The 71,373-nt window shown below is 49.9% G+C and overlaps 2 protein-coding genes across 2 annotated transcripts; both read left to right on the forward strand.

Moving 5' to 3' along the window:
* The first annotated feature begins 4,612 nt into the window (after nt 1-4,612).
* OLIG2 (oligodendrocyte transcription factor 2) lies at nt 4,613-5,581 on the forward strand. Its single transcript, XM_081558820.1, has one exon. The coding sequence runs from the start codon at nt 4,613-4,615 to the stop codon at nt 5,579-5,581; it is 969 nt and encodes a 322-aa protein (XP_081414946.1).
* A 46,370-nt stretch (nt 5,582-51,951) lies between these two features.
* Nucleotides 51,952-53,132, forward strand: OLIG1 (oligodendrocyte transcription factor 1). The gene has a single exon (XM_081558275.1). It carries the CDS (start codon nt 52,179-52,181, stop codon nt 52,977-52,979), a length of 801 nt encoding a protein of 266 aa, XP_081414401.1. The 5' UTR covers nt 51,952-52,178; the 3' UTR covers nt 52,980-53,132.
* Nucleotides 53,133-71,373: the final 18,241 nt, after the last annotated feature.

The following is a 71,373-nucleotide window of genomic DNA, read 5'->3' on the forward strand; positions in this document are numbered from 1 at the left end:
TCCCAACCCAGGGGTCGAGCCCGGGTCTCCTGCACTGCAGGCGGATTCTTTACCCTCTGAGCCACCAGGGACGCCCAGAGTCTTGCAGGGAAGACAGGATTTGTTTTCAGAGTTCTGCCTCCCAAGCGGTCTGATAGCTCACGTTTGGACGCCAAACTCTGGCATTGCGCATCCCTTCTGGTTTCCGGACCAGGAGCGATTGCTGAAACGCTTTTTTTCTTTTCTTTCAGGGAGCCTCGCCTCCCACCGCCAGCCCTAGTCCGCCCGGCGCAAGGGCGCCGCTCTCCTTGGCAGCCGGGCGGATTCGCTGCCTGAATGTGCGCAGGAACTCGGATAGATGGGCAAGGCGAGAACAGGCCAGAAAGGCCCGGGAGGAACCCGGGAAGCCGTGGGAGGTCTGCGCCTTTGCAGCCCCCGCGCCAGCCCGCCCCGGACCGTTTGGCACAAGCGCCTTCTCGGCCGCCAGGCGGCTGAGCAAAGGCCGGCCCCGCCACGCACCCGGTCTTTTGTGGGAGCGAAACACAAAAGAGAGGGGGAAAAAATACGTCTTCCGTTTCGACGGAGGAGGCCGACAGCGCCAGGACGCCTGGGCCAGCCAGGAACTCCCGGAGCCCGGCCCGTTAGCCCCGGCAAAGGAGCACTCCATTTCGCCGGAAGGGGCTGTGTGCGCGCGGGTGGGAACCGCGGTGCCAGGGACACTTCCAAGACGCACACACCAGGCGCGGGGCGGAAGACCTGGACAAGGGCCGGGACGCCCTAGGACCCACAGGATAGCAAGCGCCAGTGGCGGGCTCTAGTTTCTGATTATTCCTGGAGGGGGTGGGAGGACTCGGAGACACACTCGGGAGAGTTTGGCGACCTATCAGCCCCAGGGCTAAAGAAGCCCAGGGGACACAGACCGCCCCCACCTCCTCCCGAGCAACTTCCTGGCCATTGGAGGATGGGTTCCTCCATGGGGATGTTGGGGAAAGGGTCCGCAGCGCTGACCTGTCAGTCCGAGCTCCGGGAGTGGCGAGTGAGGACCGCGAGGCGCCGCTGCACCGCCCCGGAACGGCCACCACTGCCTCGGGTCAGTGGCGCGGGACCGGAGCCCGGAGCATCCTTACGCGCGTCCACGCGGGAATCTAGCGAGTAAGCCCACTCTCCTGACTCCGGACTGTGCCTTCCCAGACTCTAAACTCTCCGTGCCAGGAGAGGCTCCTCGAGTTTCGCCCCACCTTCCGACTCCAGGCTCTGGAGCCAGCGCGTAAAGAACCGCGGACTCGCGCGGACCCGGGCGCAGGGCCGTCGCCGGTGGCAAGCCACGAGAGAAGGAACAGGGGCTCCAGGACACTTGCCGCCGGCTGGACTAATCTCAGCGGCTGCGACCCAGGCGCGCACTCGTTGCGCCGGCTGGTGTTTGTGAGATAGAAACTGGCGCGCTCACAAGTCCGCGCCCCGGCTGGGGGCCCGCAGCGCACCCCCCCCCCCATGAATGTCCTCATTGCCGGTGGCCCGGGATGCCCAAAGGAATGATACTCAAATACCCCAGCTCTGCCACCCCCAGCTCCCCAGCTCCCCATCCCCACTCCCTGCGTTCTTCCAAGTGACAGATTCGCCTAATTGAACCGTTGTGGGTCATCCTCTGGAACCGTTGGACGACACATCTCCACGCTTCAGTTCTTCATGTTTTAAATACATATTTAACGGATGGCTGCAGAGCCAGCTGGGAAACAGGCGGATTGAAAAATAATGCCCCAGAAGGCACGAGCTGGGGGCAAGGGGGAGAGCCCGCCTGGCTTTCTGGTGTAGATAGGGCTGGAAGACTTACCCCCAAATTGGGAGCAATAACCTGGGGTTTTGTTGATTTATTTTGTAACTTTGCTGCGTGAAGGTGAATTACTACTAGCCAAGTTTGTTTGTCTGTTGTTGTGTTTTTAAAACCGTGCATACAAATTAAAAGCTCCCAAATAATGCAGATAACCAAGAGGCTGATAACACCCTCTTGGAGAGAGGGCTGGGGCCGAATCCCTGCAGCTGCAGTGTATAGGACTCCCAGGGTGCTGGATTTGAAGAAACACACCTCTGTGCTCAAAATGAATGGCTGTGAGAAATTCAACTACGAGAAAATGTCTGAGGTTAGGGAGACGGGGCCCCTACTATAAAGTAACCACCAGAGCCCCCAACTGCAGTTCAGGCAGAGGTGCGCAGTAAAGGGTTGAGTTTGTTTTTTTCCCCCGCCTGTAGGCTTGCTACATATACCGTCTCTCGATTTTCCCATCTGTAAAATGGGTGGAGGCGTCGGTACCACAAAACCACTTCATTTGGGCGCTTTCGCAGATCGGATTTAGTTCCTCGGGGGTCAAAGATTTCCAGGTTTGGGAGCCTGGCCGCAATTGGTAAAACGCCATGGATCTCGGCCCCAACGGGTTGGATCCCGCTGTCTGGCCCGCGGTGTGGAGAAGTCTTGGCCCAGGCTTGAGACTTCTTTCTACAGACAAACCACCTTTGCCCCTCTACGCCACGGCGTGGTGACCGCCACAAAAATGGTGCAGAAAATACCGTCCTCTGGTTCCCGGTGCTGCGAAAGGATGCCTGACCCTGGGCTCAACTCTCCGCTTGCGTGAGCGCGGTTTCTCAGTGCAAACGGCTCATCCGGGTGTCTGCGCCATCGTCAACTTTATGAAGAAGGAGATTTCTTTCAAGCCCAGTCCTGGTAGCGGGTCCCCTCTTGCCTTCCCCGCCTTCCTCCTCGCCAGGCCCGGCGCCCAGCTGGGGGCGCTACTGGCCGCTGGCCGAGCTGCACCGGCAGCCACCTCTTAGAGGGCGCGCTTCGAGTGCAAAGCAAGTACGAGTTTCGTGCCCGGTTATCGTGTACGTTTGGGGCTCAAAATGCCCACGTGTTGATGAAATCCACGAAATGGGAACAGGTGGCGAGAACACACACACACACACGGGGGTGGGGAAGGAGGAGACTCCAGCCCAGCTCCCGGGTAGCCAGGGTTATCTGCGAAGATCCCCAAGATCCGAACGCCTTGAGCATCGGGTTAATTTGTGCGCACAGCACCCCCCCCACACACACACCGCTGCGCGCACCCCATCGCCCAGCCTGACTCTGCATTCCCGTATTTTAATAGAAATTTGACAGTGTCCTCTCTCTCCCTCGGTCCCAACCGCGGCGCTCTACACTTTCCCCGCGAGCCCGCCCTCCACCTCTCGCTCGCCTCTCGGGGTCCACGCTCCAGTCCCTCCGGCAGACTCTCCCGGCTGCGGGCGCCCATTGGCTGAGCGCTGGGAAGAGGCGTGTGCCCGGCCCGGCGAGTTTCATTGAGCAGAATTAGCCAGGATGACATCAGCTTCCCACTCCCCCCACCCACCCCCACCCCGGGCCTGCCCAGCTCATTGGCGCGGCGGCCCCTCCAAGACCCGCACATTGTTCCCCGCCCCCGCTGCGGCCACCGCCGCCGTAGCCGCCGCCACCCGGCTATAAAAACCCTCCGAGCGGGGAAAGGTGCGGATGCTTATCATAGACCGACGCGACATCGGCGCCCGGACCCGGTTCTCTGCGGCAGCCTTGGGGAACGAGCTCCTCTAACTGCATCCGCAGTAAGTGCGCCCGCTTCCCCCCCAACCCCTCGCTCCAAGCAACTCCAGCCTACACCCCGGGGACAGAGGCCCCTCACTTCGGCTGCGACCGGGGGAGCTCCGCTAAAGTGGATCCAGATCCCTTCCCTGCCCGCCAGTTCTCTGGAGCGGCTTCGCTGCCCTGACCCTTCCCACGCTCACCGCACCATCCCTTTTGCCCCAAAGCGAGAAATCGGGGCCACAGTAGCGGTCTTCTGCCCCAGCCCCAGTCAGCTGGGCGAGCCCCCGGCCCGCCCCGGGCGGAGCGCGTGGAGTCTGGGCTCCGTGGCGGGCTCTGGGTGCCGGTCTGTGAGCGTGTGTTTGCTGAGCGGTGTCGATGCAGATAAGGTGGATGCGTTTGAGGAACCAAATAAATACTTCTCTATTTAGATCTCCACCCTTCCCAAAGAAAAGCCCTCCCTTGACACTTATATTCCAGCCCTGGAGATCCAGCCTCCTCATTCTTAGTGTGTTAGTCGCTCAGTCGTGTCCGACTCTTTGCGACCCTATGGACTGTAGCCTGCCAAGCTCCTCTGTCCGTGGCATTTTCCAGGCGAGCATACTGGAGTGGGTTACCATCGCCTTCTCCAGGGGATCTTCCCGTTTGAGCCACCAGGGAAGACTTCATTCCTAGCAGAAGGCATAAAAACCGTAGAATGCCACCCTCCCAGAGGAGCGCTCCATCCTCCCTGGATTAAACAACCTGTGGATGAGAGCGGCGGGGAGGCGGTAGGGAGGGAAAGAGAGGTGACTTAAACTTACCTGCATGCCAAGGCCAGAGACAGCGAGGTGGACACGAAGCGAACGGCCACCAGCGCCTGGACCCCGCGCTGCGGTCCAGGCGGGAGCTGCTTTTCTCTCTCACTGACCCCAGTGCCTCTTGATCTCGATTTCCATCTCCCGTCTCTTTCGTGTTTCTCTCCTCCTCTCTCCGCAGTAGACGCCCTGGAAGCTCTGAGGACCCAGGGAGGGGAGGACCCCGCGAAGGCTGCGACGATCCCTCGGGGCCATGGACTCGGACGCCAGCCTGGTGTCTAGCCGGCCGTCTTCGCCGGAGCCCGATGACCTCTTCCTGCCGGCCCGGAGCAAGGGCAGCGGGGGCGGCGGCTTCACGGGGGGCACCGTGTCGTCGTCCACGCCGAGCGACTGCCCGCCGGATCTGAGCGCAGAGCTGCGCGGCGCCATGGGCGCGGCGGGCGCGCACCCGGGGGACAAGCTGGGCGGCGGCGGCGGCTTCAAGTCATCCTCATCCAGCACCTCTTCGTCCACGTCGTCGGCGGCCGCGTCATCCACCAAGAAGGACAAGAAACAGATGACTGAGCCCGAGCTGCAGCAGCTGCGACTCAAGATCAACAGCCGCGAGCGCAAGAGGATGCACGACCTCAACATCGCCATGGACGGGCTGCGCGAGGTCATGCCGTACGCGCACGGCCCGTCGGTGCGCAAGCTCTCCAAGATCGCCACGCTGCTGCTGGCACGCAACTACATCCTCATGCTCACCAACTCGCTAGAGGAGATGAAGCGACTGGTGAGCGAGATCTACGGGGGCCACCACGCCGGCTTCCACCCGTCGGCCTGCGGCGGCCTGGCGCACTCGGCGCCCCTGCCTGCAGCCACGGCTCACCCGGCGGCCGCGGCGCACGCGGCGCATCACCCGGCCGTGCACCATCCCATTTTGCCTCCGGCCGCTGCGGCCGCCGCCGCCGCCGCGGCCGCCGCCGCGGTGTCCAGCGCCTCCCTGCCCGGCTCCGGGTTGTCGTCGGTCGGCTCCATTCGGCCCCCTCACAGCCTACTCAAGTCTCCGTCGGCGGCGGCCCCGCTTGGGGGCGGGGGCGGCAGCGGCGGGGGCACTGGCGGCTTCCAGCACTGGGGCGGCATGCCATGCCCCTGCAGCATGTGCCAGGTGCCCCCGCCGCACCACCACGTGTCGGCCATGGGCGCCGGCAGCCTGCCGCGCCTCACCTCCGATGCCAAGTGAGCGGGCCCGGGGGCAGACGCGTTCTGGCGAGCCGGGAGGGTGCGCGCCCCGAGGCTGCGTGGGGGGGAAGCCAGGACCGGCCGGCGCTGGGGCCTGGGAACTCAGTCCCAAGGAGGAGCGCCGTGTCGTGAGCTGGGGGTGGGGGGCAAAAGTGAGGACTCCAGTACCCGGGATCCGATGCTGCGGAGGAGACGTGCGCTGAACCGTGGGCAGTGAGAGGTTGCATTTGCTCTGTGACTTGGTTCAACCCTCTCTGGCTTTAAACAGCAGCGCTGCTCCCTTGGACATCCTTTTATAAGAAGGAGCAGCTACCCGCATCCCGTCTTTCAACCCTCCCTCCCCCGCCCCCCGCACCCCAGAACCCTAGAAAAGAGGTGATTCTAAAAACTGCTTTCCCTACGAACTCGGCCTCACTCGGCCCGGGCAGCACTTCGTAGTACCGAGGAGGAAAGCAAGGAGGGGAGCGTTGGGGACTTCCTCGCCTCTCCGGGCGGGTAGGAGACTCTGGAGCCGCAGTCCAGAAGCGGCCGTCCGGACTCGCCCCCAAGGGTCTTCCCCGGCCCAGGCCTCGGGCTACGAGTTAGTATTCGGCGCCAGAAGCAATTACGGTCGTGTCCTGTCTGCGTATCTGGATAAACCCACAGCGGTCTCGGACCGTTCCTCCCTGTCGCTCCTAATTGGTTTGGGGGTTTGTGGTTTTCGAAGGAATCTGTCGAAGTTCCTTTTTCAACAGTGTGATCAAGCTTTATAGACGGTCAGAATAGAACCGCTTGTGGATTGTTATAACCTACAACTGTCGACTTTGGGTGCGGGTTGTTTTTTTTTTTTAGTTATTTTAAAATAGAATTTCCCTCCCTCTTCTCTCCGTCTCGGATCACAAAGTGATTTGGTTTCCTACCTGGCTGGGGACAGTCATTTGGGTACCCGAGGATTTGACAGAACTCAAAGGATGTTGCTGTGAATATAGTTTGGGTTATTTGGGAGTTCTGTTGACTTTTTAGTTTGTTTGTTTTTTTGCTCTTTGGGATGTGTAAATAGATCAATAATGAGGTAAGTGCGTGTTGCTAAGCTGTTTGCTCACGTGACTGCCACTCCTCCCCTCCCCCTCCCCCCAGTCTAAGCCGGGTTTCTTCTATATTGGTTTCTTTTTGCCAGCTTAACACGAATGACAAACTCTTTCCACGTGCTTCCTCCCTCTGCCCGAACCGCCTCGGCTTGCAGAGTTGCAATATGGGCTTCACAGCGTCGGCCACGTAACATCCCCTCTCCAATCGCTGCCCCTTGCAGAGAGTGTATCATCTGTTTTATTTTTGTAAAAAGATGAAAGTGCTAAATAATATTTATTACTTGTTTGGTTGCAAAAAAAATGAAATAAATGACCGAGTGTTGAGATTTTAAATAAAATTTAGAGTAAGTCCGGTGTTTTCCAGCCTTGTGGGTGGGAGGAGGGGCGGGGAGCCGCCTGGGAAAAGCGGACGGCTGGACTCCATCCTTCCGGGCTGGATTTGAGAACCGCTCCGCTGGTTTTGTCCCGGAGAAAGATTGAGAGGGTTGTTGGCCCATTTTTCTCCCCTCTAACAAACATTCTCTTTAAAACACGTTCTGAGCACCTCCTCGGCGTGCTTCTCCTCACTTGTTTTTATTTTTACTTTCTGACGCCTAACCCGGAACTCCTTTTCTACTGGGTTGAGGATTAGGTTCATTGAAAAGGAAATTTTTTCCTCCGTTCAGCGCAGAACTTTGGGCCTCTCGGGTGAGACCCGTGCCTTTGGCTGGGAGTCCGGGCGCTTAGGTCCCCGGGTCCTGAAGTGATTCCATTTTCTCTCTGCTGATGAGAGGCTGTCGTCCACCCGCATCCGTCTGCGGACGAGCGACGCGAGGCCCCGTCGGCCCTGCGTCGCCAAGTGGTTCCCGGCAGAGCGCTACGGGCGCTTGTGGGGCGGGTTCCACTAACCCTACGCTCCCTTCCCTGCGCTACTCAAGACACTTCCCCGGCTCCCCAGCCGGCCCTGAACTGCAAAAAGTCAGGTGCTAGGTACTGCCTGCCGGGAGCGAGGCTATCGAGAGCCGCGCTTTGGTCTAGTGCTCCTTAATCCTGGGCCCCGCCTCTGTTTTCTCGCTGCTATCGGGTTCCTCACAATCCAAAACTGCAAGGCAAATTTAGGACGTGGCTCTTAAGAGAGATTTGGGGATAAAAGTTGAAAAGGCTTCGGCCTTTCCCGATCAAGGAAGAGGACAGAACGTTTTGCCATCTTCCAGTCCTCCGGCTTTCAGCAGAACGCGCATCCGTGAAAGCTGCGAAGTGCGGACATGGTGGATGGTCCCCGGCCCTGGGCCTGCTCGCTCACGATACCTTTGGTGGCCACCGGTGGATGGTCCCAGCGCCTAGAGTACCTGGGGCAGAGGTTTCCCTCGTTGGAACCCCTCCCCCCGCCCCGTTTCTTGAGGTCGCCCCCGATCGCCCCGGAGCCGGGCCCACGAGGACTGGTCGTTCATAGGTTCCATCTCCTGCTCCTGGACAGGTAGTTTCTGGATCCGCCAGCAGGTACTGTCAGGCGACTGGCCTAAAACAGCGGGCACCCCCGGGGATCGGATGCCTTGTACGGGGCTTCGCGTCTTACCCACGGCTGGGATGAAGGCCGAGGGGCTGCAGAGGGCAGAATAAAGGGGTCCGGCCCAAACCACATCAGGGAATCCAAGAAGAGGGTAGGGCAGGATCTAGTAGATTTTGCTTTGAAATCCCAGTTGAAACGAAATTTGTCAAGGATTTACAACTGGGTCCTTCTCCAGCCGACAAGCCACGCAGAGGATCCCACGGTGCAGATTGGGTTGGGGGGGGTGTCCCTGTCGCAGTCACAGCTTCCTCCACCCACCCCAAGGCTTGGCAGGTGCAGCTGGGGCTGCCTGAGGGGGCAGTGTATCCCTAGAGGGGCAGTTGTTGAAAGAAATCAAGTCTCCCCCCCCTTCCCAACCCCTATGTCCAAGCTCTCAGTGCGTGTCCAGTCACCAGTCAGACTAGACCTCGGCCCCCAAGGAAGGAGGGCCTGAATCCAGCCAGGCTCCGGGCGCTACCCAGAGCCACCCGCCTAAACTTTGCATGCAGCCAGGGATCTGGGCCACCACGTGTGACAGCCCAGCACGCTCCGACTGCACAGAGGAGGTACGCAGAGGCGAGCAGGACCACTCCGGGCAGATGGCTCCATGCAGAAAGTGGCCCTGGTGTGGCGGGGGGCCTGGATGAGGGGCTCAGGCCAGCGGTTGGGCTTCAGAGTAGAGTGAGAAAGGAAGTTAGGCTCCCATGCTGACTTCCAAGGACAACCCTCCACTCCCACCCCTACACACTGAGAGAGGCAGGCAGGGAGAACGCGGTATCCAGATAACTGGGCACTGGGCAGTGACTCGGTCCTCAGGGCACTGGCTTGTAGGACCCCCTTCCCGGCTGCATTGGGTTCTCTAGGATGCTGGTCCACAGTTCAGCTTCCCCACCCCATACATGGCCCTTGAAGTGTCTCAGCTTTTGGCCTGGGCGCCCAGAAACTTCTGTCACCAGCTCCCAAGGTCTTCCAGATTCTCCCCCACCCTCTCGCCTGCATAAAAACTGACTGATTTGAGGTTGAGGGGGCCTCCTTCATGGTCTCTGCCCTCCAGAGCACGGTCTTCCCTCCCCACTCACTGGGCAGGAGACAGAGAAATGAGGAATACCTGGTTTCATCCTGTGTTGGAGGGCACATGGGAACCCCTTGGGGGGGGGTGCTGTCCTATGCCTCCAGCACTCAGAAAGTTGAAACTCTGAATTCTGGCAACTGGAAGTGAGCCAAGGGGCAAAGCAAACCCTCACATCTAAAGTGCATCTCAATTGGAGAATGTGTTGCTGAGGCCTGAAAGAGGTCACACTCCCATCAAGGATGGCTGGAGGGTGACCTAAGTACCAGGGACAAGCATGCAGTCTGGGGCTGGGGCAACCCAGCAAGTGAGACCCATCCTCCTCAATCGCAGATGAGGGGGAGGAGCCCCCAGTTCAGGGCACTGGATTTTAAAAGCCCCCTAGACACTCTAGGTGCTGGAGAGCCATCTGTCTGCCTCCCTTTAGGATAGAACACAGCTAACAATGAGTCTGAACTCCTTCTATCAAGTAAATACCTTGATGCCCCCTAGAAGTTCATCTAAGGCAAAAGATACCCGCTATACAGGCCTACCTCTCATTTTAAGTCTCTCTTTTAGTAGAGACTTTGGGCCAAATCTGGGCCTCCGCACAAGGGCCTCACAGTGCCAGTAAGATTCCTGGGAGTCTCTGACATGGGCCCTACACCCAAAGTCTCTTGACAGGCCCCCTAAGTCATTGTCTCTGCACACCTGCATGGGCCTGACTGTTCTCAGGGTAAGTGGTTGCTACACTGAGTCCTACCCTGACTGGGGACAGGTGGCCTTGGAATAGCATGGGTCAGCATCCCACGGCTCAGTTTGGAGGGGGCAGGCAGTGCATAGGCTCAACCCCTGGGGCTAAACCCTCCATTTCTGGTCAAAGTAATGGGCCAGCAGGGCAGAGACGGGGCTCACCCCTCATCACTTCCTCCTACCCTCAGGGGCTGCCTTGTTGCTACAGAGCCACGTTCACTAGGATAACACGGAGAGGGAACACTCCAGTGACCAACGGTTGTGGCATATCCGGGAGCCTGGAGGCGGTGCCCAGCTGCACCCTAAAAGTTCATGATGCCAATAATAGGCAGAAGAGGCTGGAAGAGGAGGCACCAACAATTACAGAAGGCTAGTCATCATAGGGCATCACACTGACAGCTTTGGTTGTTATTCATTCATTCAATTCTCCCCGTAACCCTTTGAGGATGGTGCTCTTATTTATTATTATATTTATTTAATTATGATTTTACAGGTGAGGAAATTGAGGCTCAGCGAGGCTAAGTGGCTTGCTCAGGGAAAGACAGAGTAAATGGAGGCAGCAGCGTTGTAATCCCGGGGTCTGGCTCCAGAGTCCACCTCGGGGAAGTCGCCCCACCCATACTCAGGCCGCCCTAGCCATCTCTCCTCCGCTCCGATCTGGTCTCTAGATTCTGACCTCCTGGGGAATTCTTGGAGCTCCCGCAATGCTGCCCACAACCCCCCACCCTCACCCAGGCCCCAGCTCCCAGCCCCCTTAGGTGACACTCCTAGCTAGCGCTCTCCCTGTGCGCCTGGACCCCATCTGGCCCCGACGCCCCCATCTGGGCAGCGGGCGGTGCCCAAAGGCTTTAGCAATTAGCCGACTTGGGTGGGTGCGGGCTGCGCGGGCGGCCCCTAATGAGGCGGCCGGCGACGCCGAGATGGACTGGCGTCCGCGGCAGGACAGCTGCCGCCCCCCGCCGGCCCGCGGACCGCATCTCCTGCCCAGTGGTGCGGTCCACACCGCGTGCAACAACAACTTGGAAAGAAATCGCAAACTGAAATGCCTGCAGGGGCCCGCAGGACACGCGCGCGGTCCGGGCGCGGGGCGTCAGTGCGAACGGTCAGGGCGCGAGAGCTGGGAGTGCGCGGTGTCCTTCCCCAGGGACCACGGGCCCTACTTTACCACACGCTAAGGGGCCTCCGGACACCGGGGATGGGGAGTGTGTGGCACGGATTGGCCGGCGGGCTTCCAGTCTGCAACCCCCGAAAGTGATGCGGCTGATCAGGATCTCGTGCCGAGCTGTACGCCGCGGTCCCCTGGCTTCCCGGATCGCGAGCAGGCGGAACGCAGCCCGCGGGGGCCCCGGCCTCGCAGGCGCGCCCCGTCCGCCTGCCCGCCAGAGCCCCGGCGCGTCCCGCTCGGGCTCGGGTTGAAGCCGCTGCCTGAGTCCGCGAGCGGCTTTTCTTTGGAGAGCTTTGCGTTCGGCGGCCGCAGGGCCTCTGAGTCCACTAGCTGTGGCAGGGATTGGGAGTCCCCATACCCTCCACCCCGCCCCAGAGGGAAACAAGCGGATCCTTCCAGAAGCGCCTAAGTTCATGTAGAGACCAAATAGCATCCCTGACCCCAGCCGGCGTCAGACACCCTGATCCGCGCTCACGCACAAGGACTCAGGCGCCCAAGCGCGCCTCCCGGGGTCCACACGCACACTGGTGAGTCTGGAACCTCGAAGCCTTGGCCTTGGTCTGGAAGCCCTTGAGGCTCCGTGAGATAGCGATCGTTGGCCGGGACAGCTCGGTTTATCTTCTCCTTCCCCGTCTGTCTTCGGGAGCCTGGGAATCTGTCCTCTCCCCGGTCCTTCTAGGCCTTGTGGGCTGGCCCACTGCCCTTCCCTCTGCGATACCCACCCAGTCCAAACCAGCTCTCTGAGCCCTCAGCTTTCCAGGCTTAAGTCTTGGATCTCCAGCGAAAGCTGGTGGAGGAACAGGACCATGAGCTATTGGCTCCCTCTTCATCCTTAGATCTTCTGGGCAGTAGAGGCTGGCCTTGCAGAGCAGAGCTGGAGTGGCCCCTCAGAAGCCCGATGGGCACTCTCTGACCTCAGTTTCCTCACCTGTAGAATGGAGCCAGGTTGGGTCCATCACCAAAGCTCTGTGGGAGGATGAGGCTAGGCTCTGGGTACCTGAACCGTCTGGGTGCCCTGGTCCACGTCTGAGCAGAGATTCCCGTAGCCCCTGGCTGGCAGGGAGAGTGTGATGGGTGAAAACAGTTCTCCTTAACATCCTGTGTAGGCAGGGACCAGTGCTTCCCAGGTGGTGCAGTGGTAAAGGACCTGCCAATGCAGGAGACTCAAGAGATGCAGGTTCAATGCCTGCGTGGGGAAGATCTCCTGGAGGAGGAAATGGCAACCCACTCCAGTATTCTTGCTGGGGAAATCCCATGGACAGAGGAGCCTGGTGGGCTACAGTCTGTGGAGTGGCAAAGAGTCGGACACGGCTGAGCTACTGAGCACGCAAACACATAAGGGCTAATGAAATTCACAGCCTCCACTGACATAGGAGTGTGGACACTTCTAGAAACAACTACTATTTGTCCTTGACTTTTCAGCTCCTCAGGTAGAAACTGGCTTAGATTCCTTTGTATCTAGACTTCTATCTAGACCTGCCTGCTTGATGTAAATGAATGAATGTGGGTAGTAAATGGAAGACTGAGGGAAGGAAGAGGTTTCCAGAGTGTGGGGAAAACACGAGTGTGAGAGGCCAGGAAATCATGCGTGGATACGTGCTACTGGGCCCTAGGGGCTGGAGGGCAACTTTGATTCTACCCAGACCTCCCACACGACAGAGAGCCAGGCTATCAGACCTCCCAGAGTGCCTGTCTCTTTTTATGTAAATAGAATAGTTAGTAGTAGCACCTCACCATTGTGTTACTGCCAAGAATCAATGAAATGGCTTCCTGCCTGGTCCTAGCTGCGAATGGATGCCCTGGGCCCAGGCGTCTGGCCAGAGTGCCACTTCTGGACCCTCGATCATGAGCCTGGATGCAGCCACCAGTATGTAGGTCATGTGTTGGGACAGGCAAGAGTGGGTGGGGGTGGGGGTGGGGTGTTGATCAAGCACCGTGAAGACCATGTTTGGGCAGTTGGGTGTGGGACTGTGGTATGCTGCCTTGGCCAGGCTCCACCAGCTGTGTGACCTGGAACGAGAGATCTGGGCTTTCTGAACCTCAGCTTCCTTATGTGTAAAATGGGCATGATACTAATACCATTCCACAGGGAGTCAGGATTGAAAGGGACAGCTGGGCCCTGGGCCTGGCATACAGGGCAGGTCCAATAAGCAGAAGAGTCTACCCACCTGGTGGGGTGTCATCTCACTGAATCTTCTGGGAAGTCCTGTGAGGTAGGGTCCCTGTTACTCTGTCACGTGACCTGTCCTGCAGCATCTGGAGGGGGCCTGTTTGACCCAGGACCCCAGGAGAGGCCCAGAAGTCCCCTGAGCATGATATACACAGTCCAGCCACACCCACCCCATGCAGGGCAAAGCACCTCGCCTCACCTCTGCATTCCCCAGGGTGCCTGGTACAGGCCTGTTATGTAGTCCTTGCATTGCCTAGTTGCGCTGCACTGGAGCATGGCCCACACGCTGCATAGAAAACAGAATGTGTGTGTGTGCTAAGTTGCTTCAGGTCGTGTCCAACTTTGTGTGACCCTATGGACCGTGGCCCAGCAGGATCCTCTGTCCATGGGATTTCCCAGGCAAGAATATTGAAATCAGTTGCCACACCCTCCTCCAAGATCGAACCCATGTCTCTTACGTCTCCTGCATTGACAGGCAGGTTCTTTACCACTAGCATCACCTGGGATGCCCAGAAACCAGAATAGAGTCCTTGTAAGGGCAGGAGACCTAGATTAGATCCCTGGGTTAGATCCCTGGCTCGGGAAGATCCCCTAGAGAAGGGAAAGGCTACCCACTCCAGTATTCTGGCCTGGAGAATTCCATGGACTGTATTGTATGGTCCATGGGGTTGCAAAGAGTCGGACATGACTGAGTGACTTTCACAAGGGCAGGAGCTAGGATCAGGGAGGACTAATTGAAGGGAAATGTACCTGTGAAGCCGAGGCCCTACCCTTGCTGTTCTCTGCCCCCCGCTCCCCACCTCCCCAGGGCCTGGCCTCTATCCATGCCCCTGGGATGCCCAGTGCAAGGGGTCAGCTGGACAGTGGAGGATCCTTCCCACTCTAGGATTGCAGCTGGGAGCCACAGGGAGAGCTGTGGTGGCCCCTCTGGAGAGAGGGACTTGGAGCTCCTGATCACCCCGCTTCTGAGCTTGCCCTGCTATTCAAGCCAGTGCAGCTAGTGAAGACGCTCGAGTCCTGTGTGGCTCAGCCAGAGAGGAAGGACTTGACTTAGTGCAGCCCGGACGCTGGCAAAGGTTGCAGCAGAGGCAGGGAACTCAGAGAACTGTTAAACTGAAAAAGCCTGGAAGACACCTCCATCCTGGGACTTAGGCTGTTTGCCCCTAGGATCTCTTCCATCAGGATCTCTTCCCAGGATCTCTTCCATCAGGCCCCTCCCACCCACAGGCAGATCTGCTTGTCTTTACTCCATGTTTAGTGTTTAACCCATCAGTTCCTCTTACTCAGATACTTCTTTTTTTTAATTTAAGAATATTTTTATTGAGATATAGTTGATTTATGATGTATTAGTTCCAAGTGTACAGCAAAGTGATTCAGTTATATATATATATATATTCTTTTTTAGATCATTTTCCATTATAGCTTATTACAAGATATTGAGTTCCCTGGGCTATACAGCAGGTCCTTGTTGGTTTCAGTCATTTCTTTTTGTTTGCTTTAATTGAAGTGAAATATCCATAACATGAAATGAGCCATTTTCAACTGAACAGTTCAGGGGCATTACAATGTTGTATATTCACCACTTCTCTCTAGTTCCAAAACATTTTTTTTTATCACCACCAGAGTAAAATCGTGCTCATTAACTGCTTCCTCTCCCTCCAGCCTCTGGTAACCACTAATCTGCTTTCTGTCTCTATGGATTTACCTACTCAGGACATTTCATATAAATGGAAACATGCAATATGTCACTTTTGCTTCTGTTTTGTTTTTCACTCAGCATAATGATTTTGAGGTTTATCCATCCTATTGCATGTGCTTCACTCCTTTTCAAAGCTGAATAATATTCCATTGTGGGCTTCCCTGGTGGCTCAGCGGTAAAGAACCCGCCTGCCATTGCAGGAGACATGGGTTCAATCCCTGGGTTGGGAAGATCCCCTGGAGAAGGAAATGGCAACCCACAAAAGTATTCTTGCCTGGGAAATCCCGTGGACAGAAGAGCCTGGCAGGCTACAGTCCAAGGGGTCACAAAAGAATCGAACATGATTTGGCAACTAAACAACGACAATATTCCATTGTATAGATGTACTGCATTTTGCTTATCCATTCGTCTGTTAGACATTCCCTGGTGGCTCAGACAGTAAAGCATCTGCCTACAATGTAGGAGACCTGTGTTCAATCCCTGGGTCAGGAAGATCTCCCGGAGAAGAAAATGGCAACCCACTCCAGTATTCTTGCCTGGAAAATCCCATGGACAGAGGAGCCTGGTGGGCTATAGTCCATGGGGTTGCAAAGAGTTGGACACGACTGAGTGACTTCACTTTCACTTTTTCTTTTTTCATTCATCTGTTAATAGTCTCATTTATTGAGATGGATGAAACTGGAGCCCATTATACAGAGTGAAGTAAGCCAGAAAGAAAAACACCAATACAGTATACTAATGCATATATATGGAATTTGAAAGATGGTAATGATAACCCTATATGCGAGACAGAATAAGAGACACAGATGCATAGAACAGTCTTATGGACTCTGAGGGAGAAGGTGAGGGTGGGACGTTCTGGGACAATAGCATTGAAACATGTATATTATCATATGTGAAACAGAACACCATTCCATGTTCGATGCATGAGACAAATGCTCAGGGCCGGGGCAATGGGATGACCCAGAGGGATGGAATGGGGAGGGAGGTGGGTGGGGGGTTCAGGATGGGGAACATATGTAAACCCATGGCTGATTCATGTCAATGTATGGCAAAAACTACTACAATATTGTAAAGTAATTAGCCCCCAACTAAAATAAATAAATAAATTTATTAAAAAAAAAAAAAAAGTCTCATTTACTCCTGAGGAATGCCCCAGGTCATTGCCTGTGACCTTCCATGGTAAAAAGAAACCTGGGCTAGGAGGTAAAAATCTAGAGCAGGCTGGGCGTGCTAAGGCAAATTGCTTGACCTTTCTGGGCTTCAATCTACTCATCTATTACATAACAGAAATTGAAAAGTCTGGCAAGGCCCATTCCAAGTTAAGGTCGTCTGTGACTTTCCACAACTCTGACATTCTCCCTTCCAGTTGTAGAAAGAAGCCCCGTGTCTTTCCTGCCAGCCACGACCCTGTGTCAAGGACCTCATTGAAAAGAAAGCCCTGGGACTTGACAGGCACCCCCAGTGGATCAGGTCCCCCTAACAAGTCTGTACCTTTGGGTCTTAGAGAGACCAAATCTTAGTGAGAAGCCTGGCTGAGGGGGCAGTGTTTTGTGAGTTATTCCCTTAGTAAACATCCAGCCAGATTCTCATCAGTTTACCTACTCAAGACATTTCATATAAATGGAAACATGCAGTATGTCGCTTTTGCATCTGTTTTGTTTTTCACTCAGCATAATGATTTTGAGGTTTATCCATCCTATTGCATGTGTCAAGTCACCTAGTAATAGTTGTGACTTGGTGATGAGATGGCCAGCTTACCTGGTATATGTACAGGACCTCATTATGATATAGATAAGAGTCACATTTAAAAAAAGTGGATGTTGAACTAGATCATGAGGATTCAACATAAATCGGGAGAGTGTACAAATTGATATCCTGACTCCTGTAATCCCCATCTTTCATTCAACACACATTCACTGCCCTTCACCCCATCTCCTGCTTTGGGCAAGTTGGAAATATACAGAAACAAGAGTTAAGAAACATGGTTTTTCTTAGCATTTCAGAGCTTTGAGACCTACCTTAATTGGAGTCAACTGATTCCAATTGGTTGGTCAACTGACTTTTTCTAATTAGAATTGAACTTGGAGGAGCAGGGGGATATAATGTAGGGGAGGTACCATTATCCAAGAATGTTCTACATTTCTCTTGGGAATATGGAAGCTCTGTCAATTGAGATAGTAATACCACCTCCTTCCTTTTTAATACTCCAGCCTTCCCTGGGCACTTTCAATCCCCTCACTTGGCTCACTTTTCTTTCCTTCATGCTATATTTTAAAACATTTCCTATTTTGTTGTTTATTGTCTGTCTTCCCCAGTAGAACATAAGCTCCACAAGGCAAGGATGTTTGTCCATCCTGATCATTGATATAGACCAGTGCCCAGCACATAGTAAGAGATCAATGAACAATGGTTGAATGCGTGAATGAATGAATGCATGGAATGGATACATACGGAGGACTTTTGCCACCAAGCCCTTTCCAAACTAGAGCAGAAACTTCACTGGGACTCCCACACAAGAAAACACCAGCAGAACCTGAGGCTGTGAAAAATGCATGGTTGAACTCTGCTGTCCCCAAAGTGCTTTTTAAAACATCAACCAAGTCCTGGAGGCTGGTCTTGGATTGGTCTTGGGATGAGAGGTAAATTGGGAGTTTCCTGAAGTAACCTATTAGTTAGGATCAACAAATAAAGCTATAACATCTTAAAAACTTACTAAAGCTGTAACATTTAACAAACTTACTAAAACTGTAATATTCTCCACTTCTTCCTTGAGTTTTGAGCATAATTAGGATCCAGACCTTGAGGCCTCAGCTGTGCTGTGCTCAATGGCTCAGTCGTGTCCGACTCTTTGTGACCCCATGGACTGTAGCCCACCAGGCTCCTCTGTCCACAGGGACTCTCCAGGCAAGAATACTGGAGTGGGCTGCCATTTCCTCCTCCAGGGGATCTTCCCGACCCAGGAATCAAATCCATTGCAACTACATTGCAAGCGGATTCTTTACTGTATGAGCCACCAAGAAAGCCCAAGAATACTGGTGTGGGTAGCCTATCCCTTCTCCAGGGGATCTTCCCGACCCAGGAGTTGACCCAGGGTCTCCTGCATTGCAGGCAGATTCTTTACCAGCTGAGCCACCAGGGAAGCCCTGAAGCCTCAGACTGACCTTTAAATTAAGTGGATTCATAGTTAGAAAGTTGGTTCTAATCCTTTGGGAGACAAACTCCTTGGGTTAAAAAGAAGACAAAAAAGGCCAAACATTCAGTTTGATGCATCTGTCCAATGGGAGCATATCTGAAAGAGGAAAAATATTTCCTGGTACCTTAGCAGCTCCTGAAACCATTCACGTCCAACGGTGGGAGGGGTGGTTGCAGCTTTTCAATTCAGACAGTCAGTATAAACCTTCACATTACATGTCCCAAGGCGGGGAAAAAAAACAAAACAAAACTTCTCAGTGATTGTATTTATCCCGAATGCAAAAACCATCCCCTTTGTTGAGGTCGGCTGAACCAACTCGTCCCGGAGAACAATGTCCAGTCTGCTGGCGGGCCATGTGCTAATGTGCTCATACATTACAGGCCGCAACAGATGGCTGTGAGAACACCCGGGCGGCGCCTGCCTGGGTCAGGATGCAGTGCCCAGAGCCTGCTTCCCAGTTCTGTCCGGTTACAAAACACTGCTTCTCTTTGGAGAGATGATGGCTGTCCAGAGGAGCCAGGCTGGGCCCCTTTTGCAATGCAGAGCTCGATGGGAGAGCAAAGGTGCAAAGGAATCATTGTCGGGGGGTGGGGTGTTGTTGGTTTGTGTGAACCATGTTGTAGATTGGAAAAGTATTTTCGTATGACTGACAGTCAGAACGGAGACACATGCTGTATTGTTCCAACACATTAGCTCTTGGGTGCTGCTCACATTTCTCATCTTCTTCTACACCCAGGATTTGGTGTTTGGGGTATAGTTCTAATTTTTCTCCCCTTCCCTCCGAGAAGTCTGTCTTCCCTCCTTCCCCACATCTCAGTGAACCACTGAGGAGAGAGTAACCCACTTCCCAAAACAAAAACAAAAGCCAGTTCTGCCACTCAGTCGTGTCCGATTCTTTGTGACCCCACAGACTGCAGCACGCCAGGTCTCCCTGTCCATCACCAACTCCCGGAACTTGGTCAAACTCATGTCCGTCGAGTCGGTGATGCCATCCAACCATCTCATCCTCTGTCATCCCCTTCTCCTCCTGCCTTCAGTCTTTCCCAGCATCAGGGTCTTTTCCAATGAGTCAGTTCTTCGCATCAGGTGGCCAAAGTATTGGAGCTTCAACTTCAGCAGACAAAACCCAGCTTTCTTGCAACTGGGTGTCCCTGGTGGCTCAGATGGTGAAGAATCTGCCTGCAATACAGGAGACCTGGGTTTGACCCCTGGGTTGGGAAGACCCTCATGGCAATCTATTTCAGTATTCTTGCCTGGAGAATTCCATGGACAGAGGAGCCTGGCGTGCTACAGTCCATGGGGTCGCAAAGAGTCAGACACGACTGAGCGACTAATTCTTTCCCTTTTCTTGCAACTACACAGAAGAGTCCAAAGAAATTCCTCTGGAAACATAGATAAGTGGGATGCACCTGGTCTTCTCTAGCTCCATTCCTGCCTCTCTGTCATTGAGAAGGAAACCCACAGAAGCCATCACATTCACTCCTTCCACCCTCACCTTGAAATGAAGGCTTGAGCAGTTTGGGCTGCGCCTTGGTCTTGAGGCTCACAGTTTTCCTGAGAGGAGGCAGGACCCTCATTGACTGTTTTTGTCTCCCTATCTGTGGAGCCAGGCCGAGCGGTCCAGCCAGCACTGCCCCCCTCTCCCACCCGTGTCCCCAGGGCTGGGCACCAGGGCTCACTCTGGGCCAAGCCTCCTGAGATGAAAGCAGTACTGTACCAAGCCGTTTCAGTCGTACTCAACTCTTTGTGACCCCATGGACTGTAACCCGCCAGGCTCCTCTGTCCATGGGATTCTCCAGGCTGGAATACTGGAGTGGGTTGCCATTTCTCCCTCCAGGGGATCTTTCCGACCCAGGGATCGAACCCACGTCTCTTATGTCTCTTGCATTGGCAGGCAGGTTCTTTACTGCTAAGCCGCCTGGGAAGCCTGAAAGCAGCCCGTGGAGGGCAGTATCTCAGATTCACCCCAGCTCTACACAGGGGCAGAGAAACATCCACAGGGACAGAAAGAGCCAGAAGGGACTCTAAACCCCTCTCCTCTGACTCTCTGAAAACAGGCCCTTGCCATTTGGTCTTCAAAGTCGGTCTAAGCTTCATGGTGTTCATGGAGGGAGCCCCGGGGAGCTGGCAAGCCCCCCAGCCTCTCCCCACCAGCTGCCGGTGGTGCTCAGCATTCCTCCTGCTACCGCCAATGTCTGGATAAGTGTGGTGTCTCCGGGAAGCCCTGTAAAAATGCCCATTGCCTGGAGGGAAGCAAGCTGTGAGCAGAGGTCAGTCAGATGAACCTATCTGCAGGGCAGGAATAGAGACGCAGACACACGTGGAGGACATGGGAGGAGGGAAGGAGAGGGCGGGGCCAGTTGATGTATATACATGACCACGTGTAATATAGATAGCTAGTGGGAAGCTGCTGTCTAGCACAGGGAGCTCAGCTCAGTGCTCTGTGATGACTTAGAGGGGTGGGATGGGGGGGATGTGGGAGGGAGGTCCAAGAGGGAGGGGACATTGGTGTACATATAGCTGATCCACTTTGTTGTACAGTAGAAACTAATACAGCGTTTTAAAGCAACTATGCATGCATGCTAAGTCCTTTGCTTTCCTATTCTTTCTTTTCTTCCTTTTCTCTCTTTTTTTCTCACCATATTTAAAATTGTCAATTTTCAAATTAACTTTTCACTTTGGAATGTGTTTTAAGCCATAGAAAAGTTACCATGATATGAAAGTAAAACAAGTGAAAGGGTTAGTCTCTCAGTTGTGTCCAAGTCTCTGCGACCTCTGCACTACTGTAGTCTACCACGCTCCTCTGTCCATGGGATTCTCCAGACAAGAATACTGGAGTGGGTTGCCATTCCCTTCTCCAGGGCGTCTTCCCGATGCAGGGATTGAACCTGAGTCTCCTGCATTGCTGGCGGAATCTTTACCGACCGAGCCACCTGGGAAGCCCCCATGATGTAGCACAGAGGATTCCCATATACCCTTCTGGCAGCTTCCCCTATAATATCTGACATAACCTTGGAGCATTTGGCACAACTACGAAATTAACAGTTACCCTGATATTAGCTGGACTACAGATTCTGGTTAGATTTCACCAGTTTTTCTATTAGCATCTCTTGTTGGTTCCAGAGAATAGTGGAGGGTATACAATCTATGATAACTCATTGCATTGAGTTCATCTTTATAGTTAACAGTGTTGAACAAAGACTCAATGCAATTCTAGATATTGCTCCTATAGAACATGTGACACAAAAAATCCACTGTTGTGAAAAATGGACACAGAGAAAGCTAATGATCTCTGGATTAGGTTTTGGTGGAAGGAGATTTATGAGATTAAGGGAAAATCAGGTGAGCATGGTATGCTGGGAGGAAGTATTAGAATCACTGAGAGTGGAAAAGGACTGAACCATCCTAAGGGACCACATAATTAAAGCACAACAGATAACGATTCCCTTGAAAAAAAAAAGGATGCAAGGAAAAAGAAGTGCCACAAAGACTGCTCAGAGTAGAGAAGGATCCGTTTTGCAAAGTGACAAGAGACTCTCCCTCTTTTTTTAGAAACAACTTCTTATTTTATACTGGAGTATGGTTGATTAACAATGTTGTGATGATTGAAGTGGTAGAGCAAAGAGATTCAGTTATATATATACATGTATGGTTCTTTTTCAAATTCTTTTCCCATTTAGCTTATTACAGAGTATTGAAAGATGTTCCCTGTTCTATAACCTTGTCGGTTACCCATTTTTTTAAACTGGGGTATAGTTGCGACCATGGGGCCACAGAGAGTCAGGCACAACAGAGCAATTGAACTGAATTGAACTGATAGCTGCTTTTGGGCTTCCATGGTGTCTCAGACGGTAAAGAATCTGTCTGTAATATGGGAGACCCGGGTTCAATCACTGGGTCAGGGAAGGTCCCCTGGAGAAGGGAAGGGCAACCCACTCCAGTATTCTTGCCTGGGGTTAGAGGAGCCTGGTGGGCTACAGTCTGTGGGGTCGCAAAGAGTCGGACACGACTGAGCAACTAACACACTGATAGTTACTTTACAATGTTGTGTTGGTTTTTGCTGTATAACAAAGTGAATCAGCCATATGTATACGTATGTTTCCTCCCTCTCGGCCTTCCCTCCCACCTTCTAGGTCATCACAGAGCACCAACCTGAGCTCCCTGTGCTATACTGCAGTGTGTGCAAATCAACCCCAAAGAGAATCTCCCTCTTAAAATCTTCTCAGCAGGAGTCTAATTTCCACTGTGACTTATGCTGCTGAGTGATGAAGAGTTTACCAGGGGAAAAAGGAAATGCGAGAGGAGAAAACAGAGATAGGAGTCTATGTGTGGATGCGTCTAGATGCCGCAGAAGAGTCACGCCTATTTCAGAGCTGCCAACAAAGCCTCGATTCTGTAATTAGAAGGAGCCTGGTTGCTTTTACATCAAATCTGCGCCGTAAACATCAGACTCCACTTTATCAGAGTCAATGGATAAGGAACCTTTACTTAAAGACACCACCAGTACACCTAGCTGAATCACTGAGAAGTTCAGTAAGATTTCTGCTAGAAAACAAGGAACAAGCACTGGATTTAGACACAAGCAAGAGGACATACAGCTTAGGTCTCTGCGCACACCCCTCAAGCAGGCATCCACCTGTCCCCATCACATCAACATTAAAACTGGCATTACTGTGATTTTTTTAAAGGACCATGAAACGACATCGGAGAAGAGGAGAGAGATCAGGAGACTGAAAAACAAGGAAACCTGATACGCTGGAAGCAGACTCTCTCCATCTGGTGTATGGCACTGCTCTGCCCCCCCCAAGACCCCACCCTCATTTTCTCCCCTCACCCCCAACACTCCCAACTCTATCTCTGCCTTTCTCCATATGTAAGTTCCTAATTTGGAGTATTCGTTCCTTTTTTACCCGCCCTGGGAAGGAAGAGTCTACTTAACAATGACTAAGAAAAGCATGACTCTCACCAGGAGAATGGATGTCACAGTTTTTTCCAAATCAGGCCAGAGAGGTGCCAGGAACACATATCATTGGAGAAATTTAACAAGCTGTGGAACAAATCTAACCCTTTAGGCTAATGGAAATCACAAGGAATAAATGTACAGGAGATTTGCATGAAGGTGACTAAAATGAATAAACTCGAACACACCCCACTGGAAAGATCAAAGAGCAGATGCTAACTTAGCTGAACTGACAATAAGCAAAGCGATGATTAGCTGCACTGTGATGGCTTGCTGACCCGGCTGACACATCTGAGAGTGGTCCAGGTGAAGTCAGTAACCGTGGTGTCAGGGTGGGTGGGAGACAAGGATCGCCCAGTGAAGAGCACGCCCTTCTGGGGACACCAGCTAGAGAGAGAATGGGCAGTACGATTGCACCAAGTCACATTGTTCCACGTGTTCCTAGACCCCTGATGCATTATGGGTAATTGAGGAGGTGGAGAAAGCAAGAACAGACCAGGGACCTGAAAGGTGGGGAAGACTTCAGAAAGGATGGGGGACTTAAACTGGCCCTGAAAGATGGATCCAACTTGAGCATGGGATTGGAGGATGTTAAAAGTTAGTCCACCCTTAGGTTTATTCTGCCAAGAGAACTCGGGCATCCTTCCGACTATAGAGGGAGGATGACTATAGACATCAACTTGTAGTAAGGACTAAGACCTCCACCCTTGGGTCATGGCTCACAAACTAGCTGTAGAGCAAAACCAAGTGGGTGTTTTGTTTGTTCATTCTTAAAACATCCACCATGGGCTTCCCCAGTGCCTTAGTGGTAAAGAATCTGCCTGCAATACAAGAGGGGTAAGTTCAATCCCTGAGTCAGGAAGATTCCCTGGAGGAGGGCATGGCAACCCACTCTGGTACTCTTGCCTGAAGAACCCCATGGACAGAGGAGCCTGGCGGGCTACAGTCCATAGGGTGGCAAAGAGTCAGACATGACTGAAGCGACTTAGCATGCGTGCATGCAACATCCACAGCAGGCTTTGACCCCAAACCTACCGAGTCAGCATCTCTGGGGGCGGGGGCCAGGGATGTGTGTGTTTGTAATCACCAGGTGATTCTGACTCAGTGAGCTATTCCAATGAGCCCATCTCAAAGACAAGAAACTGAGGCTCAGACAAAGGAGGGAATTGGCCCACAGGACCCATAGAGTGAATTCCTTTGACAGGTGAATTTCCAAGCATTCTCCCCCAGCCCTTCTGCCCTCGTACTGTGCTTGGAAACCCCACTACAGTGGCAAGCAAGCGTGACCCTAACATCTCCTGGGCCAGGTCCTGACTCCCCACTGGGTGCCAGAGGGTCTGTGTGTTGAAGCTTCCATACCTTGCAATCACTTCTTTGCTGAAAACCCACTCACCTGGAGGAAAAAGAAGCAGCTTCTTGATCTGCCTTTGGAATTGGACCACTTGTCCCTAGAGAGGTGGGGGAGGGTAAAAACAAAATTGCTGGTGTTGCAACTTTTTTTTTTTGCTTTGCTTTTTTTTTTTTGCTTTGCCTTTGACCTCAATCTCAGACACTGCCCCAGCTGCAGACACACCATCTCTGAGTAAGTAATTGTGCTCTCTGGCCCCTCAGCCCAAACCTCATTCCCTCCAGACTGTCATCCTGGGGGTTCCTTGCAAAGGCTTTTAGGCTCTTTTCTCATTTTTAAAAAAGGATGTGAATGAACATGCAAGTCCTGTTTTAGACAAAACAAATGGGTTCATGTTCCTAAATAATTGTGCGTCTCCCCACTTCTCTCATAATTTACCATCTGAACCCACCTCCAGATTTCCTTCCAGATGTCTCTGACTCCCTAAGCCAGACCACTGTCAGATTCTGTCCTCCTGCAACACTTCCTCCCATGAGGCTTTGCAGCTCCTGCTAGCCCTGCCCAATCTGTTGCCCAACCATCTTCCTCATCTAGCACCCTGGCGGGCAGCATTCAGACCAATCCACAGCTGCTTTTAAACCACTCTGACCTTTTTGCTAGATGCCCCACCCTCCACCTCAGTTGTCTCCCGGTTTTTCTGTTTCCCGATAGAGTCTTTTAGCTCTCCTTCCAAAAGTGGATCCTCCCAGGGTAGGGGTTCTGGCCACCTGGCCCTGTGCGTACCCCTGGTCTTCCCCCGTCCTCTGCACACTGCCCCTGACACCCCATCAGCTTTGCTTTGATGGATGCTCTCTGGCAGGGGGCTGAGGCCACTGGCATAAGTGGGGTTTAGGGATTACATGATTTCATTTATTTTTTCCCCTCCTCATTAATACTGAAAAGACTTTTGGTGACTCATTTGTTCACCAAATATGTATGAAGCACCTGCTCTATATCAGGCACTGAACTAAGCTCTGGGATAACTGAGAGATTGCAAAGACGCTGTTCAATACAAAGGCTTAGAGATTATTTGGCAATCAAATCCAGAGCTGCCCTTCCCTGGCGGTCCAATGATTAAAACTCTACTTCCACTGCAGGGGAGGGGGCGTGGGTTCAATTCCTGTTTGGTGAACTAAGATCCCACATGTGCTAGCAAAAAAAAAAAAGAAATGGATCAAAGAATCCAAGTGATTCAAAAGTCTTTTTTCCCTTTTTATTTTTTGGTAAATGGATAGTTGTCAGGAGACAGCAAAAAACATGTCACAAAATTTGTGTGGGGCCCAGGGGCTTGGTTGGGTCATACACAAGGTCTTAGTTATACAGCTTAGTGTAATCCCATTCACTGAAGGACATTTATTAAGGACCTCCTGAGTTTGACGATCTTTCCTCTTCAAATGCCCACAACCATGACTGTGGAGATGTGGTTGCTGCTGTGGTTCAGTCAATAGGTCACATCCGACTATTTGCGACCCCATGGACTGCAGCACAACGGGCTTCCCTGTCCTTCACGTCTACCAGAGTTTGCTCAAGTTCACGTCCATTGAGTCAGCGATGTCATCCAACTATTTCATCCTCTGCTACCCGCTTCTCCTTTCGCCTTTGCTAAACAGGTGCAGAAATGTTCTGGCAATCAGTTGTACAACAATATACCTATCGTTAATGCCAATGAACTGCACACTTAAAAATGGTTTAGATCTTATGTTTGGTGTTTTTTAGCACAATAAAAAAAAAAGAAAAACCTGACAGATCTCTTGCAATATCCTGCCCCTGAGGAAAACCAGCCGTTTCCCCATGGACAGTGGTTCATGGGCAGGATCAGATGGGATCATTGCCCTGCGGGAGAGACTCATGGTGAGTGTGGGGGAAGACCAGGGTCCAGGGATGAGGAGGGATCTTCATCTGTGTTGGGTCGCAGGGACACAGCAAACGAGGGACAGACAAGCCACAAGTTGTCACACCCCACCTGCTCCACCTGGCAAAACCCAACGACAGCCAGGGCCCTCAACATCTGGGTGAATGCTACTCAAGGCTTCTATTTCTCATTTTTATGGAGAAGGCAGGAATTTTTTCCATCTCTGCTTTCTCTGCAGAATTCTGACCAGTTCATCAAATGCATAGTTCTTTACAGAGCTCGTTCTCTGAACTGATAGAATCATGAGTGAAAAGGGAAAGAAAAAAGCAGCTTTACACTTGGAAAGACAAAAGCACAAAAATGCCTTTAGAACCTAACTGCTATTGTTGGAGGCCTGCTCTGTTCTTTACACAGGCTTCCCCTGTGGTGCAGTGGTAAAGAATCCACCTGCCAATGTGGGAGACTTGAGTTCTATCCCTGGGTTGGGAGGGTCCCCTGGAGAAGGAAATGGCAACCCACTTCAGTATTCTTGCCTGGCGAATTCCACAGACAGAGGAGCCTGGCGGGTTCCAGTCCATGGGGTCGAAAAAACAGGTGGACATGATGAAACAGCAACAATAAAACCAAGATAAGGGCTTTTTCCCTGTTAAAAATTACACTCCATTTTAAAGTAGCAACACAAGTCCTAAGTAGGGGATTCAGGACTTTAGTTTGATGTACTAAAATGATTTGACTTTAAAGAAAAGAAAATTTCCTTGTGGGTCCCACGTATACTAAAGTAAGGGAAGGAAAGACCAACTTAAGAAAAACATATTCACTCCTTAAGCTCAAAGATTTTGGCTCCCATGGAACACATGCAACCATTTCTGTTAATATTGAGCAAAATACAACTCCTACCCTTAAGGTCATAACTTATTTATGAAAAACAATCATTGCAAGTTACACTGAACATTGTAATTAACCAACCAGTATATACTAAGAGCTTTCTACCCCCTCCCCCAGCCAGCAATCTTATTCCCAGTTAAAATAGGAGTTAAAATATTTAAAAATAAATATTTAAATGGGATCGAGACTATTTCTGTGAAAACAGCATTTGCTGTGTTTCTTTAAGGGGTGTGGGGATCTCAGTCAATTCTAATATATGTCGAATATATTCATTACCGTGCCCTGAAAGCGAATTCCCATTTTGTGCTTCTCAGGGGAGAGTGACAGAGCCTTGTTTGTGACAGCCCCGGGCATAAGCAATCATTGTGTAGCTTAATTAGATATTCCCTGTGCTAGTGTGAGGGACATATGTCTATTCACTGTAACAAACCCTGAGAGCGGCCGGGCGCTTTCAGGCTCCTGCTATATGCAGATAAAGGCAGCACAAGTGTGAGCTCTCCCAAGGACCTGCGGGCCCAGCCGGCCCCAGCACGCCCGGCCGGCATTCACCGATTGGTTCCGGTTTATTAACAGCCTATGAACTTCTCATCGGCTCCCGGACCGGTCAGGACTGTCACCTGCAACTGCCAGGCCCAGAGCCGCCTCTTTGCTCCTGGGAAACTGGGCGGGTCCGGGTGTGCCGTGCCAGACGCACCGTGGTTTTCCACACAATGAACAATGTGCAAACGTCGTTCATTTTTCACGTCAAACGTGAAAAAGAAGATCCACCAGGAAGCAGTTCCAGCTGCAAAGCCCACCCCAGGCGGAACCAGCCAGTCTGAGCTCACCTAGACTTGGCGAATTTTAAAGCAACTTAAGTCCTTACATCGTATTAAAAAGCAGACACATTACCTTGCCGACAAAGGTCCATCTAGTCAAAGCTATGGCTTTTCCAGTGGTTGGGTATGGATGTGAGAGTTAGACCGTAAATAAGGCTGAGTGTTGAAGAATTGATGCTTTTGAACTGTGGTGTTGGAGAAGACTCTTGACAGTCCCTTGGGCTGCTAGGAGATCTAACCAGTTCATCCTAAAGGAAATCAGTCCTGAATATTCATTGGAAGGGCTGATGCTGAAGCTGAAACTCTAATACTTTGGCCACCTGATGTGAAGGGCTGACTCATTTGAAAAGACCCTGATGCTGGGAAAGGTTGAAGGCAAGAGGAGAAGGGGGGCAACAGAGAAAGAGATGGTTGGACGGCATCATTGACTCAGTGGGCATGAGTTTGAGCAAACTCCAGGAGATGTTGAAGGACAGGGATGCCAGTAGGACATGACTGAACAACTAAACAACAACCATGTTTAAATATCATTACAAAATTGGACCTAGAGATGATCATACTAAGTGAAGAAAGTCAGACTGAGAGAGAGAAATAGGACATGCTATCACTTAGATGTGGAGTCTAAAAACAATGCAAATGAACTTATTTATAAGATAGAAATAGACTCACTGATACAGAAAACAAACTTACGGTTAGAAAAGGGGAAAACAGAGGGTGAGGAATAAATTTGGAGTACTGGATTCAAAGACACACACCACTATATATTAAATAGATAAACAATAAGGATTTACTGTATACCAAAGGGAACTATGTTCCATTGCTTATAATAATCAGTAATGGAAAAGAATATATATCCTGAATGTATTATAATATGTAACTGAATCAATTTGCTGTACACCTGATTAACACAATACTGTAAATCAACTATTGTTCAAAAAAAGAAGAAAAAAAAATATATCACTTCAAAGAAGAAAAAATATATATATATCACTTCAAACTAATGTGGATGGGGGGCAGTACCAAGTGGAGGAAAGTCAGCCCATGTCTCACCTTCGCTTTGGAAAAGGTAGAAAAATGACAATGAGGGACAGAAGCCAGAATGTCCCTGGGTCCCCAGTGGTGTTTATCTCCTGTTTCCATCATGTGACCCTGGGCATTTATCCCCTTCTCAGAACCAAGTTCAATTTCTTTCAGCTGGAAAACCATCTTACACTGCACATTGGTTTCCTAGGGTTGCCATAGCGAAGTACCACAAACTGAGTGGCTTAAACAATCCAGAGAAATTTACTTTCTCACAGACCTGGAGGCTGGAGGTCTGAGACCAAGGTGTCTGCAGGGCTGGTTCCTTCTGAGTCTGTGTGGGAGCATCTGATTGGAGACGGTCATCTTCTCCCTCCCGACATATCTTCACATCGTCTTCCCTCTATGTCTGTCTGTCTCTGAGTCCCCCTTTCTATGAGGACACCGTCATATAGAATTGGGCCCATTGTAATGACCCGATTTCAACTTGATTACCTCTGTAAAATGGTTAAGAATCTGCTTGCAATGCAGGAGACCTGGGTTCCATCTCTGGATTGGGAAGATTCCCTCAGAGAAGGGAAGGGCAACCCACTCTAGTATGTTGCCGGGAAAATTCCATTGACAGTGGAGCCTGGTGGGCTATAGTTCATGGGGTCACAAAAGTCAGACACAACTGAGTGAAACAATGACAGACCTCTGTAAAGACCCTGTCTCCAGATAAAGTCACATTATGAGGTACTGGGGGTTAGGACTTCCGTTTACCTTTTTTTGGCAGATGCAATTCAATCATAACACACAGTTTAAGGGACATAACAATAAGGCACCATTTCCTCCAGCCCCCATTTCCAGAATGATGAGATACTGGAGTTTGTGGACACTGTGAAAATACAAAACTCTGACTTCCCATCAGTTGTGAAAGAACAGCCACAATGGAGAGCTGACCGGGTAGGTGCCTGGCCAGGTATAGCCAGTGACCACTAGCATAATTGCAAAATAAATCAGTTTCCAACAGAAAAGGGCACCCTCTGTTTTTGTTCCCTACTGTTCCACAGGGGCCAAAGTGGTAGAACCTGACTCTCCAAGAACATGGCAATTCTATTTCAGAGTCAGAACTTGAAAAGTCCTAATGAAGGAGCTGAACCCCTAGGTGAGTGGATCCTGGAAATGTGACGGCCAGAGGTGATCCAGCCAGTGGTGGGAGAATGAAGTCTGCAATCCGGGGCCTCAAAGGCCAGCCCAGTCCGCTCGTGAGGGGACAGGGTGGAGGGGCATCAACTCCTCCGATGGCCCCACAGAGCAGCGGCAATGTGGCTTCATGCCAACCTGTGAGGCCAGTCTTCAGTTGAGCCCCCTGGGGGCTGGGGAGACCTTCCCAGTCAACCTTGGCAGGACGATGCCCCTCTTTGGGGAGAGGGTCTCAGGAGTCTAGGAGTCCAGTCTGGATCTCTAAAGAAAGGCACATTATCGATGAGCAACAGGACAAGGTTTCCAAAAACTAGGCAACTGCGGAATTAAGGTGCCAGGAGAGAGATAACACCTCCATCAGCTGAGGGTTGATGCTCTCGCTCCAAGTCTCTGTTGCTTTATTATTGTTTAGTCACAAAGTCATGTCTGACTCTCTTGTGACCTCGTGGACTGTAGCCCGCCAGGCTCCTCTGTCCATGCAATTTCGCAGGCAAGGATACTGGAGTGGGTTGCCATTTCCTTCTCCAGAGGATCTTCCCGACCCAGGAATTGAATCCACATCTTCTGCATTGCAGGTGGATTCTTTACCACTGAGCCACCTGGGAAGCCAAGTTAGTAACATATGGAAGAGAGGCGCCCCTAGAATCAGGTATATCCTGGTTCAAATCCCAGCACCACCTACGTGTTGTATACCTGGCACCCACTCCTTAACTTTAATTTCTTCTGAAAAATTTCTACCTCTCCAAGTCACCATAAAGATGAACATTGATCATGCATATCCTGGGTAACAAACCAACACAGAATTGACCTTGAAAAGGGTTCTTTTCATTTAGTTATACTGTTCTTGGACAGAAATGGGGTGGTTGCATGGTGGATTCAGGGATAGGGCATTGTTTTTATAGAAATTAAAATGCAACTTCATTTTCATTTTATCCAAAGTTCTTGCAGAGCTAGAGAGCTATTAGAAGATATGTCTTCCTTCCCCAAGGTATCACTTTATTCCTCTCCTGTAGGTTATAAACTGTCAGAATTTATCAGCAAGAAAAATTTCAGAAGCCGGCTGTAATGACTCCAGTCAGCTCCTCAGCTTCATCAGTTATCAAGAGCCGCTCTCCTAGGTCAGAGGAAAGCAGATGGAATGTCAAGACAAGAGTCTATTTCTATTGAGAAGATTGTGGCAAATTAAATCATTGTTGTTGTTCAGTCGCTCAGTCATGTCTGACTCTTTGAGACCCCATGGACGGCAGCACGCCAGGTTTCCCTGCCCCTCACCATCTCCTGGAGCTTGCCCAAACTCATGTCCATTGAGTCAGTGATGCCATCCAACCATCTTCATCATCTCCTTCTCCTCCTGCCTTCAACCTTTCCCAGCATCAGGGTCTTTTCCAAACCATTAGCCTAAAAGAAAGCCCAGTGTGTCATGAGGACTTGGTGCTGCATCTCAGTGAACTTGCATCTCTCTCAAGGGGGCAGGTTCCACTGAATGTTTCTGTTTCCCATAATCGTCACCTCCATGAGGTCAGCAGAGTGGGTTACCATCACTTCAATATGGCAGGGGAAGAAATCAAGGCTGACCTGGTCAGGAGAGTCTCAGGATTACAGGACAAAGCCAGGGCCAAGACCAAGAATAGTCCTCTCCACTGTTCTAGACAGAGCATGGCAACCCACTCCAGTATTCTTGCCTGGAGAAGCCCATGGACAGAGGAGCCTGGCAGGCTACAGTCCATGGGGTCACAAAGAGTCAGACATAACTCAGCACACATGCACTGTTCTAGATGGTTCCAGACTGTTCAGCACTATTCCACACAGTTCTACAGTGTTACATACGGTCTGATTGTATCTTGGGACCCAAAGCAGGGAAACCTGAATGTCCGTGTCACTTGCTCACTATTTTCAAGCATACTCCAAATGTCTGAGAGATTTGTTGAGCCATTTTATCTTTGCTATTAATGAGGGTGACCTCCCTCTGACCATTTTTACATCTCTGGACCTCTTAGACACAAGGAAGCCGGGTGGTCCCCTGCATGAGGTTATTATAGTTACCTGAAGGTCCTCCATCTACTCATCTCCCAAATAATAACTTCCCAGCTTCTTATTTACTTGTTCGTTTCAAATATCTATAGAGCCGAACACAAACATTTATAGAAAAAAAATACAAGGAGCCTCACCCGTCATTAATGTCCTTCGGTGTGAGCGAGCTGATTAGAGATGTATAAGGGAGAAAGGTCCCAAAGGGGTCACAGTGCAGCCCCTCATTTCCCAAATGGAAAAACGGAGGCCCTGAGGGGCCATGGGCAGGATGGAGCCGGGGACGGTCTCTTCACTTTGACTTTGGTGCCATTTCCAGAAAATGAGGTTCCTCCCGGGGCCTCTTTCTATGAACAGGCCCCGGGCATAGAGCCCCAGCTGTGTCCCCAGGGCTGACAGATGCTGCTGGGAGAGTGAGTCTGCCTGTGGGCAGGAACAGCTGGGAGCAGGTCACTTCTCCACACCTAAGTTTCCCCACCTGAGAAAGAAGGAAACATAATACCACCACCACTGACCAGGACTGCCCTGGAGGTCCAGTGGTGAAGACTTCACACTTCCAAAGCAGGGGGCGCAGGTTCAATCCCTGGTCTGGGAACTAAGATCCCACACCCTGCATGGCACGGCCGAAAAAAGTAAAAATTAAAGAGCCAAAAACAAACCAAAAATACTCACTGACCTCATAGGGCTGTGGGATGAAATGAGGCTGTTTGAATGGAAAGCTCAGAACAGAGCCTGCCGGGCCACAGCCACTCAGCAGATGCATTCAGTCATGCCCTCCACCCACCCACCTGACTTGGAGTTTTCATTTACATTAAAAGGTATTCTCAGACACTTGGTTTCCCTGAAATAATTCACAGCAAAGAGGGGAAGATTTTCTTCTCCTGGCTGATCCCTCCCCATCCATTCATGTCTACGCAGCGGCCACCATTACCCCTAGTGGTCCTGGCCACCGTCAGGGGGAGGGGGTTTGGCCATGCTCCCCTGGGAAAGTGATGGTCCTGGTGGCTCTGGGAAAATGGGCTGTTCTGTGGGCCATCGGCGTCCAGACATGTCCGTGAAGATGGTGCTGTCCTTGGTTTCCTGAACAGCTCACAGTCTGGCCAGTGGCAGCCTCCAGCCCTCTGTCCCCAGCTCCATGTCCAGAACAGCCTGGGTCGAAGCCCATTCCCCTTTCCCTTTATGGATTTGAGGCAGGAGGTAGATGTGCCCCACCTACCAAATTTGAAGCAATTGGAGATTCATTCCCTGAGGACTGAAACTCCAAGACAAAAATAGCAGGACAATTACGGGAGCTGGCTAGGCCCTGCCCAGACCACAGATTTTTCATTATCGAAGTCAGGAGACCTCCCTGACCACACATGTGCAGAAAGACTCCTTGGAGGTCAAAGGAGAGTGATGCTAAGCTACCCACAGACCTTTGCAGTAGGATCTATCCAGGCTAAGAGATGCATGGGCATCCACAGAAGGATCCTGAGATATACCAAATATGGACAGTGATGCAGGCAAATCAAAATGATTGGCCAAAGGAAAACTGGAAGAAATGTCCATTTTAAGTGATTTAAACTGCCATGAGGGTACAACTCAGGGACTTGCTCTCTGATTCTGCCCATGTGTCTATCCACTCATATTGTACCCTTTTCCTCTTAATAAATACTTTACTTTCTTCGCTACTTTCCGTCTTTATGGAAATTCTTTCCTGTAAAGCTGAAGGGCCACACTTGTCACTGACCCCTTGTCTAGTGGCTAGGATCTGATGCTTTCACCGCTGTGACCTGGCCTCAATCTCTGGCTGGGAACCCAGGTCCTGCTCCAAGCCACTGCAGGCCGAGGCCACTGCAGATCGGACAAGGCCACTGGAGATCAACAAGCTCCCAGGTCATTCTCTCCATGAGTGTGTTGCCTTTGGCAATAATCTGTTTCCTCCACTGGAAGAACCATCCCTCCCTGAATTTTTTCCCCACCTTTTCAGGTGACCAACTGCCACTGGACTCATCTGTGAGCTTCAAATCTACCCTGGGGAGTCTAACAGGGTAAGAAAAGCAAGATCCAAAAAGTGTTATTCGTAGGTCTTTTATTTTGTGACGTAAACAATGGCCCCCGTGAATCACAGCACATTTGGTTCAGCTGCACTAATACACATAGAAGCCTATTAGAGCTTAGATTATTAGGTAGGGGACAGATTTGATTGTGATAGACATTAGGTAACTTAGACAAAGTGAACTGGAGCTCGGTCTACTGTCTTACTGGGGCTTCCTTGCTGGCTTAGTGGGTAAAAGAGTCCCCTTGCAATGCAGGAGACACAGGAGATGCAGGTTCAGTCCTTGGGTCAGGAAGATCCCCTTGAGAAGGAAATGACAACCCACTCCAGTATTCTTGTCTGAAAAATCTCATGGACAGAGGAGCCTGCTGGACTATAGTCCAGAGGGTTGCAAAGAGTCAGACACAACCGAGCAACCAAGCACACAGCGCTCCTGTCTTATCAGAATGACCGACAATCACCAGGTGAAACAAACACTCACAGTGTAGAGGAACCCGATTGGCCATGTGCACGGCCTGAGATGCTAGCTCCCCTAAAACAGACACAAAACAGAACACTGAGGTCCAGCACCAGGGTGCTCACTGCCCTTGGCTCCCAGGCTGAATGGGTGACCCCCCACCCTGCAGCTGCAGCTCCGTCCTGTGGGCCATTCTGTCTCCCTCTCCACTGCTGGGAGGGTTCTGCTGCCCTGTCCCTCTCTATACACTCAGAACCATGGGCCTTCTGCTCAGAACCACAAGCCTTCTAGCCTGGGGCAGAACCTCCATACTCCTGTGGAGTGAAGGACTGGCGTGAGGTTGAGCCCTGGTGGACAAGGCTCCGGGCATGGAGAGTCTTTGCAGAGACAGGCCCTGGGTGCTGAGAGCAGAGACCTGCCTTCCCTTCCCACAGCTCCACCCCCTAAAGAGAAGCTAGGAGCAAGAGCACAGGCCCCATTTTCTTCCTCTGTCCCGGTGTAGGCCTGCCTGAAGGTACTCACGAGTCTTCTCTCCATCCCTAACCCAGCAGTAGAGACCTATTTAAAACATTTAAGCCAGACTAGTAGCAAAGAATCTGCCTGCAATGCAGGCGACACAGGATACATGGGTTTGATCCCTGGATTAGGAAGATCCCCTGGAGAAGGAAATGGCAACCCACTCCAGTATTCTTGCCTGGGAAATCCCATGGACAGATGAGCTTGGCAGGCTACAGTCCGTGAGTTTGCAAAGAGTCGGACACCACTGAGCGACTAAGCAAGCAGAAAAGCAAACCAGACTTACATTAGAAGCCCAAGGACACCAGGAGGAGAGAAGAAAATAGAGCAGAGTTAATCACACACAACTTGGGTTCCATGATATGGCACCATACAGGCGGCCCTGGCAGTGAAGACCACCTTTCTTCTCCTTCCAGGAGACCCTTCCACCCACTAAGATCCCTCAGCACCTAAGGGAATGGGGGAGGTTGGCTGTCCTGCCTGTCTGTCCAAAGAGGCTTCTGGGTCCTAGCGTCCAGCCTAAGAGGCTACTTCCCCAGATGACTGAGAATGGGCGGGTAAAGGCTTAAGGGCGGAATCCCGCCAGGGTTGTGGTCCTACCCTGTGGTTTCCACAAGACAAGCACAACAGAATATAACACAAGGAGCCCAACGTGGACCTAGAAAAGTTTTATCAAACTCAAGCCGCAGGACTGGGACCCCCTTTCCCTGCTGAGTGCAGTTGAGAGGCTGATTTTGTTGTTCAGTCGCTCAATCGTGTCTGACTCTTTGTGACCCCATGGACTGCGGCACGCCAGGCCTCCCTGTCCATCACCAACTCCCGGAGCTTACTCAAACTCATGTCCATTGAGTCGGTGATGCCATCCAGCCATCTCATCCTCTGTCGCCCCCTTCTCCTCTTGAGGGAGCCTGACCCCACCAGGGCAAGAGCCCTGAAAGGCTGCAACTGCTTCCCTGAGGGTAGGTGGGGTGGCAGGAGGTTCCAGGCAACAGAGTTGAGAAAGGAGGAGGCTACACAAGCAGGCTTTGTGGAGCCCCTGGGGCTGGACACAGCAGAGAGGTCGCACAGCTAATGTCTGCAGCTGTCTGGGACATGGCAGCCCGCAGCCACCCTCTCTTCCCTCAGCTTGGAAGGCTGCCTCTCCCTTGCCATCCCTGCTCGATCAGAACTTCATCCTCGCTTAGTCACCTATTCCCTCTCTTTCTTCTTTAGCATCAGGACCTTGGTTTTATGAAGAGTCACATGGGGCTGAGACAAGCGAGTACATTCCCCAGTGCACGTGTGCTGAGTCGCTTCAGGCGTGACTCATTCTGTGCGACCTCAAGGACTGAAGACCCAGGCTCCTCTGTCCGTGGGATTCTCCCAGGCAAGAATACTGGAGTGGGTTGCCATGCCCTCCTCCAGGGGATCTTCCCCACCCAGGGATCAAACCCACATCTCTCAGGTCTCCTGAATTGGCAATCAGATTTTTTACCACTAGTACCACCTGGAAAGCCCACATTCCCCAGTATTCCTTTAAAAAAATTCTTTTAGAGTATAATTGATTTACAATGTTGTGTTAGTTTCATGTGTACAGCAAAGTGATTCAATTATACATACACATGTATATTCATTCTTTTTCAGATTCTTTTCTCGTGTAGATTGTCACAGAATATTGAGTCGAGTTCCCTGTGCTATACAGCAGGTCCTTGTTGGTTATCTATCTTATATATTGTAGTGTGTGTATGTTTCCCCTTTGGTAGCCATAAGTTTGCTCTGTAAGTCTCTTTCTGTTTTTTAAATACGTTCATTTGTACCATTTTTAAAATTAGATTCAGCATATGAGTGCTATTTTTCTCTGCCTTAGTTTACTTAGTGTGATAATTTCTAGGTCCATCCATGTTGCTGCAAATGGCATCATTTCATTCTTTTTTATGGCTGAGTAATAGTTCGTTGTATATAGGTACTGCATCTTCTTTATCCATTCCTCTGTTGATGGACATTTAGGCTGTTTCCATGTCTTGGATTTGAACATAGGAGTGCATATATCTTTACAAATTATGGTTTTCTATGGATATATGCCCAGGAGTGGGACTGTTGGATCATACGGTAGTTCTATGTTTAGTTTTTCAAGGATGTTCCATACTGTTTTCCATAGTGGTTGTATCCATTTACATCCCCACCAATAGTGTCAGAGGATTCCCTCCCAGTGTTCCTTGAAGCTAGATTCAGCCATGTGATTAATAAATATTGGTTAATAAGACCAAAGTGAAGGTATTAAGTGAGTCTTTAGGGAAAATTATGTAAAGGATGCTGGGTGGTATTCTTTTTTATCCTCTGTCATTCCTTTTTCCTACCACTTGGAATATAGGCCTAATGGCTGGAGCTCCAGCAGCCATCCTGGAAAGTGAGGTGATCTGGAGGGTGGAAGTCAAATATAAAATAGAGCAAAAAGCTAGAGGACTCACCAGAGCACCCTTGGCATCGCCTATCCTCAGATTTCCTTTACAAGAGAGGGAAAAAATTATCTTGTTTCAGCTACCATTATCTTGTGTTTTCTATTTTATGCAGGTGACCCTAATATTGATACACCTAGCCAAATCCACATACCCTGACAAAAGGAGATGAGAGCTCTTCTCACTGCATGTGGTCAGAGGAGGGGCAGGCCCCTGGAAACATGTTTCCTAGTTAGGAAATGCAGATAAGAGTTATGCACCAGTAAGGGTTGGGGCTGTTTCGGTTATATATTGGGGTAGAAAAACTACCTCCAAATGTAGTGGCTTGAAACCACCATTTTATTATTTCTCAAGATCCTGAAAATGAAAGTTGCTCAGTCATGTTTGACTCAATATGACCCCATGGATTATACAGTCCATGGAATTCTCCAGACCAGAATACTGGAGTGAGTAGTTGTTCCCTTCACCAGGGGATCTTTCCATCCCCGGGATCGAACTCAGGTCTCCCGAATTGCAGGCGGATTCTTTACCAGCTGAACCACCAGGGAAGCCCCAAGATCCTGAGGGTTAGACATTTGTTCTCAGCCACCCAGGAGCACTGGCAATGGACACATACTGATGCCACCATCCAACCAAGGAAGAAAAATGCTCCCCTGGGCAAAAGTGAACAAAAGCAGCTTGCAGCATGAAAGCAATTGCTCAATCCTGCTAACAGCCCAGGAGGAAGTCCAAAAGGAGAAATGGGGGGCTGTCTGGTGTCCCGCCTCTCAGTGGGACTTACACAGGTCCAGCAGAGGAGAAGGGAAGGTTTGGCTGCTTTCATGACAGGCTGGAGTTGACCTCCCACAGGACTTGGCATCCAGTGCTAATTGGAGGCTGGCGGCAGATGGGTGCTGGCTGGCTGACGCTGTGCAGTAACCCAGGAAACTGGGAAGAGAGAGAATAGGGGTCAGTTATCAAATCCACTGGGGCTTCCCAGATGGTGCTAGTGGTAAAGAAACTGCCTGCCCATGCAGGAGATGCAGGAGATGTGGGTTCGATCCCTGGGTCGGGAAGATCCCCTGGAGGAGGACATGGCAACCCACTCCAGTATTCTTGCCTGGAGAATCCTGTGGACAGAGGAGCCTAGTGGGCTACAGTCCATAGCTTCACAAAGAGTTAGACATGACTGAAGTGGCTTAGCACACGTGCACCAAATCCACTGTGGATATTAAGTTTCCTAAAGTCACAAAAGCATCTTAAGAAAGTCTCTAATTTAGGCAGCAAAACAGTCTGAAGGTGATAAAGGAACATGATGGCTGGGATCCACTCATTCATTCATTCAACAAGTACTTATCCCGGAGTTTATATGTTCCAGGCACCATCATCCTAGGCTGCAAGAACAAAATTATGTATAATATAATTTGGAATAGGAAGGGCTTCCCAGGTGGTGCAGTGGTAAAGCATCTGCCTGCCGATGCAGAAGATGCTGGTTCCATCCCTGGGTTGGGAAGATCCCCTGGAGTAGAAGATGGCAAGCTACATCAGTAATTTTGCCTGGAAAAATCCACGGACAGAGGAGCCTGGCAGGCCACATTCCTGGGGGGTCACAAAGAGGCAGACACGATGGAGCACGCACGCACGTCGGAGTAAGAAAGAAAACAAAGCTCAAGGGCAAAGGCGTGATGGTCACCACGTGTTTCCAGGCTCAGGGAAGGCAGCCGGAGGAAGATGACGGCAGAGGAAATCGGCAGAAGGGTGAACACCGAGAGGCTCTGCCAGGAAGGGGCTGCAGGAGAGGAAACCAGGGGAACAGTGGAGCCAAGGCGGGAACAGGGCTGGGTGTCGCAGGAAGGTCCACGGGGCCTGCAGGGCAGGGGTGCGGGGTGTGCAGGAGAGGAAGGACCAGGGGTCAAGAGGCAGGCCTCTGTCTCCCCGGGGCCCTCCGGCACAGGGGCCAGACTTTGAAAGTGGCAGTTGGTTCCCCGAACACCAAAAATTCAAGGGCAGAATTGAGTGGAGCCGTTGGGCCCTTGGATTCCATCCTGAGTGTGTTGGAAAGCCTCCACGAGCTTTTGAGTGGGAAGGACTGACCTGACCTGCTTCCATTCTCCTCACCAGGGCCACGTGACATGTAGGATCTTAATTTCCCGGGGGTCAAACCCGCACTTCCTGCATCAGCAGCACCCACCAGTGCTCCTCTGTCCACGGCACTCTCCAGGCAAGAACACTGGAGTGAGTTACCGTGCCCTTCTTCAGGGGAAGCTTCCCGACCCAGGGATCGAACCTGCGTCTCTTATGTGTCCTGCATTGGCAGGTGGGTTCTCTCTTATCGGTGCAATAAAATAAACAGAATTTTATTCCCTGGAAGTCCTTTTGGGGCAGGCACGGCATGTGCCTAGAAGATACAGAGTGATCATTGGCAAAGATACACTCAGGTGAAAAGTGTATCGGAAGAGGGTGAATTCTGTTACCAGGATGGCGGGGGTGGGTGGGTTTGGGCAAACATGTGTGGGGCTTGAGTCCAAGAGGTCACAAAAGAATCGAACATGATTTGGCAACTAAACAACGACAATATTACATTGTATAGATGTACCGCATTTTGCTTATCCATTCGTCTGTTAGACCTTCCCTGGTGGCTCAGACAGTAAAGCATCTGCCTACAATGCGGGAGACCTGTGTTCAATCCCTGGGTCAGGAAGATCTCCTGGAGAAGAAAATGGCAACCCACTCCAGTATTCTTGCCTGGAAAATCCCATGGACGGAGGAGCCTGGTAGGCTGTAGTCCATGGGGTCGCTAGGAGTTGGACATGACTGAGCGACTTCACTTTCACATTTCCTTTCATGCATTGTAGAAGCAAATGGCAACCCACTCCAGTACTCTCGCCTGGAAAATCCCATGGACGGAGGAGCCTGGTAGGCTGTAGTCCATGGGGTTGCACAGAGTCGGACACGACTGAAGCAACTTAGCAGCAGCAGCAGCTGCCATGTGCCAGGGAAATAAGGGTCATAAAAAGGGATGAAGAAGCATGAAATTGGCCCTGACCTTAGCCTCCAGGCAGTGTGGGAAGCAATGCCAGTTGCCACAGCTGCATGCCTTTCCTTCCCATTAGTGGGAGGAGATGATGGAGGCCAAGTCCACGCAGGGGAGATTCTAGAACATTCTGGCATGCCAGCAACTGGGAGCCTGGATGGGGGTCTCATCCTGGTGACTAAGAACTCATCATTCCACACACTTCCTGGAAGGCTTTTCCCAGGAAGAAGAACCACTGCTCTCCTGGTCTCCATCTTGTCCGCGTGCTAGCGTGTATGCACATTGAGGCAAGACTCACCATGTGAAAAAAGCGGAATTCCTCCCCGTCTGTCTTAGTCTGGGCTCTGCGCCCAAGTGAGACTAGATGGGCCTCCACTCTCTCTGGGCCTTGGTTTCCCCACCTGCAAAATGGGCAGCTGCCCTCTCAACCTCCCAGGAATACTGTAAGGCTCACAGGAGATGACAGATGTGAAAATGGTTAGCAAAAAAGTAAGGGCAAGGGCTTCCCTCGTGGTCCAGTAATCAAGAATCTGCCTTGCAATACAGGGGACACGGGTTCAATCCCTGGTGCGGGAAGATCCCACATCAGTTCAGTTCAATCGCTCAGTCATGTCCGACTCTTTGTGACCCCATGGACTGCAGCACACCAGGCCTCCCTGTCCATCACCAACTCCCAGAGTTTACTCAAACTCATGTCCATCAAGTCAGTGATGCCATCCAACCATCTCATCCTCTGTCGTCCCCTTCTCCTCCCACCTTCAATCTTTCCCAGCATCAGGGTCTTTTCCAATGAGTCCCACATGCCACGGGGCAAATAAGCCCATGAGCCACAACAACTGAGTTTGTACTCTAGAGCCCATGAGCCACAACAAGAGAAGCCATCACAACGAGAAGCCTGCACACCTCAACTGGAGAGCCGCTCCCGCTCGCTGCAACTAGAGAAAGCCCACACGTGGCAAGCAACACCCAACACAACCAAAACACTTTTTAAAATAAATAAATTAAATTAAAAAAAAAAAAAGAGCAAGAGGGGCCATGGGTAGGTCGCACAGCCATCCCAGCTGGTGAGAACCAGCCACACAGCCACCCCGGCAGGATGTCTGCCTACACACCCTCGGCTTCAGCTGCTCAGAGCTTGCTCTGGCCCCTCCACCACACCCTGTTGGGCAACCTTGGGTTGTGACATCTCTGAAAACATGTTTTGGACTAATTGACAGACCACAGGAAGGCAGCATGCTGGTGTCTCAATCCTTCCACGAACTGCTTTTGAAGACCGAAGGCGGTAGAGAGAGGGTGTGTGTCACCACGGCTGTAGCTGGCGGTTTTCCCTCTCTGCTCCTCTTCTCCCTTGCCCCCCGCCCACCACCCTCCTGGCTTGTCTTTCCATCCTGTTCCCATTCTCCATTCCAGCCCCCATGGCCGATCCCCTCCTGTCCCCTTCTCAACCACCGGCCCTCTAGGTCCTCCTGCTTACCAAACTCTCCTCCAAGAGACCTTGACTGTGAGCAACCGCTCCCTCTTCGAAACTCTTAATGCCCCGCCATCCTCTGAGCCATGATTCTCAGACCAGCAGCATCAGCACCAGCTGTGCACTGACTATGCTGAAGCATCTCAGCATCTGGGGTTCCACCGGCTCCCTGCTCCAGACTCTGTAAATTTAGTTGCTCAGTTGTGTCTGACTCTTTGCAACCCCCTGGACTGTAGCCCGCCTGGCTCCTCCGTCCATGGGATTTTCCAGGCAAGAATACTGGAATAGGTTGCCATTTCCTACTCCAGGGGAATCTTCTTGACCCAGGGATTGAACCCAGGCCTCCAGCATTGCAGGCAGACTCTTTACCATCTGAGCCACCAGGGAAGCTGGTGGCTCCATGTGCTCTGGACCATAGCAGCTCCGATTCCCTCCCAGCTCAGCCATACCCCATAACCCGACATGGCTAGTCAGGTGTTCAGATGTGCCTGCCCTGTGCCCTCAAGTAGATTAGAAGTTACTAGAAGGCAGAGAGCCCACTCGTTCATTCAAGTGTTTATTGAGCACCTAACAGGGAGGGGTCAGCCCTGCTCAAGGCACGGGGTACAGAGGAGAACACCACTCCTCTTGAGCCTCCAAACTAGAGGGGGAGCAAACAGGCACATGTATGTTGTTCGTGGGCAAGGACTTCCCTGGTGGTCCAGTGGTTAAGACTCTGCCTGCCAATGCAGGGAACACGGATTCGATCCCTGGTCCAGGAAGATCCCACATGCCGCAGGGCAACCAAGCCTGCAAGGTGCAGCTACTGAGCCTCTGCTCTGCAACAAGAGAAGCCACCGCAGTGAGAAGCCCTTGCATTGCAGCTTGGGAGTAGCCGTGCTTGCCACAACTAGAGAAAGCTCGCATGCGGCAATGAAGACCCAGAGCAACCAAATATAAATAAATAAAAACTCTGTATCCGTGGTGCAGAGAAAACATGCACTTAAAGTAAACACAGCTGGAACACCACCCCAGTCTGAATGAGAACCATAAAGTAAGTCTTTCCATGGTGCCTGGCATATGGCAAAAACTCAACAATATTAGCTACTGTTATCATTGTGCCTGTTGCATGCTAAGTTGCTTCAGCTGTGCCCGACTCTTTGCAACGCCATGGACTGTAGCCCACCAGGCTTCTCTGTCCATGGGATCCTCCAGGCAAGAATGCTGGAGTGGATTGCCATGTCCTCCTCCAGGGGATCTTCCTGACCCAGGAATCAAAACACAGCGTCTCCTATGTCGGCTGCATTGGCAGATGGGTTCTTTACCACTAGCACCACCTAGTGGGGGGCTTCCCCCACCCCCCCACCATTATGATTTTACTAAGCAGCTATTATGTGCCAGACTCCGGGCAAGGCACCTTCCTCATATTTTCTCCTAACCTTTATAACAGCCCTAGGAGACACACACTATTATTCCCATTTTACTGGTGAGGAAACTGAGGCTCAGATAAGTCCTGCTGAGGCTACAGGCTAGCTGCTATCCACCAGCCAGGCATCAGGACTCTGTCAGACATAAACAGGCTGAGGCTTTGAGCAGAAAACCCTTAGACTATTTCAGCGGAGGAGATTTGCATGCTCAACACTGATGTCTTCACCGGAGTAAATATTTCCAGGTCAGAGCGCCTTCGGGAGAGGAAGGAGGTGGCCCCCCAGCTCCGGTCTCCTTAACTGCACCCTGGGAAGTCTGCACACTGCCTTTCTTTCTCCCCTCCGGTGGTCTAATCTGGAGTCAGATCCAGCCGCTGGCTCTTGCAGATGGGGAAGGACTGCCAGCCAACGGGAAAACAACAGGTGAGCCTCCAAACAGTCCCCTTCTGTGCCTTGGGCAGGGTGTCTGCCTGGGCGACCGCAGGGCCCTGCTGACTTCTAGAACCTTCTGTCTCTGCAGGTGTTTTAGGAACTTGGCCTCAGCGCTTCAGTGACCCATATTTTATTACCTTTCAGGTTTCTATAATTCATCATTCAGTCCCTTCTGAAAACCTAGAATGAAAGTTTAGCAGCTCAGAGCCCCGGCCTCTCTCCATTCTCTCCCCAAACACATCAGCTTGTTTGTTCCCTTTCATCCGGGCTCTTCCTGTCGCATTCTGCCCGTTCAATGGGGAAAGAGTGAAACCGGATGGCTGGACCCAGTGCGGGGAAATGACTTCAGAGCCACCTTTGTTTCCCTCATTCCTTTGAGCACACTTGGCCCCTGCGTCTCTATGAAAGGGCTTGTTTGAACCATTTGGAACATCTCGCGAGCGGGAGATGCTGTGGCCAGAATCGCTCACATCTTTTCAGGCTGCCTGAGACTGGGTGAAACTGCCAAATTTTTGCAACAAAACTAACCATGACATTGGACATTGTGTTATAAATTAGCCACAGCCTTCCAAGCAAATTGTCTCTTTTCATTGTGTCAGTGTAAGCCTTTGGAACGTTTGGCTTCAGCTACTGACTTCGGGGAGACTCAGAGAATATTTTTGTTTGGCCCCAAACCAGCCCTTCAGACAACAAGCTGCATGGGCTAATATATGTATCTTAGTTGACAGCTCTTCTTACCACCCTTACTCAGCGGATTCCTGTTGGTTATATTCCATTTCTCTGCCTAAAATTCGGTTAATGGGCTTCTCAGTTTTGATGTAGCAGGAACCATCTCCTTTGTAACAAAAAGATGTACTTCTCTTTTCCTAGGCTTTTCACAATGATTATTGGAGGTTTCTTTGAAGGAAGAGTTCCTTTCAGAACTCCAGTGAGAGTTATTAAAATGTGTTATTACATTGCTCTAGGTGACATATAGAATTTCAGCATTCACTACTCACAGAAGCAATGAAAATTTCTATTTCTGTTAAATCACCCTGTGTTTTTTTAAAAGAGAAAACATCTACCCATCCGCTTGAGCTCTGTCACCAACAGCCAGATCAAGTGTTTGTTATTAAAAGGAAATCTGAAAAAAAAAATGCTCACATGCTATCTCATTTCTTACGTTTTGTTTAACTTTTTTCCACAGAGAAGATGGCAGGGGACAAATTTGGACTTAAAAAATAATTTTGAAGTAGCAAACTTTATTAAAATCGCGTTCAAATGACATTTATCAAAAATAAAATAGAATAAACCTTCTTACAATATGTGTAAAACACACCCATTACATTTGATGATCCATTTTTATTGGAGTAGAGTTGATTTACAACATTGTGTTAGTTTCTGCTGTACAGCAAAGTGATTCAGCTATAGACTTATAATGTTTTAACCACAACAGAGACCACGCACTGCTGCCTGCACCCCTCCTCCCTGGAAGGGACACTTGTGACCATCACAGAGCGTTTAAGCAACATCATATGTGACTATTAACACTGTATGGGCTTCCCTGGTGGCTCAGTCGGTAAAGAATCTGCCTGCAGTGCAGGAGACCGGGTTCGATCCCTGGGTTGGGAAGATCCCCTGGAGAAGGGAATGACAACCCATTCCAGTATTCTTGCCTGGAGAATCCCATGGACAGGGGAACCTGGCAGGCTCCAGTCCATGTGGTTGCAAAGAGTCAGACATGATTGAGCCATTAACATACACACACACACACACACACACACACACACACACACACACACACACGATACACATTAACAATGTATCGGTTCATAACAACTGGATCAACTTGCACTCCCTTTTAAAAATGAACGAAATGCCTATTCTTTCTTATTTTCCCAGTAGGAATCTTTATCTAATCTGAACTGTTGCTAAGCGTGACTTAGAATCTATCGAGATGGTCCCCAACTGAGAGGTATCCAAACGTGTCCAGGGATCTCTGTTCCACCAAGAAAACCTGCCAAAGGTAAGCCACCTCCTCCTCATCTTCTCTCTCTGCTCCTCTCCTCTGTCCAGAAAGAAGCTCGGTGCCCCCCCACCCCGCCTTTCTGCAGCTCCTTCTCTGTCTCCTGTGTTTCAGGCAGAGTTCTGCATGGATGGGATGGGGAAGCTGATAACAGGGCAAACAGAGATGTGCCGGCCACTTCTCACAGTGCCATAGTGTACATTTCAACACCTCTTGGGTAATGGAAACTTTCCAGAGAATTCTGCCCTTCTTAGAAGAAAGCAGCACTTTAAAGTGAACCCTGTTCTCATTACAAGTCAAGCTCCAGCCAGTTTCAACAGCATGTTTCAACAAAGATGAGTTTTTACACTTAGCTAGCCTTCTTCATGGAGAAGGCAATGGCACCCCACTCCAGTACTCTTGCCTGGAAAATCCCATGGATGGAGGAGCCTGGTAGGCTGCAGTCCATAGGGTCGCTGAGAGTCGGACACGACTGAGTGACTTCACTTCACTTTTCACTTTCATGCATTGGAGAAGGAAATGGCAACCCACTCCAGTGTTCTTGCCTAGAGAATCCCAGGGACGGGGGAGCCTGGTGGGCTTCCGTCTATGGGGTCGCACAGAGTCGGACACGACTGAAGCGACTTAGCAGCAGCAGCAGCCTTCTTCAAGAAGGCAGTCTCTCCAGGGAAGTCAGAGGGACTTTGCAGCCTGTCTATGCTTACAGAGGGGGTGGGTGGTACCACACACACATTGAGGCTTTGGGGGCTCATCATCTGCCACTGCAAAAATTTCAGCTTCTCCACCCAAAGCAAGGGTGGGAGGCAGGTTTGGGGGAACAGGCAGGGGATGTTTTAAGTTTCTACCCAAGAAAAAGGAAGCCTGCCACACATATCTCCTTGGGGTGAAAGGAGTCACTAACACACATACACACACACACACCCTTTAGGCAAAGACAAGAGTGGTTGTTATGGGGGATGCAAGTGCTCCCCAAGAATGTCCTGAATGCGGGAGGCCACAGCAGCTGTCTCCCCTTGAGCCAGCCCACAGGGCTCCTGCCAGGGGCTACAATGGCCTGCTGGCCCTTGCCAGCTGTCACACTTTGCATGCTGCTGGAGCTCTGGTCCAGCCAAAGGGGCATCCAAGTGACGAGCTTCAACAGCGCCAAGTCCTGTGCCCACGCTGGGCCCGCATGGCCACCCAGAGCCCTCTCCTAGGGCTCGGGCGAGAGCACTTTAATATACACTGACCAGCAGGTCCTACTGACGGTGTCCCGGGCCAGAGAAGGGAGCTATCCTTTCTCAGGACAGAGATCTGGGGAGGTTCAGCGCTCCAGCCATCATATACAGATGTGAGAGTTGGACCATAAAGAAAGCTGAGGGCTGAAGAATTGATGCTTTCGAACTGTGGTGCTGGAGAAGATCCTTGAGGGTCCTTCAGACTACAAGGAGATCAAACCAGTCCATCCTAAAGGAAATCAACCCTGAATATTTATTGGAAGGACTGATGCTGAAGCAGAAGCTCCAATATTTTGGCCACCTGATGCAAAGAGCCGACTCATTGAAAAAGACCTTAATGCTGGGAAAGATTGAGGGCAGGAGGAGAAGGAGATGACAGAGGATAAGATGGTTTGATGACATTACCAACTCAACGGACAAGAGTTTGAATAAACTCTGGGAGATGGTGAAGGACAGAGAAGCCTGGCGTGCTGTAGTCCATGGGGTCACAGAGCCAGACACAACTCAGCAATTGACAAAAAAAAGGGGTGGGGGGTGTGCTAAAGAGAACCGTCAGGAACACCTCCAGGAAAGAGGGGCCCTTTGGGGGGAAGAGCAGTGTGTGTATTTTCATCTCTGATCCCTGGGCACCCCTGCCTGTGGAGAGGGATTTTTTAAGCCACTGTCCTAGGTTGAGCTTCCCTGGTGGTTCAGACGGTAAAGCGTCTGCCGACAATGCAGGAGACCCGGGTTGGGTCCCTGAGTCGGGAAGATCCCCTGGAGAAGGGCATGGCAACCCACTCTACTATTCTTGCCTGGAAAATCTCATGGATGGAGGAGCCTGGTAGGCTACAGTCCATGGGGTCACAAAGAGTTGGACACAACTGAGCGACTTCACTTTCATATTCTTAAGTTGAGCTTCTTTCTCATTCACTTCCTCTTTCTGCTGGCAGGGGAAAGCCTCAGGGTCCCCACCTAGGATGTGGGCAGAGGAGGAAGCCAGAGGGTCCTCAGCTACAGGACAGTGGGGGTACTCAGGGTGAGGGCAAGCTGTGCCAGAGGAGTCTGGTGCCAGGTTCATGCAAATGGGATCCCGGGAGCCCTCTCTTCTAGGACATGCCCGAACCCATCAGCTCCCCCATACTGGCTTGGCCCAGGCTGTCTCATCCATCTTTTCACCCCGTCCCCAACCCTCCTCATCGTGGCCCCCTCCCCAGCTTCCTGGAGGCCTGGTATAGCTGGAGGGAATTCTGGAAGCTGGTCACCGGTGGGGTAGCTCTGCCTGTCCTGAAGGTTAATCCTCAACCCTAGAAACTCATCATCCTCTGGGAGCCTCAGTTTCACTATCCAGGGCAGGGATTTTAAGAATGCCCAGCTCCTAGGGTTCCCCTGAGAATCGAATGCAAGTGTCTGTGAAAATGCTTTGGGAAACAGGATGCCTTAACACAAGGGCGAATGTTTACACTCACACTTACCTGCTTAAAGGGTCTTGGTAGGACCCCCTAGCACACTGAGGGACTCACTTAGGGAGAGAGGAAGAGGCCTCAGGAAGGATCTGAGTCCCCTGCAGAGTTGTATGGACAAGAAGGAGAGAGATCAAGGAAATCACCTTGAAAGTTTCAAGCGGGTCAGTTCAGTTCAGTTCAGTCACTCAGTCATGTTCAACTCTTTGCGACCCCATGGACTGCAGCACACCAGGCCTCCCTGTCCATCACCAACTCCCGGAGTTTACTTTCAAGGTGATTTCCTTGATCTCTCTCCTACTTGTCCATACAGTTCTGCAGGGGACTCAGATCCTTCCTGAGGCCTCTTCCTCTCTCCCTAAGTGAGTCCCTCAAGGGTGCTAGGGGATCCTACCAAGACCCTTGCCTCTCTATGAAACCTAGGGGAAACTCACGGATTAAAGCTCCATTGGGAGTTTGTACATTTCAAGGAGGAACCTGTGAGCTAGTGGAGATTTCAAACCAAATACTCAGACACCCCCAGGACACACAATCGTTGCAAAGCTCTGGGAGGATAAAGAAATGATCAAGTGGTTCCCACCCTCAAAACAATCACAAATAAGTGCAGAGATAACCTCCATATAACACAATCTAGGCTACGGGGAAAAGATGCCAATGGTTTGCCAAGAGTGATCAGTGGAAGAAGATGAGAAATCACCGAGACTTTGAGAAGAAAGGAGATTGGAGCTGAACCCAAGGCCTGGGCAGATGTTATAGCAAAACTGGAGGTCAGACTCTTGAGAGTCCCTTGTTCTGCAAGGAGATCCAACCAGTCAATCCTAAAGGAAATCAGTCCTGAACATTCAATGGAAGGACTGATGCTGACGCTGAAGCTCCAATACGTTGGCCACCTGATGTGAAGAACTGACTCACTGGAAAAGCCCCTGATGCTGGGAAAGATTGAGAGCAGGAGGAGAAGGGGACAACAGAGAATGAGATGGTTGGATGGCATCACTGACTCGACAGACATTAGTTTGAGTAAGCTCTGGGAGCTGGTGATGGACAGGGAAGCCTGGCGTGCTGCAGTCCATGGGATTGCAAAGAGTCGAACACAACTGAGCAACTGAACTGAACTGGAGGTCAGAAGCAAAGATCAAAGTGGGATATTGGGACTGACTTGTACACTATTGGTACTATGTATAAAATAGATAACTGATGGGAATATACTGTAAAGTGCAGGGTACTCTACTCCATGCACTGTTGTGACCTAAATGGGAGGGAAATCCAAAAGGAAGGGGATATATGTATGGCTGATTCATTTTGCTGTACAGCAGAAACTAATGCAACATTGTAGAGCAACTATACTGTGATAAAAATTAACAACAATAAAAAAGAAGCAAAAGATCAGAGTGAGCCTACGGGGAGAATGTTAATGGTAGAAAACCGAACAAAACAGCCCTGAAATCAGCAAGCATGGCCAATGGACCACGAGAGCTGAAATCAGTCCCTGCAACAATAGGTCCTTCAGCAGCATCCTTCTTCTCACACGAAAGGAGACCATGGTGGAGAAGCTCATTTTCTCTAAGTTAGCATCAACATCAGTGCTGTCCAGTAGACCCCTCTGTGATGATGAAATGTTCTCTGTGCTGTCCAACAGATGGCCACTACAGCCACTACTAAGCACGTGAAGCAATGCTAGTGCAACCAAGCAACTAAATTCTAGCTTGATATTATTTTAATAAATTAAATTGTAACAGGTGCTAGCAGCTACCATAGTGGATGGTAGAGGTTTAGCTATCAAAAGGCACTCAGTCTATGCTACTCTCCCATGTGATGATGCCAAGCTGCAGGAGTATGCCCTGGTGCTGGGGTAGAAAACATCCACAGCCACCAAGTGATGCTCTTTCATTTAGGGAAGAGAAAGGTTCAGTTTCACCCTGAACAGATATGAGTGTGTGGGTGAGTTGCTGTTTTGTTATTTGGGCCGTTTTTTTTTTTTCTGATAAAAGGCAGATTTCTGTGTTTTTGTTTAACCAAGAGTTGAGTCACTGATAAAGTGAATACATGTCCCTTTGGGGGAGGAAAGAAGCTCCTTAGTCCCTAAAGACCTTTTAATCAGAAAGAGAAGAGAGAAAGAGGCTGGAAGTAAACATTCTAATGCTACTGGTCCTGGAGCCCAGAAATTTAGTTCTCAAAGCCTTGAAGAAAATCACATATTTATAAAAAACCTGTTTCAACCATTCTCATAGCAGCATTATTTGCAACGGCCAAAAACATGGAAGCAACAGAAATGTCCATCTACAGAGAATTAGATAAACAAAACGTGGTATATACATATAATGGACTGTTAGCCAGCCTTAAAAAGAAACAAAATCCTGACACTAAAACTGGGATGAACAGGGAAGACATTATACTATAGGAAACAAGCGTCATTAGAAAATAAACACAGTGTGATCACCTGTAGGAGGTACCTAGAGTAGTGGGATTCATAGAGGAATAATGGTTGCCAGGAGTTGCAGGGAGGATGGGAGACTGCTTAATAAATACAGAGTCCCAGCTTTTAAAGAGGAAGAGATCTGCGGATTGGATGCACAACAATGTGCCTACACTGAACTGTACACTTACAAATGGTTAAGATGCTAAATTAGATGTTATGTGTATTTGACCACAATTTAAAACAAACCATTGTGTATCCTGAATATTCATTGGAAGGACTGATGATGAAGCTGAATCTCCAATACTTTGGCCACCTGATGCAAAGACCCGACTCATTAGAAAAGCCCCTGATGCTGGGAAAGATTGAAGGCTGGAGGAGAAGGGGATGACAGAGAATGAGACGGTTGGATGGCATCACATGAGTTTGAGCAAACTCCGGGAGTTGGTGATGGACAGGGAGGCCTGGCATGCTGCAGTCCATGGGGTCGCAGAGTCGGACAGGACTGAGCGACTGAACAACAACAATATACATATACAAAAAAGGAGAGACAAGAGGGCACAGGAGCTTTAGCCTCACCATACCACCACCAGTCCTCCAAGAGCCCCACTGCACCCACCCGAAAAGGCGAGTCCCTGCCTCCCTCCATCCCGCGGTTGGGGCGGGGGTGGGGGGTACGGGGTGGAGTGTCGTGTGATTCTCCTTCGTGCGCTCACAATAATCTCCTTAAGCCGCGCCAGCGGTACCTTGGCGCCCGCCCCCGGGAGCGGGCGGCCAATGAGCACGCGCCGGAGCCGGACCTCGCGCCCGCATTGGCTGTGCCCGGCAGCCCGCGACCCCGCAGGTTCCCAAGCCGGGTTTAAAGCGGTCGCGCGCGGGCTCCTGCCTCGCCATCCGCTCCCCGCGCGCAGGTCTGCGGGGCGGGGCGGCCTGCCGAAAGGCCCACCCCGGGGCGTTCCTGAAGGGCGCCTCGGCCGCCCCCACTGTTCCCCCAGATGTATTATGCGGTTTCCCAGGCGCGCGTGAACGCGGCCCCCGCGACCATGCTGCGGCCGCCGAGGCCGGGAGACGTACCGGTCGGGGCCTCCCTGTACGAGCTGGTGGGCTACCGGCAGCCGCCCTCCTCGTCCTCCTCTTCGTCCCCGACGGGGGCCGCGCTCCTCCCCAAGGCGGCGCGCGAGAAGCCGGAGGCGCCCGCCGACACGCCGGGCACCGGACCCGGGACTGGGGCACACGCGGGCGGCGGGCCCCGGGCCGATGCCAAAGAGGAGCAGCAACAGCAGCTGCGGCGCAAGATCAACAGCAGAGAGCGGAAGCGGATGCACGACCTGAACCTGGCCATGGACGCGCTGCGCGAGGTCATCCTGCCCTACTCGGCGGCGCACTGCCAGGGCGCGCCCGGCCGCAAGCTCTCCAAGATCGCCACGCTGCTGCTCGCCCGCAACTACATCCTGCTGCTGGGCAGCTCGCTGCAGGAGTTGCGCCGCGCGCTCGGCGAGGGCGCTGGGCCTGCCGCGCCGCGCCTGCTGCTGGCCGGACTGCCGCTGCTCGCTGCCGCGCCCGGCTCGGTGCTGCTGGCCCCCGGCGCCGTGGGGCCGCCCGACGCGCTGCGCCCGGCCAAGTACCTGTCTCTGGCGCTCGAGGAGCCGCCGTGCGGCCAGTTCGCGCTCCCCGGCGGCGGTCCGGGCGGCAGCGCGGGCGGCCCTGGCCTCTGCACCTGCGCCGTCTGCAAGTTCCCGCACCTGGTCCCGGCCGGCCTGGGCCTGGCCGCTGTGCCGGCGCAGTTCTCCAAGTGAGGGCCGGCTCGGGCTCCACCTCGGCCTGGCCTCCCGCCGCCCAAGCCGGGCAGAGCCAGGAGGCCACTGCGGACCTCCTCGCCCAGAGACAGGGACTGCTGGGCGTCCCCTTCCCCGACCCCATCCCGGGGAAATTAAAGTGACCCGAACGGATGTTCGACAGAGCGTCGGGGCTCTTTGGGGTTCCGGGTGGCTTCCAGCTGCTTTGCGCTCACGTGCGCGCTCTCCCCGCCACTGTCACCCCGCGCCCGTGTCTCCCGGTTCCTGGAGTCGAGCGTTTCGCATGCGCGATGCGGACTTTAGGGCGCCGGGCTAGCCCGGGTGCGGCGGTGGGCTGACACCTGCCGAGCCAGGGGACCAAGGGGCTGCTCTCGGAGGGCGGGGCTGGGGGTAGACTTGGGGGTGTTTCCTTCTCCTCGGCCAGAGGTCACAGGCGCCCTTGTTCCCCAGCAGCCAGTCCCGGTTAGAGGAGGCTGGCTGATCCCGAGGAAGCCGAGAAAGACCACGCAGTCGGTGTAGACGGCCTCGCGCATAGCAGACGGACAGACAGACCCTCGGCGGCCAGACGGGTTGGCATCGCGGTGCCGCGGGAGGGGCGGTGACAATTCCCGGGTCGATGAGTGTGCTGGATTGGAAAGCCCGCTTTCATACCCCGACTATATGAGAGTGCAGTTTTTTGAGAATCGCAGAACCGGGTGTTTCGTCGCGATGATGCGCTTTTAAATCTGAAATCTTCTGAGAAGGGCGGTTTGAACCTCGAGATTCATCCGTTTATCTCCCCTTCCCGCAGAGGTAGCGTAGGCAACATTTGAGCTTGCTTGAAAACAACCACCTTCCCCCGCAGACAGGCTTCCGGGTGTACTAAAAGAAAATAGGTAACAATGCGATTCGCGGTTGCTGGCTTGGCAGAAGGCACGATCTCTAATTAATGTTCTGCCTCGTTAAACACGGAGGGGGACTAGGGACCCCAGAGGGCAGGCTGTTTGGAGGGTCCCCGCTGCGATGGCCACGGCGTGGTGGCGTCTGCTGCGCGGTCCCTTCGCGTTCGGGGGGCCTTGGACCAGCGCGTGGAGCAGGTCTTCTGGCCGCTTCGCGATGGAAAAACTACATTGATTAGTTACAGACGTTAACAAATGACTTCATCCAAGATGACTTTATGATCTTTCAGCAGCTTGCTTTGGATTTTAAGGTTTCAGGTTGTTGATAGTAGCCGAATTTAACTGGCTTTTTTGGGTTTTTTTTCCCCTCTAACTTTGTTTCCCTGCGCTGTGAAGAATCAACAAAATAAACATGTAAGGGCCTTACATTTTTTCATCTGATTTGTTAATTAAAAAAGTCCTGGTGCCCTGATGGATTGAGAACCTCAGGATGAAGGGTAATAAATAATTAAATGACTCAGGTCAAAATGTTTAAACCTGACTTCCTGATTTGTTAAAAAATAAGCCAATGAAATCAACTGTAGGTCAAGTTCAGAGGCATCTGAAGGGGCAGGCAGGTGAATGGGTGGATGAGGAGAGAGGGAGGAATTCCAGGAATTAGTTCTTAGCCAAACTTGGTAGGGGTGGGTCTTTTCACACTACTTCAGCCTCTGAAAAATGGGTTATGAAATATATTTATGATAAACTTACTTTACATCTCATCATTTTTCTCAGAAATCTACCTTTTCTTAGTGGCTTAGTGGACAGAAGCTCACAGCTATGAGCTTTCCCCCACATCATTTAAATGAGGTTGGAGTACTCTCCTAGGAAATTGTGACCTTGGAAATCATTTTATTCTAACAAGTGAAGAAAGCTCTTCTGTCTGAAGATGTGATAAAGAAATTGGAATGTGAACTTGCTCACGTGCAGTATTTACATATTCATAGTTAGTAATGAAATCCAACCGCATTTAAAGGTAGGGGGACTGTAGGGGTGAAGAAGTGTGCCCTATAACCTGCGGGAAATTAAAGAAAGGCCAGAGAAGGTGATTTACCCAATTTTATCCACACTGACTAGTCTGAAGCATGTATACATTTAGGAAAAAGAAGCGTTCACTTTGGGAACACAGAAGGGATTGGTGGGAGGGGGTGCCAGCAGGATGAAATTTTCTTCTCTACCCTCCTCATAAGTGTCTGTTTACTCGGGGAGGATGGGCAGGAGAGGACGTGAGGGAAAGTAACTCTATGGCTCCAACACATTTTGGGGAAGAATTTCTCATTCCTCCTGACTCTACCATCAGAAAAGTCACAGGCTTCTATTATAACTAAATTTGAATTGTGACCTTCTGTGTATTTTAATGGCTGTCTTTGCTTACTTTGCATCTTGACGATGGCCAGAAAGAAAACAAACAACTAAATCAAAACCAAATCAGGTCCCCCTCCCTAAAAAAATATCTCTAGGATATTAGAAATAAACAGTTCCCCCCATCGTCCCAACTATATCACCTAGATGCCGTCCTCACTTTGAAACCATCTCTAAGAGAAGCAGAGAGCCACAGGGCAGAAAGGGGTGTATGGTCCCCCTCCTGTCTCTACTTATAAACTGAAGCCTTATAGGGAAAGATAAGAAAGATAACACTACATGTGATTTTTTATTTATCAGAAAATCAAACCCTATCATGGTTTCCAGAACCAAAGATTATGAGTGAATTTCACAAGGATAAGCAGGGCTGTTTTGAGTATCATCAAATTATTTATCTCCCTGCATGTACCATCTTAGTGGCCTAGGTGCCAAGGAAGATTAACAGACTCACTTTTTAAATTTTTATTTATTTTGTAATTGAAGGATAATTGCTTTACAGAATTTTGTTGGTTTCTGCCAAACACCAATATGAATCTGCCACAGGTATACATAGGTCAATCCTAAAGGAAATCAGTCCGAATATTCATTGAAAGGACTGAGGCTGAAGCTGAAGCTCCAATACTTTGGCCACCTGATGGAAAGAGCCGACTCATTTGAAAACACCCTGATGCTGGGAAAGATTGAAGGCAGGAGGAGAAGGGAACAACAGAGAATGAGATGGTTGGATGGCATCACCGACTCGATGGACATGACTTGGAGCAAGGTCCAGGAGTTGGTGATGGACAGGGAAGCCTGGTATGCTGCAGTCCATGGGGTCGCAAAGAGTCGGACATGACTGAGCGACTGAACTGAACTGAACTGACTGATACATATGTCTCCTCCCTCTTGAACATCACTCCCATTTCCCTCCCCTTCCCACCCCCTCTAGGTTGTCACAGAGCCCCTGTTTGAGTTCCCCGAGTCATACAGCAAATTCCCATTGGCTCTCTATTCTACATAAGATAATGTAAGTTTCCATGTTACTCTCTTCATATATCGCACCTGCTCCTTCCTCCCTGCCCACTTCCCCCACCCACCATGTCCATAAGTCTGTTCTCTATGTCTTTGTCTCCATTGAGCAGGCTCACTTTTTAAAGGAATTTGCATCCTGAAAAATAGCAGGAGCGGGCACTCAGGAGTCTTGAGGAATAAAAGATAACCATATACAGTGCCCCAAATGCAAAGTTAGACCTCTGCAAAGTCAGACATATGTCTATGGGAGGGCAGTGTATTCTGTAGGCACCATATTTAAGAATGGACATGTATGTTGTAGAGCAAGGAGTTGCTTTTTGAAATCTGCAGGCAGGCTTTTGGCAGAAGGAACAAGGTGAAGCTGGTGTTGGAAGGGCTTGGGAAAGCAAAGAGCGTGTAAGACAGGCTCCTTGAGAAAGGTTCACCAGGATTCATAAACATGATAGAAAGGAACATGTGGCTCGATGCCCCCAAAAAGGTCACTGCATCCAGTTAACCACCAACTTGTGATCCCAGCGATGAGAGTGAACAGGACCCAAGGGGAAAACACACAAGGCCCTGAGAAATTACGTTCTATGTGCAGGAGCCCAGGTGAGCAATCAGTAAACAGAGGACACATTCAGTGCGCTGTGGGGTTTCCCCAACCTGTAGTGATGGTCTATTTATAGGTGTTCTCCATGCAGGGAGACTGATTATACCAGGCACGAAAATACAACCTTGTAAAATATACAACTTAGAAGGCAAGCGTTCCCATCAAGAAAGAGGCTCCACCCCAAGCATGGAAAGTATTTCACTTTACCAAAGTTCAGATTATTAACAACAGTGCTTCCATGATATGGGTCTAGTTAAGGGTTACCCATCTAGTCTTTGCTGACTTCCCAGGAGTGCAGGTAAGGCCAGGTCCAAGCTGGCAGTCAGTAAAGATTCTGCCTGCTAGCTGGACCTCGTAAGCCATAAAGGAAGCCAGCCAGAAGAAGGCTGCCACACAAGGATACATTATGAACTTGCCAAGAACAAGGTGCTGGTTAGGAAGAGCTTTTTCTCACCATGTCACATAACACATCTATTGGGAAAATATGTTTCCTCCAGAAGGCATTTTCTCATTAGCTCGCTACCCCCTCCCTCCTTCTGCACACTCACAAATATCAACAAGAAGATTACCACCTTCCCTGACGTAGGCTCAAGAAGCCACAGATTCGAAAATGTCATATTTTTCTAAAACACAGATTCACTTTTATCAAGCAGATTTTAGTTGTAGGGAAATGCTGTTTTCAAGCAAAGTCCAGCTTCTCCTACCAGATGCAGGATATGAAAACAAGAGTTAGCAAGTTAATTCTCAGGACGTAAACTGGCCTCTTTATCTATGGGGATGTTGCAAATGACTTCTTCAGGCAGTTTGCATTTTGTCCTTTTTTAAACCAAGCCCAGCATAAAAGCTGAAATGCCTGATCCGAAATCAAGCCAAGTTCTTTCTGCTCGTGTGGAACTGCCCCACCATTAGAAAACTTTCCCCTTGGCCTCCAGCTGAAGCTGACAGGCCAGAGCTCAGACTCTGAGATCAGGACAACCAATACCTTAAACATTATAGGCTGCCTGAGGCCCGGGAGCAAGACGATGCCTGGATTGAAAGCTTTGGGCACTTGGCTTTCCTCAATGGCCACAGAGGACAGTGGACCACTGAGCCGGGACAAAGGCCACAGGTACCAGATCATCAATGAGTCCCACAGAGTGCCAACGGCAAGAGACCCTCGGAGTTATCTGTCCACCCTCCTCCATACTGAGTAAGGCCACTGCGGTGCAGGAAGGTCATGAGACACACCCGAGGCCACACAGGTGGTCAGAGGCAGGGATGCCAGGATCCAGTACCTGCTTTGCAGAGACAAAAAACTTCTTCCTTGGTTTGTCCTGGTGGGCCCGGAGTCCCCTGGAAAACAGGGGTCCTGGTACGAAGTGAGCCCATCTTTCTTGCCTCCCCCAGAAAACCTCTGGCCCCATCAGCCTCTCTGCTCAGCACCCCCGTCTGCCCCTGCACACTACATCCAGAAGGGACAGACACAGGGCCAGTCCCCTGCCAGGTGACCTGGCTGCAGTTTTAGCTACCTGAACTTTCTCTGGCAATCTCGCCCCGGAGCCCTCAGGGAGGCCAGGGTTGTTGACAGGGAGTGGCGAGGGCAAAGCAAACCCTTTGGGAGATCCTCTGATGGTTACAGGTTTGTCATTAGGGCTTCAGAAAGCCAGAAGTGTTCAGAAGACGAGGGAATAGACCGACAACAGACAAGGGAGGGGAAAGTGGGTCTTAGGGGCTCCCACCTCCGGGGGCTGCCTTTCCGTGTTTCCATGGCGACATGCAATGTTCTGATAATGATGGACCATAATTTTCTCAACAGAGTGGGCATCCTTTTGGCGGAGTGCTTTTCCTGGACGTTTCTCCAAAAGGCTGTTGTGTAGTTAGTGCCGGCTGCCAGCAAACCCCGGGGTGGAGGACAGGCACGCGAACGGGGAAACCTGCGCGTGGAGCTCCAGCCAGAGGTAGGTGATGGGGCTGGGAGAAAAAGGCTCCCCACAGGCCCCAGCAGTGGGATCCAGAAGGGGTATTGGGTCCCCGGAAGCTTCGAAGTAATGCGGGCAACTCCTTAGAGAATGCCGGAATCATCCAACCAGGAGACTCAAGAAGAACGAGATCAGATGAGAATGCATCTGTGGGGAGAGTGAGAGAGAGAAGACCTGCCTCACCCAGGGGCAGGCAGGTGGGAAAGCGGAGTAGCTCCTAGTGGGAATGGCAGAGCAGGGATGAAAGCGATTGTGGCATTGACAAGAGCTCTGTGTGTGTGTGTGTGTGAGTCACTCGGTCGTGTCTGACTCTTTGTGACCCCATGGACCCTGCCAGGCTCCTCTGTCCATGAGGATTCTCCAGGCAAGAATACTGGAGTTGCCATGCCTTTCTCCAGGGGCTCTTCCTGACCCAGGGATCCAACCAGGGTCTCCTGTATTGAAAGGCAGATTCTTTGCCTCTGAGCCAGCAGGGAAGCTGAAAGAGCTAATGTGGGCTTTATTGGGTGCCAAGCAGTGTTCTAAGTGTTTTATGTGAGTGGCTTCATTTTGTACATGCTGTATACTATTACCCCATTTTACAGCTGAGAAAACAGAAGCATGAAAAGGTAGGAACTAAAGAGGCTGAAGCCCATTAAGGAAAGTCATAGAACCAGACACTGAAAGATACGAGGCTTTGCCTGGGGGAGGGAGAACCCTCCGGAGATTTCGTTCCTAGTTTTCAGCTCTCAAGGTCGGCATTCTCACCCACCTCTCTCCCTCTGGGCACAGGTCTGGCTGTGGTTGATACTCTGCTAACGCATCTGTGCGATGTTGAGATTCCCAGCACACAGTGAAAAGATGCTCCATCTAACTCCTCCTCTTTCTTGAGTTAGAAATGCCCTGAGATCAGTGTGATTGTTTTGGGTATCTTACTTGTAGCTTTTATTTTTTAGTAGTAATATTTTAATTGTAATAAAATCCACAGTTGAGACAAAGGCATCTTCTGTGTTTAGAATTTTTATATTTACGTTCTATAATGTTCATAATTTTCAAAGGATTCTTTTTTAATTGGGGGATAACTGCTTTACAATGTTGTGCTGGTTTCTGCTGTATAACAATGTGAATCAGGCTTAAGTGTACATATGTCTGCCTCTTGAACCTCTCTCCTATCCCCACCCCATCCCACCCTTCTAGGTTGTCACAGGGCACCAGGTTGAGCTCCCCATATGGCAACTTCCCACTAGTGAGGTTTTTGAGATTACACCTGGGGCAGAGGGCAGACCTGACGCTGACGCAGCCCGCATCTTCAAGACCTTAAGTGGCCCTGGTCCTTGTCGGTGCTAGTAGCGTCCAGGCAAAAGCCAAAAGCAGGACAAAAGCTTTGAAGGTAGTGATCACTAATTCAGATCTTCAAATCCAGAGTTGAGCTGATGTATTAACAGAATCCAGACAGAAAACTTGTCAAGATGATATGATAATGTTTTCTCTACCTCCCTTGCCATTCAAAGGGAATATTTGGTTGTTGCTATTGCCATCATTTGGTTTCATTTGCTTGCTTCTGGCAATTTTGTTACATCATTCCCTGTGCAGTCCTGACCCTTCATAGTTTTTTGTTTGTTTGTTTGTTTTTTTATTTTATCAGAGACAGTTATGGTCAGGAGGCAAAACCAACAATTTTCACATCACCAGTGAAGGGGAAAAAAAATAAAACTGGACATCACAGCATCTCTGTTGATAGACAACTTTTGAATTCACTTGTGACTGTATAATCCGTGGTTCCAGGGGCTGTGAATGTATCAGAAGATACCCTTATGTATCTGATACTCACAAAGACCCAATGTAACATAAAGAGAGAGTTGAGGGCTCTGAAATACAAACCGTCCCCCGGAAGTGTGTGAGGGAGGTATGTCCTGAAGGGGGCTGGTGGGGCAGACCAGTGCCTGAGGGAGGGACAGAGATGGTCTCCTCCATCCCCGAAACCCATGCTGTGCTCCAATCAAATGCCAACCTCCTCTCCCATCTTCTTTCCGTCCCATTGCTCTTTTCCTCCTGCAGAGTCCATGCACTGCCCACTGGTCGTGGCTCACTCTACTCACTAGCCGTGTGACCTTGGAGAGGCTGCTTGGATGCTTGGTACCTCGGTCTCTTCAAATCTAAGGTCTAAAACCAGGAGCCGCCTCTCTGGGGGTTCAGTGAGGCTGTGCTTGTCCACTGTTAGCACACTGCCTGTTGTAATGGTGGTTGTTTTTCCTGCTGCCACTTGCAGTTTCTTCCACGGGCTAGAAATCCACCATTGACGTGATTATCATACTGATGATGGTTGCTTCGGAAAGCAATGCCGTCCCCTCGGTCATTCCCATCTTCTCTTGCAAATTCATGACTAGGGCTCATGACCGCATTGGATGGTGCCAAGTGAAAATCCATCTTGAATGAGTAAAGCTGCCTTCTGCAATCTCCAGCTCCTCCTGGCACTAGCTCAAGCCCAAAGGTGGCTTTCCAGGGGCTTCTCTGAGGGAACCCTCCGCTAGGGTCTGTCTTTCCAAGCTGGCTCTCAGAGCCCACTGTGACTGTGGAGCCAAAATCTTTCTCCAAGGTAGAGGGGGCAGGGCTCCGGGATTCTCCTTCCCCTGCCGATCGACTGGCAGACAATGGGTTCTATAGAAGCCACAACATTTCAGCTGTTTTGGCCACAATGGCCACAAGCTGCGTGGATGTCATTCTGTCCCAGGGTCGCGTCAGCTCAGGGCAGCTCCAAACAGTATCAACTGGTTTGTGGCGAGGGGCATAAACACCAGGCTGCTTGAATGAAATCACTGCCTGAGTCATCTCTGTACATGGGAGCCAAAGGACACTCAGGCCAGCGGGGGCTCCAGGGAGGTGCTGGGTCTCCTCCTCCGAGAGCGAGCCCAGCACACTCAGCCATCATGCCTCTGTTCACCCGGGGAGCACCTTCCTGCTTGGCACCGGTCTTATTTCTTATTTCTCAAATAGTGCTTGTGGTCCTCTAAGGGGGTGAGGCCCAGAGCTAGTTTCTGCCTGCGTTCAGGAGTCTGCCTCATCAGAAATACTTGCTAAATGAAAAAGGAGGGAGGGAAGGCAGGGAGAGACGAAGGGAGAGAGGAAGGAGAGAGGGAAGGAAGGGGGAAGGCCTTATTCGTATTAAATTTTAAATCATAGCTACGTTTTTGTTCAGACTCATGAATTAAACGATCATCTTACAGTGCGCAACAGGACACAGCCAGACAAAAACTATTCTGGTGAATTAAGCTTGTCTCCCAAAGTAAAATAAAATAGCTAAGACCGACTTTTTGCTACTTGGGTCTTAGGAGGAAATAGGGCGCCAAGAAGCAAGGAGGGTCAGGACTAGGGTGAGGCCAGTGAGGCACTACTTTGGACGCACAATTTAATGGAGCCCTAAGAGCTCAGTCATCGCAATAAAATTTTATGCAGTATTTTTTAAAAGTCAAAATCAAGGCAAAAATCCACGATGAGCAGAATAGCAGAAGTTTAAATACAGAGAGGACCCGTGTCACTGATACTTTCCCAGACTCTACAGAGCAGTGTAGGTGGACCATCGTCCCCACTCCCCGTCTGAAAGGGGCATTCCCGTGCCACCCACGACACAGCCACTGTCTGTGTCCCTCCCCACTGTCCCTGCTCTGGCCAGGTGGAGGAGGCTAGAGGAAAACGCTTCGAACGCTGAAGGTAGCTCCCTGCCCACCGATTCCAGGGGCAAAAGAAGCAGCTCTGGGCAGCCTGACTAGCATCAAAATGTTCCTGACCAGCGCCCCTCTCCTTAGCTCTGTTACCTTGCACAGCTTTATATTCACATGTAAACTCTTTAAGCCTTGATGTGCTCTCGTCTATGGCAATTTTTTAAAGAGGAATCTTCATTGCTTTCTGAAATAAGCAAAGCCACTAGATGTACCCATGGTAAATAAATCAGACCGTTTCAAAAAGCATACAGAAGAAAATAGATGTTATCTATCATCTCACTGCTCTGAGAAAACCACTGCTAACAATCCCCCAGTATGCTGCTGCTGCTGCTGCTAAGTCGCTTCAGTCGTGTCCAACTCTGTGCGACCCCATAGATGGCAGCCCACCAGGTTCTGCCGTCCCTGGGATTCTCCAGGTAAGAACACTGGAGTGGGTTGCCATTTCCTTCTCCAATGCATGAAAGTGAAAAGTGAAAGTGAAGTCGCTCAGTCGTGTCCGACTCTTAGCGACCTCATGGACCGCAGCTTACCAGGCTCCTCCATCCATGGGATTTTCCAGGCAAAAGTACTGGAGTGGGTTGGTATAGATGGTTACAAATGTTCGTCTCTAAACAGAGTCAGATATGTGAAACAGATCAGAGTTAAACGAGACAGACCTGTCTTGTAACCTGCTTTATTCCTTTAACAGTAGATCGCAGACAGCTTTCTATGCCAATAAATGTGTTCCTATGTCACCATTTTAACCTGGATTCTACCGTATGCTGTTCTGTGATTTATCAAAGTAACTCCCTATATATGAATATTTCATTCTCCCCCTCAGTGTTTTACTACTGTAAGTCATACTGTAATGAACATCTTATACATACATTTATGTGCCCTCTAACAGTTTATCCTAGGATACATTTCTAGAGGTGAAATCAATCATATGAAAGTTATCAGGGCCTTTCCTGGTGATCCAGTGGTTCAGGCTCTGCACTCCCAAAACAGGGGGCCCAGGTTTGATCCTTCTTCAAGAAACTAGATCCCTCATGCTGTAACTAAGAGTTTGAATGATGCAACTAAAAGCAAAACATCCCACAAGCTGAAACTAAAGATTCTTCGTGCAGCAACTAAGACCTGGTAAAGCTAAACAAATAAAATAAAGTATAATAATAGAAGGCCTCCAAGAACCAGCCACATGACAAAAGAATGTATTGTATGCAGCATGTAGTTTATTTCAATAAAGTAGTTTAAAAAAAGAGAGAGAGAGAAAGTTATCACATTGGTAAAATTTTAATTGCGTTTGACAAGTAGGTCCCTCCAGGAAGGTAGGACCAATGTACACTCCCACCTTCAGGTCCTGAGAAAGTGTGATCTCATAGCCTTGAACTCACTGGGTATTTCTCTTTTGAAATATGTTCGCATGTCTCTTTGCATTTTATATCTTTTTACGGTTATAAAAACAATACAAGATCATTATAAAATTTCAAATATTATAAATTTATATAAAGTTAAAAAGGAAAGCTCTGGCCTTAAAGCCTCCTATTACCACCCTACACCCTCAAATAACCTGACTATATTTTTCCCAAAGTTTCCTTTTTTTCCCCTTTAAAAAAAAAAAAATGATGTCTACTTGATTTACAATATTGTGTTTAATTTCTGTTGAACAGCAAGTGACTCCGTTATACATATACATATTCTTTTTCATAGTCTTTTCCATTATGGTTTATTACAGGATATTGAATATAGTTCCCTGTGCTATACACTAGGACGTTGTTGTCTATCCGCCCTATATGTAATAGTTTGCATCTGCTAATCCCAAACTCCCAGTCCAAAATTTCTTTTCAATACCTCCACAGAAAAATTTTTTTCTTTCTTACAAAAATGGTTTATTATTCAGATTTTTTCAATTCAGATTCTTTTTGCAACTGGCTTTTTTCTTTCCATGTTTTTGTGTATACTGTGATTTCTTTTCCTTGTCAGTTATCAGTAATTTATTTATTTACAAATAAATAAATACAGGTCTCATCTTCAGTGGTTGCCAAGTGTTCCACAGGATGGACATGCTATAATTCATGGCCCCAGTCCTTGGGGATGAATGTTTTAGTTGTTTTCAATATTTGAATGAATATCTATGCTCATATATCTCTGCATGTGTGTAGGACCTTCCTAAGATTATTCTTAGAAAAGCATTTGTGCCAAAGGGCTTGCACATTTAAAATGTCAATAACTGTTGTCAAATGACTCCTCCAAAGCTAACACTTCTGCCAACAATATATGAGAATGCCTGTCTCTTTGAGATAAACAGAGTCTAGTCCTTCACTTGGCAGGTGTATTTTGCAGGTATATTTTCTGGAGAGAGGTGAGAACCAGTCCAGTAGAGCCATGGGAACCCTTTGACACCCTTGCTCACACGGGGGTCTTCACATGTCCTGTCTTCCCACCCCCTCCTATCTCAGGCCATGCGTGCATGCATTTTCAAGGTTATGTTGATATTTCCAGCAATATTTATAGTTGATGCATAAGAAAGATCTGTATGAACTGACCCACTCTACCTGAATCAACCAATTCAAATGGCAAATACGTAACTCATGTCTATGCAAACTTGGGATTTCTGATTTTCCATATCTGTAAGAGAAGAATATAAGTTATTCCTCGCAACCCACCACTGGGAGATGGTTTGAAGACTACGTCTATTCTTGAAGTGCTCTAAGCCTGCATTGTTCAGTATGGCAGCCGCTGGACGCAGACAGCTACTGAGCTCTTGAAATGTGATTAGCCTGAACTGAGATGTGCTGTAAGTTAGCCTACACACTGAATTTGAAGACTTAGTATGAAGAAAAGAATGTAAACTATCTCCTTAATATTTTTAAAATTTTGATTACTGCTGAAAGGATGGTGTTCTGGACATATCACTTCAGTTCAGTTCATTCGCTCAGTCGTGTCTCTTTGCGACTCCATGAATCGCAGCACACCAGGCCTCCCTGTCCATCACCAACTCCCGGAGTCTACCCAAAACCATGTCCATTGAGTCGATGATGCCATCCAGCCATCTCATCCTCTGTCATCCCCTTCTCCTTCTGCCCCCAATCCTTCCCAGCATTAGGGTCTTTTCCAATGAGTCAACTCTTTGCAGGAGGTGGCCAAAGTATTGGAGTTTCAGCTTCAACATCAGTCCTTCCAATGAATCTGGACATATCAGTTAAAGAAAATACACTGATAAAATTAATCTCACCTGTTTCTCTTTTAAAGTGGTCACTAGAAAATTTCAAATTACATGTATCTATGTGTGTAGAGGAGAAAGTGGAAAGTGTAAGATTAAAGTTTGGGTATTCAAAAATATAAAAAGTACCAGTTTAGGTCTGGGCATTAAAAAACGATGTTTAGTTTGAATGCAAGGAGATACTTAGAAACTGAAATTAATGAGCACAAGTTATATGCTTGTGAGTTTTTCCTTTTTTCTGTTTTGTCAGCCGTGAACCTCTTCCTTCCAAATAAATAAATAAAACACCTGTGGTTCAAATTATATTTCTATTGGATGGCACTGTTCTGAGCTGTCTTTACACCTGCAGAAACATACCCAGAGTTTGTGGATGGTCTCTATTTCTTTCTCTCTCCTTTCTTCCTTCAACTCCGTTCAATAATCTCATTTGCAGAAATCACTGATTTTTTTTTTTTTCCTGGAGAGTTGACCTCTGTCACTTTGGTTATCTGGTGTATGAATTGTTGGCGCGCTCATAAACTGACTCTATGAGGGAAAAACAAAGCCCTGATCTGTAACAGTTGTTAAAGAATCTGCCTGCAGTGAGGAAGACCTGGATTCGATCCCTGGGTTGGGAAGATCCCCTGGAGAAGGGAAAGGCTCCCACTCCAGTATTCTGCCCTGGAGAATTCCATGAACAGTCTATGGGGTCGCAAAGGGTCAGACACGACTGAGCAACTTTCACTTTCACTTCACTATCCTGGTGTCCGTATTCCCATCATCCGCGGTCAATTCCAAGCTATGGATGTGATGTCCTGGAATGTGGAGCTGGGAAAAAAGGCAATGCATGTCTGTTTCAGTGAGCTGGTACTGTAAGTGCCAGTGCACCAGTGCTTACAAATTCTCTTCCTGTTGAAGCTGAATCTCCAGCCACGTGGAAGGTAGGGCGTCCACTGCCACTCAGGAAATCAAAAGTCAAATATATTCCCTCTCCCCAATCCTAGGCACTGAGAGCTCAGGCTCAGGCTCGTTATCTAGGTGAGGTCAATCAGATCCCCCTGCATAGGACGATGAATTTGGGGGCTGAGACCGAGCGGCAGGGGGCTTGCTAGAGCATATTTGTGGTGGCCACAGCTGACTCACATTCAGTGGTAGGGAGGTTGGTGTGGTTAAACACTGCCTAGGCCAGAGTCCTAATTAAAATTAGTCCTAATGAAATTAAAAGACGCTTACTACTTGGAAGGAAGATTATGGCCAACCTAGATAGCATGTTTAAAAGCAGAGACATTACTTTGCCAACAAAAGTCCGTCTAGTCAAGACTATGGTTTTTCCAGTGGTCATGTATGGATGTGAGAGTTGGACGGTGAAGAAAGCTGAGCGCCGCATAATTGATGCTTTTGAACTGTGGTGTTGGAGAAGACTCTTGAGAGTTTCTTGGACTGCAAGGAGATCCAATCAATCCATCCTAAAAGAGATCAATCCTGGGTGTTCATTGGAAGGTCTGATGTTGAAGCTGAAGCTCCAATACTTTGGCCACCTCATGCGAAGGGTTGACTCATTGGAAAAGACCCTAATGCTGGGTAGGATTGGGGGCGGGAGGAGAAGGGGACGACAGAGGATGAGATGGTTGGATGGTATCACCGACTCGATGAACATGGGTTTGGGTAGACTCCGGGAGTTGGTGATGGACAGAGAGGCCTGGCGTGCTGCAGTTCATGGGGTCGCAGAGAGTCGGACACGACTGAGCGACTGAACTGAACTGAGGCCAGAGTCCAGCAGAGGAAACCAGCTGCTCCGCAGCAAGTATCCAACTGCAATGGTGACAGCAGTGGCATCGGAAGTCAATTGTTCCTGTGGCAGGACCTTACTTGTCCCAGCTACCCCAGAATCTGCTTTTTCAGCCTCTGCGTGGATGCAATGAGCCAGCCTATCTCCCTCCATTAATTCCTTATCTGCTGGGTTAACCAGAGTCAAGAACTCTCTGTTTACCTATAACAATAAGGTGGTGTGATAGAACAGGTGATAAGGCTGAAATACAGAGCAGACATGAGACTGGTTGCCACCAGGTAAGAGTAGTTCTGAAAGAGGGGTGCTTGTTTGAATCATTAGTGAACCTTTAAAAGCAGACAGGTTTGGAACTGAAAGCAGACTTAATAAACAGATATGTGTACACTTGAAGCTCATAGCAGCAATGTTCATGGTAGCCAAAAGGTGGAAGTAACCCAAATGTCCACCGATAGATGAATGCATTAACAAAATGTGGTATATGTATTTACAGAAATACACGAGGGTGGGGTGCAGAGAGAGAGAAAGAGGAATAGTATTCAGCCATAAAAAGGAAGGAAATTCTGATACATACAACAACTTGGATGAATCTTAAAAACATTCTGCTTAGTAAAAGAAGCCAGACACAACACTGTATAATACTACTTATATGAGGTCCCTAGAGTTAGTGAAATTTATAGAGACAGAGGGCTTCTCTGATAGCTCAGCTGATAAAGAATCCGCCTGCAATGCAGGAGACTCTGGTTCAATTCCTGGGTCCAGAAGATCTGCTAGAGAAGGGATAGGCTATGCACTCCAGTATTTTTGGGCTTCCCTGGTGGCTCAGATGGTAAAGAATCCACCAGCAATGCGGGAGACCTGGGTTCGATCCCTGGGTTGGGAAGATTCTCAGGAGAAGGGAACAGCTACCCACTCCAGTACTCTGGCCTGGAGAATTCCATGGACTATATAGTCTGCAGGGTTACAAAGAGTTGGACACGACTAAGCGGCTTTCACTTTCTCTTTCATAGAGACAGAAAGTAGAATGGTAGTTGCCAGGGGCTGGTGGGAGGTGGGAATGGGGTAGTTGTTTTCTAACGGATACAGAATTTCAGTTTGGGAAGATGAAAAAGTCAACATAGATGATGGCAATGGCTACACACCGACATGAATGTACTTAAGGTCACTGAACTGTACTCTTAAAAGTGATCCAATTAGTAAATTTTGTTATGGATATTTTACCATGATAAAAAATAACTGTTACAAAAACAGATCCATGACTGATTTCCTTTCCTGAAGAAGCTTAGTCGAGGGTGGAGGCTGGGAGTGTATATGGCTTTTAGAATTCTACAGGGGAGCACAGCTGATTGAGAATGACCAGGGGAAGGTAGGGGATGAAGAATTCAAAGGGTTCAATAATCTGCCTTCCAGTGCAGGTGACAAGGATTTGACCCCTGGTCCAGAAGGATCCTACGTGCCATGGAGCAACTAAGCCGGTGCACCGCAGCTACTGAAGCCGGAATGCCCTAGAGCCTGGGCTCCAAAACAAGAGCAGCCACCACAGTGAGAAGCCTGTGCACCACAGCTCAAGAGCAGCCCCCACTCATGGCAACTAGAGCGAGTCAGCACAACCGCAATGTCCCAGCACAACCAAAAATAAATAAACCTTTGAAAATGATAATAAAATAAAAGATAATAAAAATCAGAAGTTGTTAACATTTGAGAATCAGGAAATTTTATGTAAAAATCCAGAACCTGCATTCCTCTGGAAAAGTTGGAAGGCACAGCCATATATGAGCCCAGCTTCTGCAGGCCCAGAGAGTTAGAACCACACCAGGATGACGGCTCTAAGCCACAGTCGCCACCACCCACTTCTGTCTACCCCAGCTCCTCACCTGGTCTTCGAGGGCTTTCAGCTTTCGACCCACACTCTAAATGAGCAAGCCAACCAGTGCTGAGAAAGTCAACCCCTTCAAACTCTGTCTTCAAATAGCTTATGAAATCACCCCCCTGTTAACAGGTAGATAAATAGGCAGTATTAGTTACATAAGCCAAGGTGATATTGACAGATAACTAAAGCTCCATCCTCCTTAATTTTCTGATTCTTTTTCTGGGACATGCTGTCTTGTTAAACTGTAAACTCAGGCTGGCTCTCCAACACTTAAGCTCTGCTTAAATTTTTTTTAAAACACCCTTCCACATGCAGCAAGTCAACCTTGGATCTTAGTTACCAAGGCTTCCATGTCCAAGTAACCTGGAATACACAGATTTCCCGTGGCCTGCAGAAGGAGAGGCAGGTTGGGGGTTTGGCTGAGAGAGAGAGAGACATAGCAATTATGGGTCTTCTCTTTTTTTTCATAAAGCAAAACTTGGCCTCCCCCAAACCCCTACACAGTGATCTCAGCTCCACGAAGAAGGGTAAGAATAGAAAGGAGCCTTTTCTGATTTGGGAGCCTGTATTCAAGGACTTGCCCTGGGTATATCTAAAACAGGTTTGGCTGACAATAGCTGAAATCCTCCCGGGGTGGGCTTGGGAGCCACGCTGCCTTATCGTAGGGTTGACAGATGATAAAAGAAGGAGAAAAGGGAGGGAAGGAGGCGGCAGCAAGGAAGTTCTAATTTTTATATTTCAGCTGTCTCCCTTTTTTTGAGGCTTTGGCACTTTTTTAAATTGAGGTATAGTTTATGGACCATATTATGTAAGTTACAGGTGTACAGTATAGTGGTTCACAATTTTAATGAAACTTATACTCCATTTACAGTTATAATAAAATATTGGCTGTATTCTCTGTGCTGTACAACGTATCTTTGCAGCTTTTTTATTTCTTATAAAGAGCTCTTTTTGCAATCATCTTATTTATTTACTTATTTTTGACTGTGCTGGGTCGTCGTTACTGCTCAGAGTTTTCTCCGGTCACCGCGAGCAGGGCTGCTCTCGAGTTGTGGTGCTCGAGCTTCTCACTGTGATGGCTTCTCTTATTGGAGAGAACGGGCTCTACTAGGGTGTACGGGTTTTGTTTGTCCGAGGTGCCTGGGATCCTCCCGAGCCAGGGATGGAACTCGTGTCTCCTGCACTGGCAGGCAGGTTCTATACCGCTGAGCCACCTGGGAAGCCCCTGCAGATTATTTTATACCTAGTAGTTTAAATGTCTTAATCCCCTGTCCCTATCTTGCCCCTATCCCCTCCCCTCTCCACACTGGTAACCACTAGTTTGTTCTCCATGTCTGTGAGTCTATTTCTCTTTTTGTTCTTGTCACTAGTGTGTTGTATTTTTTAGACTCTACGTGCAAGTGATGTCACAGAGCATTTGTCTTTCTCCACCTGACTTACAGAACTTAGCATAATGCCCCCCAAGTCCAACTGTGTGCCAATTGTGTTTCTCTTTTTTCACAATGTTGTGAAGCAATTTCATTTCAGTTAAAAATAAATAAGGACTTCCCTGGTAGCTCAGCTGGTAAAGAATCTGCCTGCAATGCAGGAGACCCTGGTTTGATTCCTGGGTTGGGAAGATCCCCTGGAGAAGGGATAGACGACCCCACGCCAGTATTCTTGGGCTTCTCTGGTGGCTCAGCTGGCAAAGAATTGTTTGCAATATGTGAGACCTGGGTTCAATCTCTAGTTTGGGAAGATCCCCTGGAGAAGGGAACAGCTATCCACTCCAGTGTTCTGGCCTGGAGAATTCCATGGACTGTATTTTCTATTTAATTTTTTGTATTTGTAACTCAATTTTTCAATTAAAAATAAATATGTTTGGGGGAAAAAAAACCATCTCTCTTTTAATATGAGAGCCCAATACTGCTTTCCTATCTCACCTGACAGGTAAGATTTACAAGACGTGAAAATAAATTGCTTTAGTTTGTGTGTACAAAAGTTGGTTTTGGGGTGGAGCACTTGTGTGAAAGATATGTG

This window comes from Giraffa tippelskirchi, chromosome 2 (genome assembly GCF_054371585.1).
Source record: "Giraffa tippelskirchi isolate mGirTip1 chromosome 2, T2T-mGirTip1v1.2.pri, whole genome shotgun sequence".
NCBI classification, from domain to species: domain Eukaryota; kingdom Metazoa; phylum Chordata; class Mammalia; order Artiodactyla; family Giraffidae; genus Giraffa; species Giraffa tippelskirchi.

What these genes read in the sequence shown, in the direction of transcription:
- OLIG2 (XM_081558820.1), top strand. Translation starts at nt 4,613, where the DNA reads ATGGACTCGGACGCCAGCCTGGTGTCTAGCCGGCCGTCTTCGCCGGAG.
- OLIG1 (XM_081558275.1), top strand. Translation starts at nt 52,179, where the DNA reads ATGTATTATGCGGTTTCCCAGGCGCGCGTGAACGCGGCCCCCGCGACC.